Below are 72,089 nucleotides of genomic sequence, written 5' to 3'. Positions count from 1 at the left end.
AGGACGGTATCACCACCAAAAGGAAACGGTTCCCACAAGGTGAGGTCTAGAGGCCTATGGATTCATGCAATCTTCTAGGGGCAAATGATCCTTGCACATATGGCAATTAATCACAAGCGGTTTGGAACAAATTCTTATTTTGTCAAAAGTAACATCATTCTCCATTAAGCTTCAAAATAAATAACCAGCAAAGCCTTGTAATAAGTGATAGTGGTGTTGATAAAACAGTGCAGCACCCGTGACATTGTAGGTCCTTCAACAGTGGAGGCACTGAGAGACATTGTAGTTCATGCAACAGTGGAGGCACTGAGATAGCGAAGGTCCTTTTACATTCAAGATCATGCAACAGTGGAGGTCCTGAAAGAGTGGGCGTCCTGAGACATTGGAGATGGGATTGGTACAGTGGAGGTCCTGAGACAATGCAGGTGTTGCAAGAATGGATGTCCTGCAACAGTGGAGTTCTTTGCACAGTAAAGGTCCTGCAATAGGGGTTGTCTTTAGACAGAGGAGGTCCTGCTACAGTGGAATTCCTGTGATAGCTGAAGTTTTGAGACAATCTCAGACCAGGCACAATGGAGATGCTGTGCCAGGAGAGGTTCTACACAAGTCGAGTTGGTGATAGAGTGGATGTTCTAAGACAGTGGAGATCTGGTGACAGTGGAGGTCCTGCACCATTGGAGGTTCTGGAACAATCGAGGTCCTGAGACAGTGCAGTTGCTCGGACATTGGAGTTTATGCACCATTGTAGGTCATGTGAGAGTGGAGGTGCTGGGCCAGTAAAGGTGATGGGACAATGGAGGTCCTGTGACTGTTTTGGTGCTGCGATATTGGAGATCCTTCATCAGTTGAGGTCGTGGCACATTTGAGGTCCTGAAATATTGGATGTCCTGCATTATTGGAGGTCCTCAGTCAGTGGAGATGGGCCTGGGACAGCTGAGATCTGGCAAAAATGGGGGTGTTTCCACACTACAGGTCATGCAACAGTAAATGACCTGATACAATGCAGTTGTTCCAACACTGTAGGTTCTGCAATAGTTGGTTTGCTAGAACAGTGTAAGTGGAGATCCTGCATCAACAGAGGTCCTTTGACAGGGAATGCCCTGCAACAGTGAACATCCTTCAACATTGGAGGTCCTGCAACAGTGGATGTCATGAGTCAGTGCCATTGAACTGACGGTGGAGGTCCAACAACAGAGGAATTATTGTGCCAGTAGAGGTCCTGCAAAAGTCTGGCTGCTAAAAGAGTGCATGTTCTAAATTGGAGGTCCTGCAACAGTTAAGGTACTGCAACAGTCTAAGTATAGATACTGTGCATATCCTGTGCTAGTAGAGGTCTTGCACATTGGTGTTGCTCACCGTGAAGTTGATGAGACACTGAAGGTCCTGCCACAGTGGAGGTCCTTATAACAGTTGAGGTCCTGCAACAGTGGAAAAGCAGTGTCAATGGATAACCTGTGCCAGTAGAGTTCCTGCTGCTTGGAGGTCCTGAGAAAGTGGAAGGGCTGAGACAATGGAGGTCTTTTGACAATGCAGGTCCTTATAACCGTGATATAGGAGGTCTTGCGACAATAGAGGTCCTTGAAACAGTTGAAGTGCTGTGACAGTGGATGTCCAGGGACAGTAGAATTCCTGTGCCAGTAGAGATCTTGCAGTTTGGAGGTACTGAGTCTGTGGAGTTTCCTGACAGCCGAGGTACTACCACAGTGGATGTCCTGTGACAAGGGAGTTCTTAGGGTAGTGCAGGTTCTGGGACAGTGGAAGTACTGCTACAATGGTTATCAAAATGCATGGAAAGAAGCAGCAAGGATGCCACCCAGACCAGACCATGGCAAATATAATGAAGATATTAATCCACCCCAAATTCATATTGCTTCACCAAGGAATTGAGTCTGAGACACGTCTATACCTTCTCATGGAGCTCTTTGAAGTTCTACAGCTTTACAAATTCATCTGAAAGTCTGTGATAGTGGAGGCCTTAGACAATGTAAGACCAGCCACAATGGAGATCCTGTTCCAGTAGAAGTTCTGCAAAAGTCTAGTTGGTGATAGAGTGGATGTCCTGAGACAGTGGAAGTCTGGTGACAGTGGAGGTCCTGCACCATTAGAGTTTCTGGATCATTCGAGGTCCTGAGACATGCAGGTGCTCAGACAATGGAGTTCCTGCAACAGTGTAGGTCCTGTGAGAGTGGAGGTGCTAGGAAAGTGAAGGTGATGGACAGTGTAGGTCCAGTGTAGGAATATTGTGTTCCTACAACATTGGAGGTCCTGCAACAGTTGAGGCTCTCATACCGTGCAGTTCTTCCAACTTTGGAGGTCATGCAACTGAACAGGTCGTGGGAAAATTGAGGTTCTGGGACAGTAAGGGTGTTGGGACAATGGAGGTGCTATGTCACCTGAGGTCCTGGGACATTTGAGGTCCTGCAATATTGGAGGTCCTAAGACAGTGTAGATGACCTTGGAATAGTTGAAGTCTGGAATAAAGGGAGGCTCTGCACCAGTAAATGTCCTGAGACACTGGAGATCCTGCAGTTTGCCTGGACAGTGAAGGTCCTACAAAAGTGGAGGTCCTGTGACAATGGAGGTCATGAATCGGTGCATTGGCACTGACCATAGAGAGCCAGCAGCAGTGGACTGTCTTTGCCAGTAGAGGTCCTGCAAGATTCTAGCTGTTGTGAAAGTGGATATCCTACAATTTGGAGGGCTGGCATTAGTGAATGCCCTGAGACAATGGAGATCCTGCAGGAGTTGGTTTTCTTGGACAGTGAAGGTGCTACAAAAGTGGAAGTCTTGCGTCAGTGGAGGGGCTTGGCAAAAATGGATGTGCTGCCACACTACTGGTCCAGCAACAGTGAATATCATGAGACAGTGCATTTGCAGTGACAGTGGAGCTCCAGCAACTGTGGAATTTTTGTGCCAGTAGAGGTCCTGCAAATTCTAGCTGCTGAGAGGGTCTATGTCCTGCAACCTTGTTGGTCCTGCAACAGTTGAGGTACTGCAACAGTGTAAGTCCAGCTACAGTGGATATCCTGTTATAGTAGAGGTCCTTTAAATTGACCTTGGTGAGACAGTGGACGTCCTGTGATAGTGGAGGTCCTATGACACTGGAGGGGCTGGAACACTGGAGGTCATGCCAAAATTGCAGTTCTTGTAATGGTTGCGGTGTTGTGACAGTGGAAATCTAGCGACAGTGGACATTCTGTAGGACAGTAGAGGTCCTACAATATAAAAGTCCTTGGACAGTGGAGGTACTGACGCACTGGAGGTCCTGTGAGAATGGAGGTTCTTATAACAGCTGTGACACTGGAAGTACAGCAAATGTAAATGTCCTCTGATAGGAGAGCTCCAACAAACTGAAGTTGCTGAGAGACAGGAGGTCCTCCAACAGCAGTGGTCCTAAGACAGTAGAGATCCTGTAACAGTGGAGAGGCTGAGACCCTGGAGGTCCTTTGACAGTGGAATACTTTGTAACAATAGACGTGCTATGACAAGGGGGTTGTACAATAGTAGAGGTCCTTGTTATAGTTGAGGTATTCGAACAGTGGAAGTTTATGGACAGTGTCTTCCAGTGCCTGTAAAGGTCTTGCAATTTGGAGGGTCTGAGACAGAGGAGTTGCCTGACCACAGACGCCCTACCACAATATTGGTCCTTTGACTGTGGAGGTCTTGGGATAGTTCAGGTGCTGGGACAGTGGAAGTTCTGCTACAGGGGTTATCAAAGTGCATGCAAAGAAGAAGCAATGGTGCCAGCCAAACATGACCATGGCAAATATAATGAAGTTTTTCATCCACCCCAACATCATCTTGCTTCTCCAATTGAGTCTGAGACAATTCTAATAACTTATCGTGAAACTGGTTGAAATTTTAGAGCTTTACAAATACATCTGAAAATCTTTCCACCGAGAGGAGGAAGGAGCCAAGGAAATATTTAGGCAAATGTTAGCAGGCTTTATCTATGGGCACTGTATAAGTTCACAGTGACCCGAAACCAGATTATATTTTGTTAGAGAAGAACGGAAAAGTCAAAAGCATCGACTTTGGCCTTCAACTCAAGACAAACCTGGGCAAATGCTGAACTGGCAGCATGGTGCTTACCCTATTGGTGCACCTGATCTCTTCCTAGGACAACTTTATGATGGTGCAAAAAAAAAAAAAAAAAAAAACAACAACGTATGGATCTTAGGAGTAGGCTTATATTTCACTGTTGTATTTGACTCTGTTGTCATACAACAGTTCAGAAGACAGGTTGTAGCAGGTGTGTACCCTGCTCACTGTGGGGTGTCAGAAGTGGCAGCTTAGCCTCTTAATAAAAGTCAATCCAAACTATGGGCTGACAGTCTCAGAGGTGATGATGTACCCCTGGTCAATGAAAACTGGAAGAAGTTCACAAATCCTTATGAAGAAGTGATCCCTCCCATGCCAGATACTCCAAAAGAGGAAGAAACTTAATATATTGAGGTTTGAGGTAAAATTTTATAGATTCATTGCATCAAAAAGGTATAACCAGAACATGGCATCCTATTGCTTAATATAACAGCAAGTTATACACAGGAATTGCTTCACAACACAGGCTCAGCAGCTTTGTCCAGTTACGGTCCCATTCTCTACCCTTGCTGATTTCCCTCTAGGACTAAATAGGAATAGATGTGAACACAACATAGACACATTGTTCTCATCTTCCAATGGCCTAGTGTATCCCTATGATCATAAGGCTAGTCAAAGAGGAAGCAAAGAGCCATTGTGCATGCCCTTCTTCTTTTCAGGACACTCCCGACAACACCCATAGTGAACAAAGCATACATACACACCAGAAGTGTCCTGTGTCTTCACTCAACAATCAGCCACACTTAGAAGAGCTGTAGCAACGAGAAAACAGAGGACAACCTACTTTCCTGCTGTCTCTCAGCAGAGAGCAGGACATTCCCCAGCTGGGGATTTCCCAGAGGCATTAAAGGATGAACCAATTCCAATGGGGAAATTCACTGATGAAGTTGTGTTGCTGCTTTCCTTCAAGAATGAAACATTACAAGGGGGTGGAGGAAGAGTTTTCTCCCAGAAATGAGGGCAAGGGAGATTGTCCAGAGAACACGCAGATGGCAAAACCCACGTGCCTTTGTACTTTGTCCTTCCCAGTTTGCTCTGTGCTCATTCTTCCTTTGGCTCTGTTTTCCAGTTCCCCATAATTCTTACCATCTTATATCCTCTAAGTATTTTATGATTCTTCCCCCAACCCAACTATCTCCCTCTTCTGGATTTCTTCTCTTCCCAGCAAGGACTCAATATGACTGCTGTGTAGCCCACTCTGGAGCGTGGTGCAGCTGAATGCATCCATTCACCTGAAGTTTATCACACTCTAAAAACACCAGCTTCCACAAAGTGAGGTGGAGAGTGGTATGAGCTCATGAAGTCTTCCATAGGTTAGTGGTCCTAGCACACACGGCATTTATCACAAGAGCTAGAGAACAAATTCTTTTTTTTTTTCTTTATCTATTTATTTCTTTTTTTTTTATTAACTTGAGTATTTCTTATATACATTTCGAGTGTTATTCCCTTTCCCGGTTTCCGGGCAAACATCCCCCTCCCCCCTCCCCTTCCTTATGGGTGTTCCCCTCCCAACCCTCCCCCCATTACCGCCCTCCCCCCATAGACTAGTTCACTGGGGGTTCAGTCTTAGCAGGACCCAGGGCTTCCCCTTCCACTGGTGCTCTTACTAGGATATTCATTGCTACCTATGGGGTCAGAGTCCAGGGTCAGTCCATGTATAGTCTTTAGGTAGCGGCTTAGTCTCTGGAAGCTCTGGTTGCTTGGCATTGTTGTACTTTTGGGGACTCGAGCCCCTTCAAGCTCTTCCAATTCTTTCTCTGATTCCTTCAACGGGGGTCCTATTCTCAGTTCAGTGGTTTGCTGCTGGCATTCGCCTCTGTATTTGCTGTATTCTGGCTGTGTCTCTCAGGAGCGATCTACATCCGGCTCCTGTCGGTCTGCACTTCTTTGCTTCATCCATCTTGTCTAATTGGGTGGCTGTATATGTATGGGCCACATGTGGGGCAGGCTCTGAATGGGTGTTCCTTCAGTCTCCGTTTTAATCTTTGCCTCTCCCTTCCCTGCCAAGGGTATTCTTTTTCCTCATTTAAAGAAGGAGTGAAGCATTCACATTTCGATCATCCGTCTTGAATTTCGTTTGTTCTAGGGATCTAGGGTAATTCAAGCATTTGGGCTAATAGCCACTTATCAATGAGTGCATACCATGTATGTCTTTCTGTGATTGGGTTAGCTCACTCAGGATGATATTTTCCAGTTCCACCATTTGCCTACGAATTTCATAAACTGGTTGTTTTTGATAGCTGAGTAACATTCCATTGTGTAGATGTACCACATTTTCTGTATCCATTCCTCTGTTGAAGGGCATCTGGGTTCTTTCCATTTTCTGGCTATTATAAATAAGGCTGCGATGAACATAGTGGAGCACGTGTCTCTTTTATATGTTGAGGCATCTTTTGGGTATATGCCCAAGAGAGGTATAGCTGGATCCTCAGGCAGTTCAATGTCCAATTTTCTGAGGAACCTCCAGACTGATTTCCAGAATGGTTTTACCAGTCTGCAACCCCACCAACAATGGAGGAGTGTTCCTCTTTCTCCACATCCTCGCCAGCATCTGCTGTCACCTGAGTTTTTGATCTTAGCCAATCGCACTGGTGTGAGGTGAAATCTCAGGGTTGTTTTGATTTGCATTTCCCTTATGACTAAAGATGTTGAACATTTCTTTAGGTGTTTCTCAGCCATTCGGCATTCCTCAGCTGTGAATTCTTTGTTTAGCTCTGAACCCCATTTTTTAATAGGGTTATTTGTTTCCCTGCGGTCTAACTTCTTGAGTTCTTTGTATATTTTAGATATAAGGCCTCTATCTGTTGTAGGATTGGTAAAGATCTTTTCCCAATCTGTTGGTTGCCGTTTTGTCCTAACCACAGTGTCCTTTGCCTTACAGAAGCTTTGCAGTTTTATGAGATCCCATTTGTCGATTCTTGATCTTAGAGCATAAGCCATTGGTGTTTTGTTCAGGAAATTTTTTCCAGTGCCCATGTGTTCCAGATGCTTCCCTAGTTTTTCTTCTATTAGTTTGAGTGTGTCTGGTTTGATGTGGAGGTCCTTGATCCACTTGGACTTAAGCTTTGTACAGGGTGATAAGCATGGATCGATCTGCATTCTTCTACATGTTGCCCTCCAGTTGAACCAGCACCATTTGCTGAAAATGCTATCTTTTTTCCATTGGATGGTTTTGGCTCCTTTGTCAAAAATCAAGTGACCATAGGTGTGTGGGTTCATTTCTGGGTCTTCAATTCTATTCCATTGGTCTATCTGTCTGTCTCTGTACCAATACCATGCAGTTTTTATCACTATTGCTCTGTAATACTGCTTGAGTTCAGGGATAGTGATTCCCCCTGAAGTCCTTTTATTGTTGAGGATAGCTTTAGCTATCCTGGGTTTTTTGTTATTCCAGATGAATTTGCAAATTGTTCTGTCTAACTCTTTGAAGAATTGGATTGGTATTTTGATGGGGATTGCATTGAATCTGTAGATTGCTTTTGGTAAAATGGCCATTTTTACTATATTAATCCTGCCAATCCATGAGCATGGGAGATCTTTCCATCTTCTGAGGTCTTCTTCAATTTCTTTCCTCAGTGTCTTGAAGTTCTTATTGTACAGATCTTTTACTTGCTTGGTTAAAGTCACACCGAGGTACTTTATGTTATTTGGGTCTATTATGAAGGGTGTCGTTTCCCTAATTTCTTTCTCGGCTTGTTTCTCTTTTGTATAGAGGAAGGCAACTGATTTATTTGAGTTAATTTTATACCCAGCCACTTTGCTGAAGTTGTTTATCAGCTTTAGTAGTTCTCTGGTGGAACTTTTGGGATCACTTAAATATACAATCATGTCATCTGCAAATAGTGATATTTTGACCTCTTCTTTTCCGATCTGTATCCCTTTGATCTCCTTTTGTTGTCTGATTGCTCTGGCTAGAACTTCAAGAACTATATTGAATAAGTAGGGAGAGAGTGGTCAGCCTTGTCTAGTCCCTGATTTTAGTGGGATTGCTTCAAATTTCTCTCCATTTAGTTTAATGTTAGCAACTGGTTTGCTGTATATGGCTTTTACTATGTTTAGGTATGGGCCTTGAATTCCTATTCTTTCCAGGACTTTTATCATGAAGGGGTGTTGAATTTTGTCAAATGCTTTCTCAGCATCTAATGAAATGATCATGTGGTTCTGTTCTTTCAGTTTGTTTATATAATGGATCACGTTGATGGTTTTCTGTATATTAAACCATCCCTGCATGCCTGGGATGAAGCCTACTTGATCATGGTGGATGATTGTTTTGATGTGCTCTTGGATTCGGTTTGCCAGAATTTTATTGAGTATTTTTGCATCGATATTCATAAGGGAAATTGGTCTGAAGTTCTCTTTCTTTCTTGGGACTTTGTGTGGTTTAGGTATAAGAGTAATTGTGGCTTCATAGAAGGAATTCGGTAGTGATCCATCTGTTTCAATTTTGTGGAATAGTTTGTATAATATTGGTATGAGGTCTTCTATGAAGGTCTGATAGAATTCTGCACTAAACCCATCTGGACCTGGGCTCTTTTTGGTTGGGAGACCTTTAATGACTGCTTCTATTTCCTTAGGAGTTATGGGGTTGTTTAACTGGTTTATCTGTTCCTGATTTAACTTCGATACCTGGTATCTGTCTAGGAAATTGTCCATTTCCTGAAGATTTTCAAATTTTGTTGGATATAGGTTTTTATAGTAAGATCTGATGATTTTTTGAATTTCCTCTGAATCTGTAGTTATGTCTCCCTTTTCATTTCTGATTTTGTTAATTTGGACGCACTCTCTGTGTCCTCTCGTTAGTCTGGCTAAGGGTTTATCTATCTTGTTGATTTTCTCAAAGAAACAACTTTTGGTTCTGTTGATTCTTTCTATGGTCCTTTTTGTTTCTATTTGGTTGATTTCAGCTCTGAGTTTGATTATTTCCTGCCTTCTACTCCTCCTGGGTGTATTTGCTTCTTTTTGTTCTAGAGCTTTTAGGTGTGCTGTCAAGCTGCTGACATATGCTCTTTCCTGTTTCTTTCTGCAGGCACTCAGCGCTATGAGTTTTCCTCTTAGCACAGCTTTCATTGTGTCCCATAAGTTTGAGTATGTTGTATCTTCATTTTCATTAAATTCTAAAAAGTTTTTAATTTCTTTCTTTATTTCTTCCTTGACCAGGTTATCATTGAGTAGAGCATTGTTCAATTTCCACGTATACGTGGGCATTCTTCCCTTATTGTTATTGAAGACCAGTTTTAGGCCGTGGTGGTCCGATAGCACGCATGGGATTATTTCTATCTTTCTGAACCTGTTGAGGCCCGTTTTTTGACCAATTATATGGTCAATTTTGGAGAAAGTACCATGAGGGGCTGAGAAGAAGGTATATCCTTTTGCTTTAGGATAGAATGTTCTATAAATATCCGTTAAGTCCATTTGGCTCATGACTTCTCTTAGTCTGTCGACATCACTGTTTAATTTCTGTTTCCATGATCTGTCCATTGATGAGAGTGGGGTGTTGAAATCTCCCACTATTATTGTGTGAGGTGCAATGTGTGTTTTGAGCTTTAGTAAGGTTTCTTTTACGTATGTAGGTGCCCTTGTATTTGGGGCATAGATATTTAGGATTGAGAGTTCATCTTGGTTGATTTTTCCTTTGATGAATATGAAGTGTCCTTCCTTATCTTTTTTGATGACTTTAATTGAAAATTGATTTTATTTGATATTTGAATGGCTACTCCAGCTTGCTTCTTCTGACCATTTGCTTGGAAAGTTGTTTTCCAGCCTTTCACTCTGAGGTAGTGTCTGTCTTTGTCTCTGAGGTGTGTTTCCTGTAGGCAGCAGAATGCAGGGTCCTCGTTGCGTATCCAGTTTGTTAATCTATGTCTTTTTATTGGGGAGTTGAGGCCATTGATATTGAGAGATATTAAGGAATAGTGATTATTGCTTCCCGTTATATTCATATTTGGATGTGAGGTTATGTTTGTGTGCTTTCATTCTCTTTGTTTTGTTGCCAAGACGATTAGTTTCTTGCTTCTTCTAGGGTATAGCTTGCCTCCTTATGTTGGGCTTTACCATTTATTATCCTTTGTAGTGCTGGATTTGTAGAAAGATATTGTGTAAATTTGGTTTTGTCATGGAATATCTTGGTCTCTCCATCAATGTTAATTGAGAGTTTTGCAGGATACAGTAACCTGGGCTGGCATTTGTGTTCTCTTAGGGTCTGTATGACATCAGTCCAGGATCTTCTGGCCTTCATAGTTTCTGGCGAGAAGTCTGGTGTGATTCTGATAGGTCTCCCTTTATATGTTACTTGACCTTTTTCCCTTACTGCTTTTAATATTCTTTCTTTATTTTGTGCGTTTGGTGTTTTGACAATTATGTGACGGGAGGTGTTTCTTTTCTGGTCCAATCTATTTGGAGTTCTGTAGGCTTCTTGTATGTCTATGGGTATCTCTTTTTTTAGGTTAGGGAAGTTTTCTTCTATGATTTTGTTGAAGATATTTACTGGTCCTTTGTGCTGGGAGTCTTCACTCTCTTCTATACCTATTATCCTTAAGTTTGATCTTCTCATTGAGTCCTGGATTTCCTGTATGTTTTGGACCAGTAGCTTTTTCCGCTTTACATTATCTTTGACAGTTGAGTCAATGATTTCTATGGAATCTTCTGCTCCTGAGATTCTCTCTTCCATCTCTTGTATTCTGTTGGTGAAGCTTGTATCTACAGCTCCTTGTCTCTTCTTTTGGTTTTCTATATCCAGGGTTGTTTCCATGTGTTCTTTCTTGATTGCTTCTATTTCCATTTTTAATTCCTTCAACTGTTTGATTGTGTTTTCCTGGAATTCTTTCAGGGATTTTTGCGATTCCTCTCTGTAGGCTTCTACTTGTTTATTAATGTTTTCCTGTGTTTCCCTAAGTGTGTTCATGTCTTTCTTGAAGTCCTCCAGCATCATGATCAAATATGATTTTGAAACTAGATCTTGCTTTTCTGGTGTGTTTGGATATTCCATGTTTGTTTTGGTGGGAGAATTGGGCTCCGATGATGGCATGTAGTCTTGGTTTCTGTTGCTTGGGTTCCTGCGCTTGCCTCTCGCCATCAGATTATCTCTAGTGTTACTTTGTTCTGCTATTTCTGACAGTGGCTAGACTGTCCTATAAGCCTGTGTGTCAGGAGTGCTGTAGACATGTTTTCCTCTCTTTCAGTCAGTTATGGGGACAGAGTGTTCTGCTTTCGGGCGTGTAGTTTTTCCTCTCTACAGGTCTTCAGCTGTTCCTGTGGGCCTGTGTCTTGAGTTCACCAGGCAGCTTTCTTGCAGCAGAAAATTTGGTCTTACCTGTGGTCCCGAGGCTCAGGTTCGCTCGTGGGGTGCTGCCCAGGGGCTCTCTGCTCGGCAGCAACCAGGAAGACCTGTGCCGCCCCTTCCGGGAGCTTCAGTGCACCAGGGTTCCAGATGGTCTTTGGCTTTTTCCTCTGGCGTCTGAGATGTGTGTGCAGGGAGCAGTCTCTTCTGGTTTCCCAGGCTTGTCTGCCTCTCTGAAGGTTTAGCTCTCCCTCCCACGGGATTTGTGTGCAGAGAACTGTTTATCCGGTCTGTTTCCTTCAGGGTCCGGCGGTGTCTCTGGCAGGGGTCCTGCTGCTCCTGGGCCCTCCCCCACGGGAGCCCAGAGGCCTTATACAGTTTCCTCTTGGGCCAGGGATGTGGGCAGGGGTGAGCAGTGTTGGTGGTCTCTTCCGATCTGCAGCCTCAGGAGTGCCCACCTGACCAGGCGGTTGGGTCTCTCTCTCACCGGGTCTGGGAGCAGAGAGCTGCTGCGGGCCAGGATCCGCGGGTGTGGGACTTCCGGTAAACACAGAACGTGCCTGGTCCTAGAGAAATTCTGCTTCCGTGTGTCCCAAGCTCACCAGGCAGCTTTCTTGCAGCAGAAAATTTGGTCTTACCTGTAGTCCCGAGGCTCAGGTTCGCTCGTGGGGTGCTGCCCACGGGCTCTCTGCAGCGGCAGCAACCAGGAAGACCCTAGAGAACAAATTCTTATGCAGTCAAAAGTAGCATCACATTTCATTCAGCCTTAAATCTAATAACCAGCAATGACTTTGAAAAATTGAAATTACAGTTGCTGCAACAGTGCAGATCCTGTGAAGGGGTAGGTCCTGCGACAGTGGAGGCACTGAAATAGTGCCGGTTCTGTGACAGTGAAGGTCCTTTGAAAGTGGAGGCACTGAGATCGTGGCGGTCAATCTACTTACAGGGGAGCTGCTGCACAATTGAAGGTTCTGCTACAGTGGAGGTCCTGCAAAATTGGAATTGCTGATACAGGGGTATTCCTGTCACTGTAGAGATCCTGTGGCAGTGAAGTTGCAGAATCATGGGAGATCTTGCTTCAGTTGATGTCCTGAAACACTTTAGTTGCTACGGGTGGTGCTACGACAGTGGAATTCCTGGGATAGTGGAGGTTATAGGACAGTGGGTGTCCTGAGACTGTTGTAGTGCTCCTAGAGTGGAAGTCCTGCAATAGTAGTGTTGCTTGGACAGTCCAGTTCTTGGACAAAGGAGGTCCTGTGACACTTGAGATGCTGAGACTCTTGAGCTCCTGAACAGTAGAAGTGCTGTGATAGTTGAAGTGCTGAGACACTTGTGGTCCTGTAACAGTGGAGTTGACACACAGACAGTGGACTTCCTGAGGTAGTGGTGGTGCTTAAACAGTGGATGTCCTGTGACAGAGGAGGTCCTGCAATAGAGGAAGAACAATATATGCTGGCTGATGACCCAGAGCTTCCAGAAAATAGACCACCAACCAATATATATCAGAGGATGGCATTATTTGAAACCAAAGGGGTGGAAGGCCCTTGGTCCTGTGGAGATGTGATGCTCGAACATAGGAGGAGGCTGGAGTGGTGGGTTTCGAAAAGTTGGGTGAGTTTAGGAGCAGCATCATAGTGGCAAAATGGAGGGAGGAGGGAGAAGATGTAGGAGTGGGCATTTGTGGATTGGCACCTAGGACGTGGGACATCATTTGAGATGTTAAAAACAGTGGAAATGATAAGGTTTACATTGTCTGACCCAAACCTAAGGGATACTACATAAGGAACACAAAAACCCACAGGTGCTCACCAACATTGAGATAAAATTTGGCCTTTGGCGGTCTACTCCAAAGAAACGCTTCCAAGAACACTGTTTAGTTTTTTCAAACAAAGTTTAAAACTCTTAAGTGTACTCTCAAATCTGCCCTAATTTGCATAAATCGGTCAAAACTGTTGGCTTTGTAAATACTTCTATCTTGTCCCAATAGTCACATGCTGGTCATCCCAACAACAAGATACTTGTCAAGGTGGGAGTCAATCAACATGGGATCCTTTTTCCAACTCGGCATGCAGACCCTCAGCTCACCTTCACACACACACACACACACACACACACACACACACACACACACAGAGAGAGAGAGAGAGAGAGAGAGAGAGAGAAAGAGAGAAAGAGAGAGAGAGACACACAGACACACAGACACACAGACACACAGACACAGATTCACAAACACATGCACACACACACACACACACAGACACACACACCCATGAGAGAGAGATAGATCGAAAGTGAGGTAGAGAGAGAGAGAGACAGAGAGAGAGAGAGAGAGAAAGAAAGAGAGTTCTTATCATCTACTTTCTAATGCATATTGTGTGCTCTTGGAGTTGAGCACAGAGACTTGCACATGTAAACCAGTCCTGTACACCTAGGAACATTTTCTGATCAGTATTTTCTCTTCTTTATGCAGTTCTTAAATTATCTTTAAGAGAGTGTAGGGCATGGACCTACCATGAAATCTTGGACCTAAAGGTACATTTTAATACAAAGCTTACATATCACTTACAGATGACTCTAGTAGGAAGTACATTAAGTTCAGAATCATTCAATCAGAAACCCTTAATGTATATACCCCATTCTAACTGCCTTCACTTAACCTCATGTTTGGACCACTGTTCCTAGCTGGAGATTCCTGTTTATCTCCCAGAATAAAAGGGAGGCTCCATGCTCAAGTGGAACAGCAGATTCAAGGTGGGACTGTTGGGTGACATTACCGTGAACACCAGGGACTGCCCCACAGAGGCAGGTAGTGGCCCTTTCTTTCCTCCTGGGGAATCATTAGCTACATTGTCCTGAGCAGAGAAGGATCCTCTCATTCTAGCAGATGTTCTGGATGACACAAGGAATGTGAATAGATTATGAAATCACTTTACCACATTTCTTTCTGAGGCAGAGACCCTTGAGACCCTTGGCTCAGGAGTAACAGTTCCAGATAGCAAGGTGAGGTCAGTGTGGGCCCTGTGTTGACCTATGAATAGTTATTTATGTTAATCACCAAATCTTTAAAACTTACAGCATGTGAGAGAAAAGTCTCCCAGGAGTCTCAGCTAAAACTAATCAGTGAGTTTTTAAGAACAAGAACAAGTAGGAAATTTAAATTCATGTGATTGCTACAAATAAAGCAAGACACTGTCACTAGATCACCTTTGTGTAAGGGCCCTGACGACATACACAACTTAAGATGTGAAGTGCTCAGCTAGCACTGTGTCTCATCACCTCTGAAGCATGGTCCACAAACAATGGCAACAAACCTTCTCTTCCTCAGAGTTCAAAGTTACCTTTACTGTTAGTGATAGTTTCCAAAGTTTACTAACCTCTACTGGATAGACAGGTTTGACTAACCTTCTCTGAGCTTCTCCCAACCATGTACAGATGGTACATCCCTCTGCACATGAGGCCTGTTCCTCTCAGGCCTGCTGTTCTCCTTCCCAGATTAGAAACTGGATACCTTTCAAGCCTACATTCTTAAGTCATCTATCAACTTTGGGTACATGATAAGCACAACATGACATTGGGTGCCAAATAACACTTTCTTACCTGACAATGAATATGATCCAGGGGTACCAAACATGGAAACTGGTCAGGTAAGGTCAGGTAACCCCCATGCTATCTCCATGTGGAGATGAAGATTGACACACCTTCCCAAGCAGACTTTCTCAGTTTTCTCAGCCCACACAGCAGTCCTTTTCTGAGCTTCCTTACTCCCAGTGACTGATGAGAGTACATGAGAAGATGCCTGATTTCTGGAAAGCCCTGGGCCCCATGACCCACAGTAGCAGCAGCTTCTGATCACAGGTGATTTCAGGAACTGAAAATGCCTAATGTTCCTGTGTTGATTTGAATATGCTCAGCCCAGGAAGTGGGACTATTTGCAGATGAGCCCTCATTGGATAGGTGTAGCCTTGATTGAGGAAGTGTGTCACTGTTGATGTGACCCTTATGTTTCTTGTCCTAGCTGCATGAAAATCAGTTTTCTAGTAGCGGCCTTCAGATGATGATGTAGAACACCCAGCTCCTCCTGTACCATGTCTGCCTAGATGCTGCCATGCTCCCACCTTGATGATAATGAACCAAACTGCTGAACTTGTAAGCCAAACCCAAAGCAGTGTTCTTCTTATAAGATTTGCATTGGTCATGGTGTCTGTTAATAGCAGGAAAACACTAAGAAAGTCACTTTCTACCACAGATTACGAGGTTAATTGAGTGATGTCATCACCTGAGGAGACATGGCCTCTTATTAAGGTTCTAATCTCCTAAGTAATTGCAGGCTCTCTTCTGGCCTAGGCATTGGCTATTATATTAATCTTCCCAGTGTCTTCTTCTCTGTAAACTATACATTTTGCATTTCTATTTGCCCCATTTTCTCTTTTTCATTGAAGTCCTATAACCTCAGTATAACAGAGGCCATACTGGGCTCTCTTCAAATTTTCATCGAAGAAATTTGTTTATTACTTTTTAATTTAGCCTCAGGTAGGTTTTTACGATGTGGGCTGAAGGAAGCCACATTTTTGTAAAAGCATCATACAAATTATCCCAGGCCAGTTACAAATATTATTGCCTTCTGAATCCCCTTCTCCTGGGCTTCCACATTCTGGATAGGTCTTGGCACTCCTGACTCCCAAGCTCCTGCCAGTATACCCCATTAAACTCTTCTTAGAGCACTGGGCCACTTCTAGTTCAAAGTTCTGAATTCTTGCATATTTTCCAAAACAAGTAACAAGCACAAACTGGCATGGTCAGGTATCACAGAGCAAAAGTCCGCTCTATTACATCCCCTTCTGCATTAGTTACCTTAGTATTTCTGTGACAGAAATGCCATGAGCACAGCAAACTATAAAACATGTAGGCGATTAGTGATCCTATTTCACAGACCACCTGTTACCATAGGTTAAGTTCCATGACTACAGGGCACAGTGGAAGGAGCAGGAAGCAGAGGACTCACATCTGGAATCACAAGTACAAAGCAGAGAGTGCACAGGGAGTGGTGCAGAGCACTAAAACCTCAAAGCCCAGCCCCACTGGCATTCTTTCTCCAGCAAGGGCACACCTCCTGAATCTTCCCAAACAGAGTCAGCAACTGGGAAAGGAGTACTCAAATGCCCGAGACAGTGGAGGATAGCTCATGCAAAATGTCATGATGATTCAGGAATTCGAATCAGTAACAGAGAGAACCTTCACTCTGGGTCAATGTGTGTTGATGCAGAGCCAGCAAGCTGCTCTCCCTCCTCTTGAACATAAGATGTGGATTAAGTACAAATGTAAACAAGCATCTGCATGGAAAATCAACAGCCCTGTTATCTGGTAATACTTATAGGATAAGTCCAGAGGTGCTGGATACTGAAATCACAGAAGAAGCCAACACAAACTCAAACCGTTTAGTCTATAGGAATAAAAATAGCACAGAAGCCAAAATGGGTAACGATATGGAGCAAACGCTCACTCACTCAGCAGATAAAATTACACCTAGCCCTTACTCACAGACCTACTTCATAAACAGTGTACATTCTGCTGGTACCTACTCAACACAATCCTAAATGCTGCAATCAAACCAAATGGTTTCTTACTTTGTTGAGTATGACTTAAAAACACTGAAGTACTCTGAAGGAGGTTAATGGAAACTTCTCAGGGCCTGGGGAAGTTGGCTGAGGGAGTACAGATTAACAAAGCAACACAACCCAATTTCCCCACCAGCAAGCAGAAACCGGCCTGATGTCAGTTGCCAATTCCTGAGGGTTTAAGAGAAGCCTACAGACTGGAAGGACTGAGGTAGGTGAGATTAAAGTAGAGTTACACTGATTGCTCACTTGAAGAATGGGTAGAGTAGCAACTGGAAAGTGCTCTGTGTGTGTGTGTGTGTGTGTGTATGTGTGTTCCATGAATGTGTTTCTGTGTGAGTGTGGTTGGGTTGTTGCTGTTGTGTGCTTAATTTGAGACAGAGTGTTACCACAAACTGAAGCTGTCCTAAAACTCACCCTGTACACAAGGGTGGTTTGGACAGTAAAGAGACCTTCTCTCTCATCAAAGGGGGATTAATGATGTGTAGCACAAGCTTTGTGTGAATGTAAATTTCAAAATCTGAAGATTTTATAAATCTCCTTTGGCTTGCTTTAACAATGCTGGTGATTATAGCAATACATGGTACACTGAGGACAGAACAGAATATATAGTGTGAGCTTTTGAGATGGTTCAGAGGTGAAAGGAATAGCTGATGATCTGAGTTTAGTTCCAGAGGCACTGTTAATAATCAAACACAAATATAGCCGACTTTTATCCTGTGTAAAAATCAGTCAGGGCATCCAGTCATCTAAAGTCTGGAAGCTTGGGAAGGGAACATAGAAAATGAATATCCTAGTAAGAGCACCATTGGAAGGGGAAGCCCTGGGTCCTGCTAAGACTGAACCCCCAGTGAACTAGATTGTTGGGAGGAGGGCGACAAGGGGGGGAGGATGGGGAGGAGGGAAGGGGATGTTTGCACGGAAACTGGGAAAGGGAATACTGGAAATGTATATAAAAAATACTCAAGTTAATATATATATATATATATATATATATATATATATATATATATATACACACACACACACACACACACACACACACACACACACACACACACACACACACACTGAGGTCAACCCTAGATAGGGCATAGAGCAATCCACACATCATGGGATTCAACGGGGCGTTTTATGAAAGAGCTATTTCCCAGGAGCACACCTGTGTGTCAAGGCCTCCCTTCCAGCTAGGCCTTTGGAATCTCCAGTGCTAAACACTGTCTCTTCCTTTGCAGAAGTGAAACATAATAAAAATTCACACTTCACAGTACAAGGAATAGCAGTAATCGCAAAAGGTGTAAATAGAACCAATGAGTACCAGAGTATGTGGATTGATGTTATATGAAATGTGTTTGGATGCCGTGCAGTATCCTCTTCCATGTACCTACATACTGAGCAACGACCCTGTACAATTTCTCTCTAGACAGAACCATCTGGAATTCACTCACTGAGGGACTTATGCCCTGGAGTGGCAGCTACAGGTAGGACTTGTGCAACCATGTCACGAAGCGAAGAGACAGAGATGCATGGATTAAATGGAGAGAAGCAGATTGGAATGGTGGAGAGGCTAACCTGCCAACAACTCCAAACCCCCAGCAGGATGACAATGGAGAACAGCGAGCAGTTTCCCAGCCAGCCTCACTCTCCATAGCCAGACTTCTTCCAGTCCTTCCATTTTCCCAAGGAAAGAAAAGTTCAAAAAGCAGGGACAGGGAAAGAAAAACTGCTCTACTCCCAGGAGCCAAGGGCAAACCCCCTGGCACCTCCCTGTCTGAGCCCATAAGCAGAGACAGCCCAGTCCTGGGATCATCTCTAGAGGCTCAGGGACCCAGGCAGATGAGCCCTTGAATCACAAAGTGTTCCTCTACAGCATTCTATGGGTGTCAGTCCTGAGTCCCTGAGCCTGAGGTGCTCTGCACAGCTATTCAGAGAAGCCTTCTCCTGATTTCTGTACAAAGATCTCTGTGTTGGATGTCAAAGGAGAGTGTCCACCCAGCATGGGTTGGGGCTCTGGCCCTCTAATCTGTTGGTCCATATTAACTTCTCCACAGAGAAAGCTTATGAGCTTTGCTGATGCATCCATTAGGCGTTTGGGGGATTCAAACTCAAGTCTCTGACTAGTCCTGCAGCTTTGTCTCAGGTGTTTGATGATAACCTAGAGCCTTTCTGAGGACTTATGAGAACAGTGTCCTCTTGATGGGTCAGTTTAGAAACAGCTTTGTCTTTAAAAAAAGAAAACTATACCATCAGTTTGAGGCTAATCCTTCAGAATTCAAAGATAACGTGACACCCTGAGTGTAGACATGAGGACTTTAAAGCAGGATGCAGAGTAAACATTCAAAACAGAGAACTATGGACAGCTAAACATCTTACAGGGTTTTATTTCTAACAGCCTAAAGTCTTTCCATAGCCCATAGAAGCCACGGTCTCAGAGTCCTTCCCAACCATGTTGACAGGTCCTATTGTGACCTCATGAGGAGCGATTGTGAGGCGGCCCAGCAAACACATATTAAGCTGTTGCCAGGCCTGGAATTCTTTGAGTGCTTTGAGAGGAGGTGTGGAGTGGAGCCCTCTGCGACTTGGTTGTATCTAGTGAGCTGTGTGTGGTTGTATCGAATTTTACTGTACTGTGTATATGTGTATGTATCAGTGTGTGTAAGAGAGTGTGTGTTGACAGATTGGCCTGTGTGTGAGTGCGTGTACACTTTTGCCTGTGTGTTTGTCAGTATATGTAGGTGTGAGTTTACAGGTTTGTATGTGTGTATGTGTTTGTATGTGTGTATGTCTTCTTGTGCGTATGTGTATCCCTGTGTGTATGTGTGTATGTGTCTGACGTGTGTTTTTCCAGGTTTGCTTGTGTGTAAGTATGCGTGTTTTGTGTGAATCTGGGTGTTTGTAAGAGTTTGTGTGAGTATAAGTTCACTTCTGTGTATTTCTGTGTGTGTGCCTGTGTGTGTGCCTGTGCCTGTGTGAGTGCCTGTGTGTGTGTGTGCGTGTGTGTGTGTGTCTGTGTGTGCACGTGCCCATCCCCTTTTGCCCCTTGTATCTATATTACCTGCACCTCAGTGCAAGAGAGTGTAGAGGCCAGAAGTCACCCCGGCTGCTGTTCCTGAGGTAGGTTCTCAACCTTATTTTCAAGACAGGCTCTCTCACTGGCCTGCAGCTGCCCAAGTATCTGGGCTGGCTGACCAGTCGCTCGCAGGCATTTGGTATGCCAACCCCATAATATCAGTTTAAAGGCCTATGGAGATGGCTGGCTGCCTATTTCTTGATTGATTGATTTTTGGATGACTTCAAGAGAAAGAATTAGGTCACATATTGCCACGCAACTGGCTATTTCCTTATTGGGGTTTTGTTTTTTGTTTTATTTATTTATTTATTTATTATGGATTGCTGGTTTCATTTTTTAGTGGTTTTTATGTTCTCACATGCTATATTACTGCTTTGATTATTTACGGTTCTGCAGTCGGATGATTAACTCTATCTCCATTTTCAATGTCCTGCGGTTTCATCCTTTTACATTATTCCTGTTTCTCTATTTATTGAGTACAAGCAATCATTGGCTTAGACTTGATACAAATTTGCCCTTTGTGACACTTTCACTCTTCGGCCTTTGTTTAAGGTTTACTATTCACTGATATTTAACTGCCTTATTCCTTGTGGTTGGTTAATTTTAATTTTCAGTATTTTGCTCTGGAGAGTTGTGGATTTTTGTGGATCACTAGGTCCTGAAATTCAATGGAGTTTTCCCTTAAGTGTTGGCTTTTTATATTTGTTTGTTTTGTCTTATACTAATTCTTTCTCCTCTCGTTTCTTTCATCTGTTTTTTTTTCTTCAATGAACATCTATTCATAGTATTGACCATCTTTGGCCGCCCAATCCTATTGTAGTATGACGATTTTTATTTTCATCATTGCATTTAGTATGTGTGTGCTCTTGGCTTTCTCTTTTGGGGTTGGTTATTTGGGTGGCTTTTACTTATGACTCTTCATATTTTCCCCTTAACTTTTTCATAATTTTGCTCTATTTTTCTAGTCTAGTTTTTACTTTGTTTTTGTTTGTTTTTTTTCTTTTTCTTTTGTTTGTTTCTTTTAGGTACCACAAGTGTAATTTTAGCTCCTATATTGCTCCATCTTTTTCATTATTTGATTCCATTTTTGTTATTTTTAGGTAGCATTAGTACTGATAAAATGCCTACAGAGACTGAGGAGGAGTTACCAACCCCTACACCCGAGCCCAGTATCTCTGAGGAGGGCAACTTCCATTCCCAATACCAAGTATTGGGGACAATTGGGCAAGGGGGCAACGCCAAAGTCCTCCTGGCCCACCACCGGCTCACAGGAGCCCCGGTGGCTGTCAAAGTTCTGCGAAAGGACAAGCAGTGGTTCCAGCCAGCCATGATGGAAGCAAACATAATGAGAAAGATCAACCACCCCAACATAGTGTCTCTCATACAAGTTATTGAAAAGGAAACGAGAATATACCTCATAATGGAGCTGGTGGAAGGCCAAGAACTCTACCAGTACATCAGAGAGTCAGGGCACATAGAGGAGGATGAGGCCCGGCAAATATTTGAACAGATATTGTCAGCAGTGAGCTACTGCCATGGAAAGGGGATTGTTCACCGAGACCTCAAACTGGACAATATAATGATTGATAAAAACAAAAAGGTCAAAGTCATCGACTTTGGGCTTAGCACCCAATTTCAACCTGGAAAAATGCTAAACCACCACTGCGGCACGTACTCTTTTGGTTCCCCTGAACTCCTCCTTGGCCATCGGTATGACGGGCCGAAGAATGATATGTGGATTATAGGAGTGGTCTTGTACTGTATGGTAGTGGGAAAGCTCCCATTTGATTCAGTGATCATCCAAGAACTGCAGAGACAAGTAGTGGCAGGGGTATATCCTGCTCCCTGTGGGGTTTCAAAAGAACTGGAGGACCTCCTTAGTAAATTACTGAGGGTAAATCCCAACTTTAGACCAACAGCAGGAAGGCGATGAAACACCCTTGGTTCAAAGAACACTGGAACGGATTGATAGGTCCCTATGAAGAAATGCTTCCCCTCACACCAGACCCGGCCATTTTGGATGCCATGAAAAGCATTGGATTCCAAGCCTCTGTAGTAAAACACTCTTTAAAACAAAGAAAATATAATGAGGAAATGGCAACTTATTTCTTTCTACAAAAGCAGGCTCTCCAGGGGGATGGCTGCACAGCCCAGGCACAGCAAGTGAGTCCCGTTGCAGCACCATTCCCTAGCCTTGATCCTGCTGCTGCTTTTAGATTAGAACCAAAGAGGAGTGGAAGCCTGCCAGTCCTTGGCACCTTGCGGGTGTCATCCTCCCATGGTCACGTATCTCACTATGGCCAGAATGCTCATCCAAAAGGAGGCAAAAGATCCACTGTGGCTGGTCGTCTCAGGCCTCTACCGATGACACCTACACAGGACCACTATCACAAATGTGCCGTGAGTGTCCCATGCATTCAAACAACAAGCATCTTCACTGAGAAGAGTAGCAATAAGGAAATCAAAGAAGACAACCCACTCTCCCACAGAGCCCCATTAGAGGATAAGCCCATCCCCAGCAGGGTCCGGCACAGAGGTTTTAAGGGGTGGACCAGGAATATAGCAAATGCCCTGATAAAGCTGTGTTGCTGCATGCCAAGGAGAAAGAAACCTCGCCTGGGGCAGAACAGAATCTCCCCCCAGAAATGAGCCACAGGGAGAGTCCAGAGAACAAGCAGCAGGCATAGCCCTGGTACCTTTGTGCTTTGTCCTTTTCAGTTTGCTCTATGCTGGTCCTTCCTCTGTCTCTGGTTTCCATTTTCCCCACAATTCTTACCTTGTATCTGCTCTAAGTTCTTTATGAGGTTTCCCCAACACCAAGCCTTCTCCCTCTTCTTGATTTCTCCTCTTCCCAGCAGGGACCCAATAGGATTGATGAGTTCCACACTCTACAGAGTTTTCTAGTTGGCCCATCCCTTCAGATGGACTCCAGCTCCCCCTTAGGCCAATAGCTCCCACAGGGTGAGGACAAGAGGTTCATGGGCTCATGGACTCCTCCAGGGGCTACTGATCTTTTCACATGTGGTCATCAATCACAAGTGCCTCAGAACAGAGTCTTATGTTTTCAAATGTAACATCCAATTCCATTAAGCCTCAAAACTAATTAACAAGGTTTGTCATTGAATAAGTATCAACAACCTAGTTTGTGGGTTATAGTTGATGGTCAAAATCCTGCATGCATGCATATTGTTTTGCATACTGGTTTTTTTTTTGTTCCTAAGACCTATTGATCTATTGAATTTTATAGGTAGTAGTTCTAAATGGTTTCTTTCAAAGACCTCAACTGAGAAGTAGAAAAAAGAAATTATAATATAGTAAGGCAAATCAAAGCCCCAAATGGTAAGCTAAGAATTCTACCTCACTGTCTTTTTTGCTTGGAATAAATTGTCTTGTCTATTTCACAGTGTCATCTGGAAATTCTTTCATGTCCTCAGTATAAACAGTAGGTGATTTCAGACACATGGCAATGGAAAAGACACCAGCAGAAACTACAGCAGCAAGAGGAGTAGCAACAATAGCAGAAGCAGCATTAGGCACAGCAGCAGCAAGAGGAGGAGAAGGAGGAGCATAGGAGGAGGAGGAGGAGGAGGAAGATGAAGAGAGGAGGAGAAAGAAGAGGAGGAGGAGGAAGAGAAGGAAGAGGAGGAGAAAGAGGAGGATGAAGAGCAGGGGGAATATTTTGATTCCCTGTCCCCGTGAGAATTGCTGATGACTACTTCTGGACACAGATATCATGCTGAGAACTGTTTATCAAAATGATTTAACAGAATATTAATTTTCATAGAAGACATGTCAATGTTCCTGAGGGCATGCAGCCCTGGAAAAGAGAGCCAGATGGCAGAGGCAAGCAGTGTAGAAAGTTCTTACTGAGGAAGACCTTCTCAAAGCTGATGATGTAATAGGTATGAAGGAGCATTTCATGGGAGTCACGGTCCCATGCCCCTGTGTCAGGGCACACAGAGCTCCTAGCCTTGCATCCTGCGTGAGAGGGGACCTGGAATATTCCCTGATCCCAACAGGGTCCAGGATTGCATGGTTCTCCCTCAGTCATGGTCCTCCCTGTGCCTCATGGGGTCCGCAGCTTCTACGGGCTGAATTTATATCAGTGATTAACTGGAGCTGGACCACAACCACACCACAGGCAAGCCCTGGGCACTGAGGACATTAAGAGCAGCAGACAACATCTCCTTCGCTGCTTCTGACTCTGCTCCACAAGCCAAGGCAGCTCCCATACAGCAGGCATCCAGCCTAACTCCCAGCAGGGAGAGTGTGAGATGTCTGTGGATGAGCCCACAGGGACTACAGGATTCTGTGGGAAGACATCTGGTAGCTTCTGGAGCAGCTGCAGCAGCCAGGACACATGAACTACAGTGGAGGTGAGCTATAGGAACAGGTAGCAAAGAGCCTGATCTGGCCAATGCTGATCTGAATCCCTGAGGGCAGGCTGGAATGGTCACTCAGGGCTATTAGAGTGAAGGCCAGCCAAGGGCATACAATGTGTCACTAACATTCTCAAAGTCTTGTCCAGGAAATAAACCACTGGCCTTGACCAGTAAAGTTGAGTCCAGACTCATGGGCTACAGGATAGCAGATTGAACTGAGTCTGAATTCCCATGAGTATGACCTCTGGCTGCTCCCTAGGCTCAGTATAGATGAGCATGAGAAGGCACCATTGCTGTGTTTGCAGGAGTAGCAGAGAGCTCGGAATACATGACCCACTCCTAACCCAGACTGGAGCCACTCTGGGGAGGAGATGGCATCATTTGAGAGATGGGCTTATGCGGGACACTGTGCTCTGGTTTGTGGCACATACAGCTCCTGTCTTTCTTGCTGACAGTTCAGATCCTCAGCTGGCCTCATCACGGACAGTCCCATGAGGAGGGGGTGTTTGGTTCCTGCTTCCCAGTTAGGGCAGGAACAAGCCCAGACGCAGTGAGTAAGGACAGTGCTTCTGTCTTGACCCAGCTTCCTTGTCCTCCCCCCTCCCCCAACTCATCAGGAGCCACCCAGAGACCTTCATAGGAGTGTGGGTCATGTTAATCGGAATGCACAGCTGGAGATTAAATTCTGGGTAAGGTCTCCATACAGCCCTGGTGGCTCCCACACCCTGCCTACCTAAGTTTTCCCAATTGGGTCCTCAGGGTCGTGGAGAATCTTCTACAGGCTGCCCTGAAGATACAGCCAGTTTCTTGGTAACATTGTGTTTAGCAGAGGTTCTCTGCTTCAGTGAGAGGGTTTGCTGAGTAGCACACCAGGACCAGAAAAGTGTAGAGCCCTCCAGTGGTAGACATGAAGTACTGCAGGAGTTTATTTCCTGATTTCTTCACATCTACCTTGTTCTAAAGGCTTTTTGTCAGACACATAGGGACCTAAGAAACTTGAGTTTGAACCCCCATAGGGAACCCAGGTCACTAAACCAGCAGCCCTGTTAAACGTCGGCAGAGGACAGTCTGGGCTCTGTGTTTATAGAACGGCTCTAGACTGGTATGAAGACTGATTGACCAGCCAGTCAAGGAGAGTTAGGGACAGTTAGAGACTTGGAGGAGAGCATGAGCGGCAGACACAGCAGAGTCCAGGCCAACAGTGGAACCAGTCCATTTAATAGAGAAGCATATGCCCTCCCAAAAGGCTGTCAGCTTAAGGCACTGCACTGAAGACCTGACCCGATAACATGCCCAATTTACACATCACCCACCTGTGGCTTGTGGAGGGTCCTCAGGGTAGATCCTAAAGTCCATCATGGCTGAAAGGCAGAAGTTTGCACATCATTGCAATGTGGAGGCTACTCTCTGCTGATGGGACCCACACAGTCTGTGAAAAAGTTTGCTTAAGTGAAAGTTGGCCGTCCTTGAACTCTCTGGTCTTCCAGGGTAGTGTGTGTTGACCACATGCAGAGCCATTCCTGAAAAACGTAAGAGCCAAAATTCAACAATAGGGAGAGAATCCTGTGCCAGATGGAATCCCTCAGGCCAGTGCGGATTCAGAGACATCCTATGCCATGGCATGGAGGCTCCCAAGAACTTCTAGGATCAATGTGAGCCACACAGGGGCCACAGTCCATCCTGGGAGAACATTAAAGTATCTGGAATTATCAGGGACCCTAAGGTAGGTTCGTCAGGATATGGAGCTGATGCATGGTGGGATGCTTGGAGGATACAGCCTAAGGCATCGTAGAGGAAAGTGTGTTATGAGAGCTAAGACAGAGCAACCACACAGTCTGAGAACAAGTTTGCTTAAGTGAAATTTGGCCGTCCTTGAACTCTCTGTTCTTCCAGGGTAGGATGGCCTATCGGGCCCAGGACAGAGCGACTATGCCAGAATTACAATGGTCTGTAATAGAGATGGAGAAGGTGTCAGGATGGGACTTGGGCAGTGGATGGAGCTCTATGACTGCAAAGCCTGCCTAGGCTCCCAGGACCCAGAGCTGGCTGCTGCAGGAAGTCCTAGATCACAACTCTGCCGTTCCTCTTCCCAGGTTTTGCTTTTAACTACTGGACCCAACACAAAGCCTCCCTTGCAGGCTTACCAGAGCATGAAAACGAAATGGCCACCTCCTGTAACAAGAAACACTTCTAGAAGAGGAAGGAGACATCAATACATTCACAAAACTTTCAACTCGAAATCTGTCTTGCCAATAAGTGTGCAGGGATAAAGGTAAAGCAGATATTGAGGGACCAACCAGTCAATGACTGACACAAAGTGAGTTCTGTCTCATGTGACAGACACAACCTCTGACGCTATTTATGATATTCTTTCTGATTTACTTGCAGACAGAAAAGTAGCACACCTGTCTCCAGAGGCTTCACTCAGCAGCTGAAAGCCACAGCCAATCCTCAGATGGAGCTCGGGAAGTCTTGTGGAAGAGTGGGGGAGAGTGACAAGGAAACTGGTTGGGATAAAACACTACAAGAAGTCCCCTACCGTCAGATACCTTGGACCATGGAGTATGCTAGAGCCTGTGCAACCAACCCCAGAGCCAGGTTAGCTATCTGCAGTTGGTCTCCATGTGGGTCATCTGACAAGTAGATCCAGGACTGTCTCAGTCTGTGTTGCCTGCCATTGGATCTGTTCCCCATACCCGGACTGCCTGATTGTAAATCTGTGGGGCAGAATGTGCTCGGGCCACCTGGGACTAGATGTCCCGGGGTGGTGTGGTACCCAAGGGACTCTCCCCTTGTCCAAAGAGAAGGGAGAGCATTATGGTAGAAAGGATTTGTAAGGTGGGACTGGGAAGGGAAGAGGGAGAGTGACTGGGATCAGGATGTAACCTGAATAAAGAAGACATTATTGGAAGTAAAAAAGTTAGCCTGGAAAATGGAAAGATTGATAAGTGGCTAAGAGCACTGAATGCTCTTTCAGAGGTCCTGAGTTCAAATCCCAGCAAACACATGGAGGCTCACAAATGTCTCTAATGACATCTGATGCCCTCTCTGGTCTTTCTAAATACAGCTACCCTGTACGTATGCATAACGAATGATTGATTGAATGAATGAATGAATGAATGAATGAATGAATAAATAAATAAATTTTACCTAGTCTTCGTTATCAGGCAATGAATAAAATGTTGAGATTATGTTCAAACCCATGTCATGGATTGCCTGGATCTTTTAGATCTTCAGGAAACATCTCAACGAAGAACAAGAGAGGCTGGAGAAGAATGGGGAAGGGTTTGATCCCTGAAGTTCCTCAGTGTCCACTAGCACAGCACTTGTCCTTGGGAGATGACATCTTTCACTCTTCCTGACTGTTGCACCAATCAGAATTACAAGCTCTCAGCAAGCTCACTGCTGACTTTTGAGGTCTCTGGAGGGTGAGCAAAATGAAGACACACAGAGTAGCCTCAGGTTGAGTCAGCCAGGCCCAGGGGGCTCAGTGGTGTCTCTCAGATTCCCAGGCCCTCCCTGAGATTGAACACTCTACACAGTGTAAGAGGATTAGGGGATAACCAGGAAATGCAGTTGCTCAGGTGTCTGGCTCTGTAGGAGGGAAATAAATCACAGTGGGAAGCTTCAGGACAGTCAGGTGACCTGAGCCCTCCACAGAGTCTAAGTCCAGACTCACAGACATTCATCTGTCCACAAGTCTCCTAAACACAGGCCTTGACTGACCTGCAGTCCAGAGTATGTTATTATACAGTGTCGCTTAGAGAGAGGACATACTTTCCAATTAGGCCTTTTCTATGTCACACTGAGACTGGGTTTATGGTACAGCTGATGCAGATGGGGACTGGCCACAAGTGGCAGTCTATCGCAGATCATGAAATAAATAAATAAATAAATAAATATATAAATAAATAAATACCCACTTATCTCACTGCCTGCAATCCTCATTGTCACCATAAGGGAGCGCTGCTTTGACCTTCTCAGAAATAAAAGCTGACTTCCCTCAGGGAAATGGATGGACGAATGGATGGATGGATGGATGGATGGATGGATGGATGGATGGGTGGGTGGGTGGGTGGGTGGATGGATGGATGGATGGATGGATGCATGGATGGGTGGGTGGGTGGGTGGGTGGATGGATGGATGGATGGATGGATGGATAGACAGAGAAGTGATTTGACTTAATCAGTTTCTTCCTTTCCTACTTTTCTGGTCGAAAACACACTGAACATGTCTGCTGCAATTGCTTGTTCTTCATTTCTGCTTTCTTTGGCTGTTCATTCAAGGCAGCTCCCTTAGAATCTGCTCATCTCAATAAAGGTCCATCTGTGGAATGTATAGCTTCTCAGTTAGGAGCTAAGGGATTCTTGGAAGGAGTTCCCAAAATCCCCTCTGGGGCAGTTGCCAGTGTTCTCTACTTCAGACAGCAGCTGCATGAAGCAAACACACACCTGTCTGAACATTCCAGCTTGGGTGCACGTCACAGTGCACCTGCCCCAGGGTCCCTGCCAGTTGCACATGCCACAGGGCCACAACTACAAGATCCCTTCCCCAGGACTCATGCCCCCTTGCATCTCCCCCAGGATTCCTGCTCTGTTGTAACTGAACCAGGGTCCCTGCCCGGTTGTTCCTGGCTCACGTTTCCTACTCAGTTTTACCTGCCCCAACGACCCTGTCCCACTGCACCAGCCTCAGGGATCCTGTCCCATTGTGCCCACTATGCTGCACCTTCCTGAGAGTACCTACTAACTGTTCCTAGGTGGCATTTTTCAAAATCTAATTCAAAGATCTTGCCAGTCAGAACCCATTGTCTTTATTAACACCAAGTAGATATTTGCAGGGCTTCCTCACCTACACTTAATCAATCCCTTCTCTCAGTTGTCCATGTGGAAGCAAAGAAACTAGCAGCAGAACATGGATTATTCATCCAGGATATCAGCAGCCCTAGAATTCTCATGAGATGGGCTGCTGTGACTGTGATACAGGGGTGGAAGGGAGGCTTTGACACTGAACAAGCCCAGAGTGCTGCCTCTGCTCACATTGTGCCAGCACCTTAGCCTAACTCTAGATGTCCTAAACTCTGAGAGGAGGAAGGAGATCTTCCTACATAGAAGATGTTTTCTGAATCTGTGCTGGCCAAGGTCAAGCCAGAGTGTTTGCACATGCCAGTTCCAGCCCCTGAGGGTTCTCTGCCTGCCTGGTGTTTGGTTGTGCTTTATGTCTGGCAAGGTGAAGATGTGGCCCATACTAGGAATATCTTTGAAGACAACTGCCCTGGGTTCCCATGCTAAAATTCAATTAGGGACTGACAGGGACCTAAATAACAACAAGACAGTGCCAAGACCATGAGTTCCAAAATCAAGAGCAAATGGGGCCTTGATGGTATCCTGTGCTGATCTGACAGGAGTCAGCACACACAATTCTCCTGCACATCCAATGCCCCTTGGAAAAATCCTCTGTCAAGGGTAAGTGATGCCTCATGAGAATGAACTGTCAGCGTAGGACAAGACACTTGGGACTACTGTCCTGAACTCCCCAGTCTCAGATGAATGGGCTTTGAAAAGTTTTCAGGACACAGAATAGGGGTGTGTAAGCAAGTGCAGGTAATCCTTGGGTAACACATAGTTCCTGAGGAGGTTCTGAGAGCTGTTGGATCCACTCCTGGAAAAGGCAGCATTGTGTTCAGGGGGGTAAGAAAGCATGAGCCTGCTGATGTTTTCACAGTATTGCATGGGAACAGTAACAATGCCCTTAGGAGCAGGATGTCCTAACACTCTCAGATCAAGCAGACAGCCTAGAGCCTATTAGGCCCATATCCCAAGAGAATACCGGTCATGTGTGAAGCTTCTATAGCCAGGAAGCTGGAGCAGGGAACATTGGCATTGTCTCAGTTAGGGGTTTACTGCTGAGAACAGACACACCATGACCAATGCAGCTCTTATGAGGACAACATTAATGGACACAGGATTGCAGGTTCAGAGACTCAGTCCAGTATCATCAAGCTGGGAGCATGGCAGCATCCAGGCAGTCATGGTGCCAGAGTAAGTGGGAGGTCTACATATTCATCTGAAGGCTGCTTGAGGAAGATTGGCTTGCATGTGGATAGGAAAATGGTTTTAAAGCCCATGCCCACAGTGACACACCTACTTTAACAAGACCACGACTCCTAATATTGCCACTCCCTGAGCTAAGCATATACAAACCATCATAGACATCTTGCAGGAGGGTGGTACTGTTCTATCAGAGAGAAGCCTCTGCTCCCGTTAATATACTGAGGTCAACCCTGGGTAGGGCACAGAGCCCTCCACACATCCTGGGACTCAGGGAGGCATCCTATGAAAGAGCTTTTTCCTAGAAGGAAACATGGGTGTAGGCCTCCCTTCCAGCCAGGCTGTAGGGAGTCTCCAATGCTAAACTCTGTCTTTTTGCAGAAGTGAAACAATGAAAATTCACCCTTAACAGTACAGTGAATAGCAAAAATGGTGAAAGTTATAAAAAGAACCAATTAGTACCAGAGCATGAGGATTGGTTTTATATGAAATGTGGGTGGGTGCAGTGCAGTATCCTCCTCCATGTACCCACATGTTCAGTAACTACCCTGTTCGATGCAGCTTTACACAGAACCATCTGGAATCCATTCACTGAGGGACTCCATCCCTGGACTGGAAGCTACAGGTGGGACTTTTGTATCCAGGTCTCCCAGCCCTGGGACAGGGATGCATGGATAAAGTGGAGAGAAGCAGACTGGAATGGTGCAGAGGTTATCCTGCCAACAACCCCAAGCCCCCAGCTGCATGACAATGTAGAACAGCGAGCAGTTTCCCAGCCAGCCTCACTCCCCATTGACAGACTTCTTCCAGTCCCTCCTTATGCCAAGGAAAGAAAAGCAAAAAAAGTAGGGGCAGGGAAAGAAAAATTGCTCTACTCCCAGGAGCCAAGGACAAGCCCCCTCCCATCCTCTTATCTGACCCCATAACTAGCCACAGCCAAGTCCTGGGCTCATCTCTAGAGGCACATGGACCCAGGCAGATGAGCCCTTGAATCACAATCGGCTCCTCAAAAGCATCCTATGGGTGTCAGTCCTAAGTCCATGAATCGGAGGTGCTCTGCACAGCTATTCAGAGAAGCCTTCTCTTGATCTCTGTGAAGATCTCTCTGTTGGATGTCAGAGGAGGGTGTCCATCCAGCATCAATCCAGGGACTGTGGCCCTCTAATGTGTTAGCCCATGTGAACCTCCCCACAGAGCCCCACCTGTCCTTGTGCAACTCCTCCTTGATCGCCTTTTATAGGAAGATATTTAGGGTCCCTTGCAGGAGGCAGGGAAAATAGCACACAGCTGAGGGTGGTAGACAAAGCTGGGAACACATCAAATATTGAGTTGGTGTGAGGCTCCCTAAGCCATGCTTGGGCAGGTCTGTGCCAGCGATCCCATAAGACCCTTTGATTCTCCCCATGTACACAGCAGGAACCAATTGCCAGGCCTACCCTCTGCCCAGAGCAAAGGGAGATTGGAACTTGGATTCCAACCCTGGCCATTCCTATAATACCTGACCTTGTAACCCTTGCTCCCTTTGGGGCTCAACAGTCCCCCTCAAATGTAGACAGCAATGTCTAGATGGTGTTCACAGCTTTTCTTGCCTGAAACTGTGCTTTGTTTGATACTACACACCAGGAAGTAGGGACTTAAACTTGAGATCACTGACTCAGGCTAGGGAGGACTCCAGGGCACCTGAGCTCAGCTGCAAAGGCAGAAGCTGAACCACAGTGAGCAGAGGTGGCACATTTTGCTGTTTCTTTCCTTTTCTGCTCTCAGGCCTTTCAGTGAACTCTACAGATGAGGATCTTTCCTCCCAGGCTTAGTGTCTGCAGCCATGAGAGTCCTCTACAGGGGACGCCAAACCCCAGAAGAGTCTTCAGAAGGAAAGCGCTACACACTGCACTGCCCCCAGCACTCTGAGAAACAGAGACCCTTTTTGGGCTTGGGCCAGTCAGTGCTCAATAGTTAGCTTCTGGCTGCACTGGCTGCTCACAAATAACACTGCAGACTGGGTCCTGTGACCTGGCTGTCACAGACTGTGATTGAGAATTCATTTCAACTGTGTCAGCATAGCCACTCTGTTCCTTCTGGCCCGAGGTTGCACAGAGCTCCTTGTCCTCATACATGCCTCTTCCATCACTGGACCTTAATATTTAAAGTGCGCCCTACACTCTGGATGGACTTGGTTTTCTATACATCATGCCAACCTCTGTGTTAGAGGAAGTGTCTGCCTGTGTATGCCTACCCCTTTATGTGCCTAGGTGTCCATGCATACCACTACCCCATGTCCTGTCAGGGGCCATCCTCTGGACAGGTCCTCACGCCTGCATGTCAGACCACCTGTCTTCAATCCCCAACCCCTCCCCACTGCACAGATGCTGAGCTTATGGGCTTTGCTGATGCATCCAACATTGATGGGGGTTTTGGGGATTGAAACTCAATTCCTTACCCTTGGGAGGCAAGTGCTCTGCCTATCCCTGCAGCTTTGTCTCAGGTGTTTGATGATAACCTAGAGCCTTTCTGAGGATTTATGAAATCAGTTTAATCTTGATGGGTCAGGCAAAGAAGTGCAGACCGACAGGAGCCGGATGTAGATCTCTCCTGAGAGACACAGCCAGAATACAGCAAATACAGAGGCGAATGCCAGCAGCAAACCACTGAACTGAGAATAGGTCCCCTATTGAAGGAATCAGAGAAAGAACTGGAAGAGCTTGAAGGGGCTCGAGACCCCAAAAGTACAACAATGCCAAGCAACCAGAGCTTCCAGGGACTAAGCCACTACCTAAAGACTATACATGGACTGACCCTGGACTCTGACCCCATAGGTAGCAATGAATATCCTAGTAAGAGCACCAGTGGAAGGGGAAGCCCTGGGTCCTGCTAAGACTGAACCCCCAGTGAACTAGTCTATGGGGGGAGGGCGGCAATGGTGGGAGGGTTGGGAGGGGAACACCCATAAGGAAGGGGAGGGGGGAGGGGGATGTTTGCCCGGAAACCGGGAAAGGGAATAACATTCGAAATGTATATAAGAAATACTCAAGTTAATAAAAAAAAAATCAAAAAAAAAGAAATACTCAAGTTAATAAAAAAAAAAAAGAAACACAGCTTTGTTTTTTTTTATTTTTTTTTAACAGTGTACCATCAGTTTGAGGCTAATCATTCAGAATACAATGAAAAAGTGACACCCTGAGTGTAGACATGACGACTTTGAAGCAGGAGGCATAGAAAACCTCAAAACAGAGAACCGAGGAGAGGTAAACATCTTACAGGCTTTGATTTCTAAAAGCCTTAAATCTCTCCATAGCCCAAGAAGCCAGAGCCTTGAAGCCCTTCCCAACCATGTCATGACAGGTCCTATTGTGACCTAATGAGGAGCGACTGTGAGGCGTCCCAGCTAACAGATGTTAAGCTGTTGCCAGGCCTGGATTTCTTTGAGTGCTTTGAGAGGAGGTGTGGAGTGGAGCCCTCTGCGACTTGTTTGTATCTTGTGAGCTGTGTGTGGTTGCATTGGATTTTACTGTACTGTATATATGTGTATGTATCAGTGTGTGTAAGAGAGTGTGTGCTGACAGATTTGCCTGTGTGTGAGTGTGTGTACACTTTTGCTTGTGTGTTTGTCAGTATATGTAGGAGTGTGTGAGTATACAGGTTTGTTTGTGTGTATGTTTGTATGTGTGTACCACTTCTTTTGTGTGTGTGTGTGTCCCTGTGTGTGTGTGTGTGTGTGTGTGTGTGTGTGTGTGTGTGTCTGTGATGTGCATTTTTCCAGGTTTACTTGTGTGTAAGTATGTGTGTGCCTGTTCCTACGTGAGTGTGTTTTGTATGAATCTGGGTGTTTGTCTGTGTGTGTGCCTGTGTGTGTGTGTGTGTGTGTGTGTGTGTGTGTGTTTGTGTGTGCACGCACGTGCCCATCCCCTTTTGCCCCTTGTATCTATATTACCTGCACCTCAGTGCAAAAGAGTGTAGAGGCTAGAAGTCACCCTGGCTCCTGTTCCTGAGGCAGGTCCTCAACCTCATTTTCAAGACAGGCTCTCTCACTGGCCTGCAGCTGCCCAAGTACCTGTCTTGGCTCTCCAGTGGCTCCCAGGAATTTGATATGCCAACCCAATAATATCAGATTAAAGGCCTACGTAGACTGCTGGCTGCTTATTTATGGATTGATTTTTTTTCTATGTGTTTAAGAGATAGAATTAGGCCATATATTCTCAAGACCACTGGCTATTTCCTTATTGTGGTTTTGTTTTATTTATTTATTTATTTATTTATTTATTTATTTGTTTATTATGGATTGCTGGATTCATTTTGGTGGTGGTTTTTATGTTCTCACATGCTATATTACTGCTTTGATTATTTACGGTTCTGCAGTCGGATGTTTGTTTAACTCTATCTCCATTTTCAATGCCCTGCGGTTTCATCCTTTTACATTATTCCTGTTTCTCTATTTTGAGTACAAGCAATCATTGGCTTAGACTTGATACAAATTTGCCCTTTGTGACACTTTGACTCTTCGACCTTTGTTTAAGGTTTACTATTCACTGATATTTAACTGCCTCATTCCTTGTGGTTGGTTAATTTTAATTTTCAGTATTTTGCTCTGGAGAGTTGTGGATTTTTGTGGATCACTAGGTCCTGAAATTCAATGGAGTTTTCCCTTAAGTGTTGGCTTTTTACATTTGTTTGTTTTGTCTTATACTCAGTCTTTCTCCTCTCATTTCTTTCATCTGACCTTTTTCTTCAAACAATCCATTCACAGTATTGATCAGCTTTGGCCGCCCAATCCTATTGTAGTATGACGATTTTTATTTTCATCATTACGTTTAGTATTTGTGTGCTCTTGACTTTCTCTTTTGGGGTTGGTTATTTGGGTGGCTTTTACTTATGATTCTTCATATTTCCCCCTGTTCATAATTTTACTCTATTTTTCTAGTCTAGTCTTTTCTTTGTTATTATTTTTTCTTTTTGTTTCATTTGTTTCTTTTAGGTACCACATGTGTAATTTTAGTTCCTGAATTGCTCCATCTTTTTCATTATTTGATTCCATTTTTGTTATTTTTAGGAAGCATTAGTACTGATAAAATGCCTACAGAGACTGAGAAGGAGTTACCCTCTCCTAGCCCCGATCCCAGTATCTCTCAGGAGGGAACCTCTCATTCCCAATATAAAGTACTGAAGACTATTGGAAAAGGAAGCCATGCCAAGGTCCTCCTGGCCCACCACCAGCTCACAGGAACCCCAGTGGCGGTCAAAGTTCTCTGAAAGAACAAGCAGTGGTTCCGGCCAGCCATGACAGAAGCAAACATAATGAGAAAGATCAACCACCCCAACATTGTTTCTCTCTTACAAGTCATTGAAAACAAAACTAGAATATACCTCATAATGGAGCTGGTGGAAGGCCAACAACTCTACCAGTACATCAGAGAGTCAGGGCACATAGAGGAGGATGAGGCCGGGCAAATATTTGAACAGATATTGTCAGCAGTGAGCTACTGCCATGGAAAGGGGATTGTTCACCGAGACCTGAAAGTGGACAATATAATGATTGATAAAAACAAAAAGGTCAAAGTCATCGACTTTGGGCTTAGCACCGAAACACAACCTGGACAAATGCTAAACCAGCACTGCGGTGCGTATTCTTTTGGTTCCCCGGAACGCTTCCTTGGACTTCTGTATGGCGGGATGAAGAATGATATGTGGACAATAGGAGAGGTCTTGTATTATATGGTAGTGGGAAAGCTCCCATTTGATTCTGTGATCATCCAAGAATTACAAAAACAAGTTGTTGCAGGGGTGTATCCTGCCCCCTGTGGGGTTTCAGAAGAACTGGAGAACCTCCTTAGTCAATTACTAACAGTAAATCCAATGTATAGACCAACAGCCAGCGAGGTGATGAAACACGCCTGGTTCAAAGAACATGGGAAGGGGTTCACAGTTCCTTGTGAAGAACTGCTTCCCCTCAGGCCAGACCCTGAAATTTTGGGTGCGATGAAATGCATGGGATTTCAAGCCTCTGTAATAAAATACTCCCTAATAAAAAGAAAGTATAATGAGGAAATGGCAACTTATTGCTTCCTACAACAGCAGGCTCTCCCAGGGTATGGCTGCACAGCCCAGGCACAGCAAGTGCGTCCCATTGCAGCCATATTTCCTAGCCTTGATACTGCTGCTGCTTTTAGATTACAAAGAAAGAGGAGTGGAAGCCTGCCAGTCCTTGACACCTTGCAGGTGTCATTCTCCCAAGGTCACATATCTCATTATGGCCAGAAGGTTCATACAAAAGGAGGAAGAAGGTCCACTGTGGCTGGTCGTCTCAGGCCACTACCGATGACACCTACACAGGACCACTATCACAAATGTGCCATGAGTGTCCCATACATTCAAACAACAAGCATCTTCAGTGAGAAGAGTAGCAACAAGGAAATAAAAGAAGATAATCTAGTCTCCCACAGAGCCCCATTAGAGGATAAGCCCATCTCCAGCAGGGTCCGGCACAGAGGTTTTAAGGGGTGGACCAGGAATATAGCAAATGCCCTGATAAAGCTTTGTTGCTGCTTGCCAAGGAGAAAGAAACCTCGCCTGGGGCAGAACAGAATCTCACCCCAGAAATGAGCCACAGGGAGAGTCCAGATAACAAGCAGCAGGCACAGCCCAGGTACCTTCGTGCTTTGTCCTTTCTAGTTTGCTCTATGCTGGTCCTTCCTCTGTCTCTGGTTTCCATTTTCCCCACAATTCTTACCTTGTATCTTCTCTAAGTTCTTTTATGAGGTTTCCCCAACACCAAGCCTTCTCCCTCTTCTTGATTTCTCCTCTTCCCAGCAGGGACTCAATATGAATTCCCCACTCTACAGAGTTTTCTTGTTGACCCATCCCTTCAGATGGACTCCAGCTCCCCCTTAGGCCAATAGCTCCCACAGGGTGAGGACTAGAGATTCATGGGCTCATGGACTCATCCATGGGCTACTGGTTCTAGCACATGTGGTCATCAATCACAAGTGCTGCAGAACAGAGTCTTATGTTTTCAAATGTAACATCCCACTCCATTAAGCCTTAAAATTAATAACAAGGATTGTCACTGAATAAGTATCAACAACCTAGTTTGTTGGTTATTGTTGATGGTCAGAATCCTGCATGCATGCATATTGTTTTGCATACTGATTTTTTCATTCCTAAGACCTAGCAATTGATATATATATATATATATATATATATATATATATATATATATATATGTAACATTTCTAAATGATTTCTTTCAAAAATCTTAACTGAGAAGTAGAAGAGAAGATTTGATAAAATAATAAGGCAATCAAAGCTCCAAATGGTAATCTAAGTATTCTACCGCATAAGATTTTTGCTTAGAATAAATTGACTTTTTTTCTCTCACAGTGCCATCTTGAAATTCTGTCATGTCCTGAGTATAAACAGGAGGTGATTTCAGACACATGGCCAAGGAAAAGACACCAGCAGAAACTACAGCACCAACAGGAGAAAAAGCAATAGCACCAGCAGCATTAGCAGCAGGAGGAGGAGGAGGAGAAAGAGGAGGAAGAGGAGGATTCCCCAACACCAATCTCCTCCCTCCTCTTGATTTCTCCTCTTCCCAGCAGGGACCCAATATGAATGATGAGTTCCCCACTCTACAGAGTTGTCTTGTTGACCCATCCCTTCAGATGGACTCCATCTCCCTCTTAGGCCAATAGCTCCACAGGGTGAGAACTAGAGGGTCATGGGATCATGGACTCTTCCTTGGGCTACTAATCCATAGAGAAACGGGCCTGTAATACCAGACACTCAAGACACACAGTAGGTAGGGGGATCAGAACTTCAAGGCTAGCCTGGTCTACATCATGAGTTTAAGATCAGCTTGGACAACTTAGTGACACCCTTTTTCTAGAGGTGAGGAGGGCTAAGGCTACTAACTCAGTGGTAGAGTACTCGTGGGGAAACAGACTGCTGTCCACTGATACCTCTCCTTCCTTGCTCGGAAATACACAATGGTATTAGAAGAGTCAAAGGTTCCTGGCCTAGCATCCACTATTCTATTTGCTACATCATTAAGGGTGCAGTTTTTGGTATTTTGGTCAGGGATCAAATCTATGAAATAAAACTTAAGCAATACTCTCATTGCTGTCATAGTGGGAGGTGGATGATAAATGCTTGCCCACCTGCATCAGTACAAAGCTGGTTCCTTGGACTCCCTGCAAACACATCACTGCTAACTGTGTGCCTTGTATAGGCTTTTCCAGCACTGTCATAGCTTGAAAACCTTCCCTGCTATGGACCCTTGAGTGGGCATCCTGCCTTTCTCAGTCTCAGAATGGAGCAAAGATCCCCTGCTCACCTCTAGGCTCACAGGTCAGGGACCTCTTCCATCCCATAGTGAACAAGACTGGCACAGCTGCACACACCTTGGAAAAAGAATGTATTGGCAACCCTTAACAAAAAAGATGGTTCTTACTTTCGATTATGGCATTCTATAAAATACGGGTATTTCCTGGTATAATTACACATGTCATTGATTGTGTGTGTGCGTATGTTTTTTGAGGTTGGAGGGGGATAATTCATTTCTCTAAGCCCCTTCCTCAATGCTGGGTGATAAACATTGACTCTCATATAGATTTTAATAATTATACATTTATTTATATATTTTTAAGATTCGTTTATTTTTCCAACTTTTGTAGCTCTTTCTGTGTGTGTGTGTGTGTGTGTGTGTGTGTGTGTGTGTGTGTTTGTGTGTGTGTGTGTGTGTGTGTGTGTAATTAGATATAATACTCAGGGTCAGTAATCCTACCCTTGAGCTACCTTATAACTTTTTATGTTTTAAACAGCTTTATTATGATATCTTTGATATATAAAGCTGATATGTGCTAGAGGTGAGCATCTTGATGTTCTTAAAGACATGTTCTTCCTCAGATACAGAACGCGAGCTGGCTAAAATCCTTGCTACTCCTGCAGATTAACCTTGTCATGCACTGAAGCAATGGGGCACATACTAAGCACACACCTTGAGCTGCTTCCTAGGTTGGTAGCACTGGCTCCATCCCAGGCACAGCTGGAGTGGGCAGCTGTAAGGTTGAGGACCTGCACTCAGGACACTGGGCCCCAGGAGCACCCCACCTGCTGGTCATCCTGTGTACCTCTGAATGTCACTCCTGGGTTCTCACTGCCTGGCACTTAACCATAGACACCACTGTAGAACTGTCTAAGGCCAGAAGGGCAAAAACATTGTTGTTATAAATTTCTACTATGGAAACATCAAATGTTGTGCTTCTTGAACAGTTTTATGAAATGAACCTGGGAGAAACACAAGAAATATGGCCTGAAGTCTCTTCTGCAACTGCCACTCCAGCATAAGCATCCACAGGCAGTCAGTCTCCTCTGCACTACCGTCCCCCTTGTTTTGCAACTCATGGATCTCCTTGCTTAGCATATGCACAAGGTGCATTTGCTGTTGCTTCTCCAGCTTCTTCCTGACATCTTATTTTTATGGGTCTGGAGACAGACTCCCCAGAGGACAGCACCTCTTTTCTGATAGTTATGAACTGCAGATCCCTGTGCTCAATAGTGGGGGGCTGCTGCAGGGACTACAACACCAGAATGACTGTTTCTTGGGGCCTCTGCAGTGTGGAAGGTTTTCCTGGTTTGGTCGGTGTGGTCAAAGATGAGAAGGAAGCAAGTTCAGGGAATGAGAGTGCATCTGTCGCCCTTTCCTCTCCTTGTCCCTGTGCTTCCTCTCTGCTTCCTTGTCCAGACAGGCCTTCTATATCTCAGACCACCACTGCTGCTCCTCACTCTTTTTTCCCAGCCACCTGTGCAGACTGGGATGCTGCCTTGTTTGCAGAAGGAGGGGGGAGTGGCAAATCCACTGAAATGCCACCAATATCTGGTGTAGTGGACCTGTGGTAGAGGAGGTGGTGGACGGAGGTCTGTTCATATGGGCTGGGAGACAGTCACAGGGGTGGGCAGCACCTCTGCTGGGGTTTCCCAATGGCCAGGACCACTCTTGGTCAGAGTGGAAGCAGGGGCAACTGACTTGGAGGAAGGGTTCAGGTGCTCCTGGCTGCATGTGCTAGATTCCACTGAGGACCTATGGATCCACATATCACTGTCACACTAGAGACCCTTGCCAGCCTCTACTCAGTGGAGCTCAAGTAGGTAAAACTTCCTGAAGCTCTTCCTTGGAAGGGGTAAGAGGCTGAGAAAAGAAAAGAGGAAGCTATACTACTTCAGGGACTCACCAGAGATATTTGCAAAATTTCATGCATGTTTCTTCCTCACAGAAGAGGTAACAAAAACTGGGGAATGGTTATATAACCAGACCTGACACTGCTTTATGGCTCACTGGCCAAGTAGCCAGCTGTTCCTGTGTCTACAAAGGAATAAAAAGATTTTTTCTATACACTGATGCATGCTGTTTGTGGCATTGTCACTCCTGAAATTTAGCTCCTAACTTCAGGTCTAGGTAGAGGGGTCTGTTCTTTTGAAATGTAAAGAAGTAAACAATCAGATGCTTAAAACTGCATAAAAGGCGTACTTTTTCCTCAGGTATCTGTTTTACAATCTTTTAAAAAGCATTCATGGGCGTTGACACCTCGAAACAAGCTTTGCCATTTCAGGAAAAGTGTGATGGAGGGAAGATTTGTATGGTGGGTTACTGGGAAGACAGGATTGTAAAGGAAATAAATAAATGGTTTTCTAAAAAGCATGTATTTTAAATGCCCTGCTAAAAACTATAATTTTGACACTATGCTTTCAATAAAAAACATTTCACATTTTATTTACTCATTTAAACTAATTCTCATTTTCCCAGATTCATTAATTTAGTATTAATTTACTTGAGTAGCGTAATAAAAATAAAACTGAAAAAATAAAAAGTAAAAATAAAAGCTGAGTCAGGGTCAGAAGAGGATTCACAATACTGCACCTAACAGACTGTGAATATATCTAGTAAACCGTACCATCAGATCTGATCTGTATCATGATCCAGAAGTATTTCTCAGCATCATGCACTCAGTCTCAACTAACTTCTTCCTTGAAAAGCTGAGCAAGAGCTGTGGTAGGAGCTACTACATGGGACTTTTAGGGTCTCACTTTATAAAAATAATTTATGTGTATGAGTGTTTGCCCAGCATGTGTGCACATGAATGCTTGACTGGTGTCCAAAGAACTTAAAAGAAGGTTTCAAATCCCCTGAAATTAGAGTTTTAGGCAGTTGTGAGCTAACACTGGTGTTGTAAAATACTGAACCATCTTTCCAGCCCCAGATTTTGATAACTTTTAGGAGGAGCCATATCTCAATACAGGATTACTATATGTTGGCTAACCTGGCTTGAGTCACTAGCTCTTACCTCTCTGCACCATGGAGGACAATGGCTGGGTAAGACAGGTGGACAGGCAGTGAGAGAGGATGCCTTGATTTGCAACTTCCAGTGTAACCATGGAACTGGTTGTAGTCATGAGTTCTGCTGCCCTAGGAAGAAAATATAAAGAAACAGTGCTCACTGTCATAGAGGAGTCTATGTTCAGAATACTTGTGCTTAGGTTCCTCAGCCTGGTTGCTGTTTGGGGAAATAAACCAGACTTTCAGAAGATTATGTCCTGTCAACATCACTTATGATAATTAATTATAAAACAGGTAAATATATTCTATTCTATAACATAAACATTAAGATATTTAAAGATTTTACAAGCTCTAAGTATATGTGTACATATTTATATAATTATTTAATGAAATGTTCTATACTAATATACATTCTTATGAGTGAACCCAAAATGAGATTCATGTGCTCTAAGAAATAGGGTTATAGTGAATGTGAGTAAACACAAAGAGCTTTTACATCACTTCATTTTGAATTCAAATTTCAAAATTAAATGCAAACTATCACTTCAGTACACTAAAACTAACCAATTAGTTGACGCGTTTAAGTGACCAATTAGTCATACCTTTCCTGAGAAAGTCCAACCAGACTAAATTCATCCACAATGAGGAGTTGGGCATGGGCACCTAGTTGTCCAACCTGAGCCACCAGAAGGGTGTAGGGAGAAAAGAAAAAAGGCAGCGTCACTGGTTGCTGCCGCTGCGGAGAGCTCATAGGCAGCACCCCACGAGCAAACTTGAGCCTCGGGACCACAGGTAAGACCAACTTTTCTGCTGCAAGAGATCTGCCTGGTGAACTCAGGACACAGAGAGGCAAAAATCCTCTAGGACCAGGCACTTCCGGGGTTTACTGAGAGTCCCAAACCCGCGGATCCTGAAACGCAGCAGCTCTCTGCTCCCGAACCCTGTGGGAGAGAGACCTCACCACCTGGTCAGGTGGGCACTCCTGAGGCTGCAGAACAGAGGAGACCACCAACACTGCCCACCCCAGCCCACATCCCTGGCCCAAGAGGAAACTGTATAAGGCCTCTGGGTTCCTGCAGAGGAGGGCGCAGGAGCAGCAGGACCGCTGTGTCTGAGACACCGACAGAACCTTAAGGGACAGACCAGATAAACAGTTCTCTGCACCCAAATCCCATGGGAGGGAGAGCTAAACCTTCAGAGAGGCAGACACGCCTGGGAAACCAGAAGAGACTGCACTCTGCACACATCTCTGACGCCAGAGGAAAACACCAAACACCATCTGTAACCCTGGTGCACGGAAGCTCCCGGAAAGGGCGGTGCAGATCTTCCTGGTTGCTGCCACCGTGGAGAGCTCATAGGCAGCACCACACGAGCAAACTTGAGCCTCGGGACCACAGGTAAGACCAACTTTTCTGCTGCAAGAGACCTGCCTGGTGAACTCAGGACACAGAGAGGCAAAAATTCCACTAGGACTGGGCACTTCCGGGGTTTACCGGGAGTCCCAAACCCGCGGATCCCGGCCCGCAGCAGCTCTCTGCTCCCAAACCCCGTGGGAGAGAGACCTCACTGCCTGGTCAGGTGGGCACACCTGAGGCTGCAGAGCAGAAGAGACCACCAACACTGCTCACCCTTGCCCACATCCCTGGCCCAATAGGAAACTGTTTAAGGCCTCTGGGTTCCCGCAGAGGAGGGCCCAGGTGCAGCACGACCGCTGCGTCTGAGACACGACCAGAACCTGAAGGGACAGACGGGATAAACAGTTCTCTGCACCCAAATCCCGTGGGAGGGAGAGCTAAACCTTCATAGAGGCAGACATTCCTGGGAAACCAGAAGAGACTGCACTCTGCACATATCTCTGACGCCAGAGGAAAACACCAAACTCCATCTGGAACCCTGGTGCACGGAAGCTCCCGGAAAGGGCAGCGCAGATCTTCCTGGTTGCTGCCGCCGCAGAGAGCTCATAAGCAACACCCCACGAGCAAACTTGAGCCCCAGGACCACAGGTAAAACCAACTTTTCTGCTGCAAGTGACCTGCCTGGTGAACTCCAGACAGAGGCCCACAGGAACAGCTGAAGACCTATAGATAGGAAAAACTACACGCCCGAAGGCAGAACACTCTGTCCCCATAACTGGCTGAAAGAAAACAGGAAAACAGGTCTACAGCACTCCTGACACACAGGCTTATAGGACAGTCTAGCCACTGTCAGAAATAGCAGAACAAAGTAACACTAGAGATAATCTGATGGCGAGAGGCAAGCGCAGGAACCCAAGCAACAGAAACCAAGACTACATGGCACCATCTGAGCCCAATTCTCCCATCAAAACAAACATGGAATATCCAAACACACCAGAAAAGCAAGATCTAGTTTCAAAATCATATTTGATCATGATGCTGGAGGACTTCAAGAAAGACGTGAAGAACTCCCTTAGAGAAACACAGGAAAACATTAATAAACAAGTAGAAGCCTACAGAGAGGAATCGCAAAAATCCCTGAAAGAATTCCAGGAAAACATAAATAAACAAGTAGAAACCCATAGAGAGGAGTCACAAAAATCCCTGAAAGAATTCCAGGAAAACACAATCAATCAGTTGAAGGAATTAAAAATGGAAATAGACGCAATCAAGAAACAACACATGGAAACAACCCTGGATATAGAAAACCAAAAGAAGAGACAAGGAGCTGTAGATACGAGTTTCACCAACAGAATACAAGAGATGGAAGAGAGAATCTCAGGAGCAGAAGATTCCATAGAAATCATTGACTCAACTGTCAAAGATAATGTAAAGCGGAAAAAGCTACTGGTCCAAAACATTGGTCCAGGACTCAATGAGAAGATCAAACCTAAGGACAATAGGTATAGAAGAGAGTGAAGACTCCCAGCACAAAGGACCAGTAAATATCTTCAACAAAATCATAGAAGAAAACTTCTCTAACCTAAACAAAGAGATACCCATAGGCATACAAGAAGCCTACAGAACTCCAAATGGATTGGACCAGAAAAGAAACACCTCCCGTCACATAATAGTCAAAACACCAAACGCACAAAATAAAGAAAGAATATTAAAAGCAGTAAGGGAAAAAGGTCAAGTAACATATAAAGGCAGACCTATCAGAATCACACCAGACTTTTCACCAGAAACTATGAAAGCCAGAAGATCCTGGACAGATGTCATACAGACCCTAAGAGAACACAAATGTCAGCCCAGGTTACTGTATCCTGCAAAACTCCCACTTAACATAGATGGAGAAACCAAGATATTCCAGGACAAAAACAAATTTACACAATATCTTTCTACAAATCCAGCACTACAAAGGATAAGAAATGGTAAAGCCCAATGTAAGGAGGCAAGCTATACCCTAGAAGAAGCAAGAAACTAATCGTCTTGGCAACAAAACAAAGAGAAGTATAGCACAAAAACATAACCTCATATCCAAATATAAATATAACAGGAAGCAATAATCACTAGTCATTAATATCTCTCAACATCAGTGGCCTCAACTCCCCAATAAAAAGGCATAGATTAACAAACTGGATACGCAACGAGGACCTTGCATTCTGCTGCCTACAGGAAACACACCTCAGAGACAAAGACAGACACTACCTCAGAGTGAAAGGCTGGAAAACAACTTTCCAAGCAAATGGTCGGAAGAAGCAAGGTGGCGTAGCCATTCTAATATCACATACAATCAATTTTCAACTAAAAGTCATCAAAAAAGATAAGGAAGTACACTTCATATTCATCAAAGGAAAAATCCACCAAGATGAACTCTCAATCCTAAATATCTGGGCCCCAAATACAAGGGCAACTACATACGTAAAAGAAACCTTACTAAAGCTCAAAACACACATTGCACCTCACACAATAATAGGAGATTTCAACACCCCCACTCTCATCAATGGACAGATCATGGAAACAGAAATTAAACAGAGACGTAGACAGACTAAGAGAAGTCATGAGCCAAATGGACTTAACAAATATTTATAGAACATTCTATCCTAAAGCTTCTCAGCTCCTCATGGCACTTCCTCCAAAACTGACCATATATTTGGTCAAAACACGGGCCTCAACAGGTACAGAAAGATAGAAATAATACCATGCGTGCTATCGGACCACCACGGCCTAAAACTGGTCTTCAATAACAATAAGGGAAGAATGCCCACATATACGTGGAAATTGAACAATGCTCTACTCAATGATAAACTGGTCAAGGAAGAAATAAAGAAAGAAATTAAAGACTTTTTAGAATTTAATGAAAATGAAGGTACAACATACCCAAACTTATGGGACACAATGAAACCTGTGCTATAGAGGAAACTCATAGTGCTGAGTGCCTGCAGAAAGAAACAGGAAAGAGCATATGTCAGCAGCTTGACAGCACACCTAAAAGCTCTAGAACAAAAAGATGCAAATACACCCAGGAGGAGTAGAAGGCAGGAAATAATCAAGCTCAGAGCTGAAATCAACCAAATAGAAACAAAAAGGACCATAGAAAGAATCAACAGAACCAAAAGTTGGTTCTTTGAGAAAATCAGCAAGATAGATAAACCCTTAGCCAGACTAACGAGAGGACACAGAGAGTGTGTCCAAATTAACAAAATCAGAAATGAAAAGGGAGACATAACTACAGATTCAGAGGAAATTCTAAAAATCATCAGATCTTATTATAAAAGCCTATATTCAACAAAACTTGAAAATCTGCAGGAAATGGACAATTTCCTAGACAGATACAAGGTACCGAAGTTAAATCAGGAACAGATAAACCAGTTAAACTACCCCATAACGCCTAAGGAAATAGAAGCAGTCATTAAAGGTCTCCCAACCAAAAAGAGCCCAGGTCCAGATGGGTTTAGTGCAGAATTCTATCAGACCTTCATAGAAGACCTCATACCAATATTATCCAAACTATTCCACAAAATTGAAACAGATGGATCACTACCGAATTCCTTCTATGAATCCACAATTACTCTTATACCTAAACCACACAAAGTCCCAACAAAGAAAGAGAACTTCAGACCAATTTCCCTTATGAATATCGACGCAAAAATACTCAATAAAATTCTGGCAAACCGAATCCAAGAGCACATTAAAACAATCATCCACCATGATCAAGTAGGCTTCATCCCAGGCATGCAGGGATGGTTTAATATACGGAAAACCATCAACGTGATCCATTATATAAACAAACTGAAAGAACAAAACCACATGATCATTTCATTAGATGCTGAGAAAGCATTTGACAAAATTCAACACCCCTTCATGATAAAAGTCCTGGAAAGAGTAGGAATTCAAGGCCCATACCTAAACATAGTAAAAGCCATATACAGCAAACCAGTTGCTAACATTAAACTAAATGGAGAGAAACTTGAAGCAATCCCACTAAAATCAGGGACTAGACAAGGCTGCCCACTCTCTCCCTATTTATTCAATATAGTTCTTGAAGTTCTAGCCAGAGCAATCAGACAACAAAAGGAGGTCAAGGGGAAACAGGTCGGAAAAGAAGAAGTCAAAATATCACTATTTGCAGATGATATGATAGTATATTTAAGTGATCCCAAAAGTTCCACCAGAGAACTACTAAAGCTGATAAACAACTTCAGCAAAGTGGCTGGGTATAAAATTAACTCAAATAAATCAGTAGCCTTCCTCTACACAAAAGAGAAACAAGCTGAGAAAGAAATTAGGGAAACACCACACTTCTTAATAGACCCAAATAACAAAGTACCTCGGTGTGACTTTAACCAAGCAAGTAAAAGATTTGTACAATAAGAACTTCAAGACTCTGAAGAAAGAAATTGAAGAAGACCACAGAAGATGGAAAGATCTCCCATGCTCACGGATTGGCAGGATTAATATAGTAAAAATTGCCATTTTACCAAAAGCGATCTACAGATTCAATGCAATCCCCATCAAAATACCAATACAATTCTTCAAAGAGTTAGACAGAACAATTTGCAAATTCATCTGGAATAACAAAAAACCCAGGATAGCTAAAGCTATCCTCAACAATAAAAGGACTTCAGGGGGAATCACTATCCCTGAACTCAAGCAGTATTACAGAGCAATAGTGATAAAAACTGCATGGTATTGGTACAGAGACAGACAGATACACCAATGGAACAGATTTGAAGACCCAGAAAAAAACCCACACACCTATGGTCACTTGATTTTTGACAAAGGAGCCAAAACCATCAAATGGAAAAAAGATAGCATTTCCAGCAAATGGTGCTGGTTCAACTGGAGGTCAACATGTAGAAGAATGCAGATCGATCCATGCTTATCACCCTGTACAAAGCTTAAGTCCAAGTGGATCAAGGACCTCCATATCAAACCAGATACACTCAAACTAATAGAAGAAAAACTAGGGAAGCATCTGGAACACATGGGCACTGGAAAAAATTTCCTGAACAAAACACCAATGGCTTATGTTCTAAGATCAAGAATCGACAAATGGGATCTCATAAAACTGCAAAGCTTCTGTAAGGCAAAGGACACTGTGGTTCGGACAAAACGGCAACCAACAGATTGGGAAAAGATCTTTACCAATCCTACAACAGATAGAGGCCTTATATCCAAAATATACAAAGAACTCAAGAAATTAGACCGCAGGGAGACAAATAACCCTATTAAAAATGGGGTTCAGAGCTAAACAAAGAATTCACAGTTGAGGAATGCCGAATGGCTGAGAAACACCTAAAGAAATGTTCAACATTTTAGTCATAAGGGAAATGCAAATCAAAACAACCCCGAGATTTCACCTCACACCAGTGAGAATGGCTAAGATCAAAATCTCAGGTGACAGCAGATGCTGGCGAGGATGTGGAGAAAGAGGAACACTCCTCCATTGTTGGTGGGATTGCAGACTGGTAAAACCATTCTGGAAATCAGTCTGGAGGTTCCTCAGAAAATTGGACATTGAACTGCCTGAGGATCCAGCTATACCTCTCTTGGGCATATACCCCAAAAATGCCCCAACATATAAAAAAGACACGTGCTCCACTATGTTCATCGCAGCCTTTATTTATAATAGCCAGAAGCTGGAAAGAACCCAGATGCCCTTCAACAGAGGAATGGATACAGAAAATGTGGTACATCTACACAATGGAATATCACTCAGCTATCAAAAACAATGACTTTATGAAATTCGTAGGCAAATGGGTGGAACTGGAAAATATCATCCTGAGTGAGGTAACCCAATCACAGAAAAACACACATGGTATGCACTCACTGATAAGTGGCTATTAGCCCAAATGCTTGAATTACCCTAGATGCCTAGAACAAATGAAACTCAAGACAGATGATCAAAATGTGAATGCTTCACTCCTTCTTTAAAGGGGAACAAGAATACACTTGACAGGGAATAGAGAGACAAAGATTAAAACAGACACAGAAGGAACACCCATTCAGAGCCTGCCCCACATGTGGCCCATACATATACAGCCATCCAATTAGACAAGATGGATGAAGCAAAGAAGTGCAGACTGACAGGAGCCGGATGTAGATCGCTCCTGAGAGACACAGCCAGAATACAGCAAACACAGAGGCGAATGCCAGCAGCAAACCACTGAACTGAGTATAGGACCCCCGTTGAAGGAATCAGAGAAAGAATTGGAATAGCTTTAAGTGGCTCTAGACCCCATATGAACAACAATGCCAAGCAACTAGAGCTTCCAGGAACTAAGCCACTACCTAAATACTATACATGGACTGACCCTGGACTCTGACCTCATAGGTAGCAATGAATATCCTAGTAAGAGCACCAGTGGAAGGGGAAGCCCTGGGTCCTGCTAAGACTGAACCCCCAGTGAACTAGATTGTTGGGGGGAGGGTGGCAATGTGGGGAGGATGGGGAGGGGAACACCAATAAAGAAGGGGAGGAGGGAGGGGGATGTTTGCCCGGAAACCGGGAAAGGGAATAACACTCGAAATGTAAATAAGAAATACTCAAGTTAATAAAAAAAAAGCAGTGGGGAAAAAAGGCAGCATCAATGCACAGCAGCATTCCTCACACCACACAGTCAGTGCACAGCAGCATCCCTCACACCACACAGTCAGTACACAGCAGCATTCCTCACACCACACAGTCAGTGCACAGCAGCATTCCTCACACCACACAGTCAGTGCACAGCAGCATTCCTCACACCACACAGTCAGTGCACAGCAGCATTCCTCACACCACACAGTCAGTGCACAGCAGCATTCCTCACACCACACAGTCAGTGCACAGCAGCATTCCTCACACCATATTCAATGAACTGCAGTTTTCTTCACACCACACAGCATCCACAGCCATGAGCATCTGCACACTTTTTCACAAAGCTCGAGTGCAGAATGCCCTTCACTGATTCCTTTAAAACAAATACTGGCCACATCTGCAACACTGCCTTGGACAACGACTTAACATACATTTCCAGTTTATACCGGCCAGCACCCTATGCAAAAACAAGGTCAGAACAGAACAATGAAATCACACAGCAGGAAATGAGCAAAATCCTACCCACATATACCCTGGAATCTTGACTAGTTAGGAAAATTTCTATTTTATGGTTCCAAACTTCTAAGAAAAATACTCCTGTAAAATGGACAATTGGGTCAGAAAATGCCTATGGACTTGGAATACTCAAAATGATTATTTATAAAGTCTAAAACAGCTACAAATCTAAAGGAATGAGAAACATAACAAGTGACCAGCCCTTACCCACATCAGGACAGAAAACCAGCTTGGTACTAAATAATCCAGCATCTGCCTTCTCTATCTTCCATTTAAACATAATTTATAAATTTTAAAACAAGAAATTAACTTCTTGGAGGAAGCAGTTAACAGCATTTTGTAAGGAACTATTATCCAGAAAGTACTCTACTGGAATTCATACCCTGGAACTGAACAGTCAAATGCACTTACAATAGCATTCTATGGAAAGCTAATGAAATGTTTGAGAAAAATCTTAGGTATGGTATATAATTTCAGGATCATCAATATTCTGCTTAGAGATCATAATATAACAACAAAAGAGTTTTGGATCACATAGGGAAATATTATACAATGCAGTCATGTGCATGAAGCCTTACCCGGACATTACTGGAATTAGCACAACATTATGTGTATACTTTTGTACTAACAATAAAAATAACTTACCATAATAACTGTGAGATAGTATATCATATAATAATGTATCATAAAAAGTGACTTCAAGAAATGAAGAAAAATTTCTAAAGAAGGAATCAAGAAGATGTTATTTTATATGCACACCATCTGTATTTCCACCCAGTAGTTAACATTTTAGTTTACCTTTTTCATTGGTGAGACTGGTCCATTTTCTCCCCTGCAGTAGGGAGTAGGGACAAGGCAGCAGTCATCAAGTATGCAGTGTGTTACTGTTTCATAGGCATACAACCTGTGTTTTATTTACATATATATATATGTATGTATGTAATAAAATTATGAATAAAATAATAAATTACATTGTACATTAGTATATAAATAGAAATTATATATTATAAAAGAGAATTGTCTTATATAGGGTTCTTTAGAGTCACAGAACTTATGGGTAATCTCTGTACAGAGAGACAATTTGTTGATGACTTGCAGTCTGTAGTCCAACTCCCCAACCATGATCAGCAGCAGGTATGAATGGGAGTCCAAGGATCTAGCAGTGGCTCAGTCCCACAAGGCAGGCAGACAGGCAGGTGAAAAAGAGAGACTCTTCCTTCTTCCAATGTCCTCATGTAAATCCCCAGCAGAAGGTGTGTCCCAGGTTAAAGGTGCATACAACCACAGCTGGATCTGGGACTTGCTTTGTCCCAGGTGACCTTGAACTCAGAGACCTCCTTGCCTTAAGCTCCTGAGATTCCTAGCCACTTTGCCTCATGATCTCCATGCCAAGATGCAGTTCAGAAACTTGTATCTCCCAGCCTCAACATCAGGATCAAAGGTGAGCTTTACAATTCTGGGTTGTAGTTCATTCCACTTATAGTCAAGTTCACAACCAGGAATAGCCACTACGAGTATATACGATGTGTCATTATACATGCACAATATATATACATACATATATATATATATATATATATATATATATATATATATACATATAAATTTGAAAACACCACAACATTTTATTAGTATATGTTAACCGAGTAAAGTGACAGATGTGGCATTTGTCTGCACATCATGCATGGGTGGGAGAAGAAATTATAAGCCCTTGCATCAAATGAGGAGCTGCAGTTAACAGCAGCTGATAGAAATTCATTCTTCCTTGGGGGAAGGCCATTGGTACGACTCCCAGTGAACAGCTGTACACACAGTATGCAAGCCTGACCAGGTCTAACAGGGCTTAATGAGATACAAAAAAATGTGTTTATGTGTATTTCTGTACACACACACACACACACACACACACACACACACACACACACACACAGAGGGGTGGTTTAGTGGTGCTGACTTTTAACCCAGGATCTGATTCAGGCGGACCTCTGTGAGTTCTAGACTAATCTGATTTACACAGCCAGTCCCAGACTAACCAGGGCTATAGAGTCAAAAGGGGGATTCTGAGAGGAATCTTTTAGAATTTGGAGGAGAGAAGTTAGGGTTGATAAGACCATATTTTACTGTATAGATGTATGGAAATTTAAATAAGTGAGAAAATACATGAAGTAACTGAGAGGAAAAAAGTACACTCAATAATGGCAACTTTTTGAACTGACTTTTGTCCAGTTACTTGGCAAAGCAGAAATAAATATGCCTTTAACTGATTTCATCTATGGCAATGCCACTTTCCTTGAGTCAAAACACTTAACATAGATGATTGGAAATGACCTTGAAATCACAGTTACCCTCAGCATCCATGGGCTACATTGAAAATTTATAGTTCTGATTAAGAAGCTGGAAGATATTTCGTAACTTTGTATTATCCACTGCGGATTATTTTATAGATCTATAGAATTCCACAACTCAGCTGTTAATTCATTCAATTCTCCCAGTAAACATCCATGGTACAGTAATGATGCCCTAATCTCTTTGAACAGGTGCTCTGGTGCAGAGTTTGCCTGAGATAGCCCAACAGCTGCATCCTCTCTTGTCTCCTTCTAGAGAGCTTCATGACTCTGCTGAACAGAATATAAAGTTGGTTATTTGTTTGGATTTTACTTGGGATTTTTGTTTTTAGCCTTTTCCCTGATATCTTTTCATGATATATATTCTATTTTTCTAACTTTGATTTTAGTTCATTTCAAGCACATTATGCTACATGCAATTTTAAAATAACCCAGCACTAAGTCTGGCTAAACACAGGCATCAGAGTTTCACGCAGCCTGCATGGCTACTTCTATGCACTTGTTACTCTGCATCCTAAGGCTCGATTGCTAAGCCGATTGTGAACCAGTTTAACATAAAATACCTTGACTACTCAAGATGAAATTGCTCTTTGTTTGAGCATGTGAAAAGATAGTCTTTTTATGAGCCAAATTTAATAATAACCAATCCTAAGTCTTTGCTCATGCCTTGTGAAGGATGGCATAAGGAATCTTTACCTTTCTTGTTTGGTTCTCTAGAATTTTCTAGTTCTTCAGGGTGGCTCCCTCTGCCCTTTCTGATCCAGAGAACTCTGGAAGGAGTCCAGGGCCTAATTACTTTTCCTATAAGCAGAAACATAAGGTCTTTCTCCCAAACTAGCATGTCCTTTAGCCAGTAACCAGAAAGATTTTTAGCTTGACATCTTTCCCAGAAAAATAGTAAAATAACCAGAAAATTCAAAATCACACACATTTTGAAAATTAACTTCTCAACAAAGTAACTAAACCAAACAAGCACAGTAGAAACCTTTCTTTCCGGCCTTTTCTAATCTGCCAGGCCAGGATATTGAACCCACTTTTGAGAGAACAGGAGCATCCTGTGAGACACTGAGACTTTCCTAGAGGATTTTATCCTCATCCAATCTCTGTTGTCTGCTTTGCAGGTTGTAGTTTTTCTGTTAGCTCAGCTTCTCCCTGCACAGCAGGAGCTCCCAGATAATCAGGGCCCATTTTCCCTGAGTTAGCTCTGAACCTCAGGAGGAATTCCCCAGGTGACTGAGGCCAAAATTGTGTCCTCTTCTATCCAATTAAACCAAATTAGCAACAACTAAACCAAACTTTATTAAAAGCAGGCACCCTTTACTTTCCCTCTCTGCCTGGAGCCATTCATTATACTGATTCTTTTTACAGGAGGAGAACTCAGAGCCTGATTTGGGTCTGTCTATCCCTGTGTTTAGATTCCCATGTGCTGGAGTCCCTTGACTCATCTCTGCTCATTCAGGAATCTAATTCTCTCATCCCTAGGACAAGAATCCTAACTCCCTAGTGGATTGATGACTACCACACTCGACGTCATCTATTGCATGTAGTTTTAAATTAAACCCATGCTAATTCATTCTATGCTCTGGTATCAGTGGTTAGGTTCACCCTACATGGCTAGTTCTATGCAGCCATCTTGTCTTGGTTCCTGCTGTTAGTTTGCTACTTTAACCAAACAAATTTTAACTGAAGTGCCTGGAGTGCTGTTGCATTTCTCATCCCACCCACACCCTCTGGCTGGCCTGCAGAAGGCTGGGTAAAGTTCCTCTCACAGGACTTGCCTTAGTCATTTGAAATGAAAATACCAGAGGTTTATACTAACCAGATTTACATGGGTAAATCTCCAAACCAAAAACGCCCATGCAAGGAACAGAAAACTCAATAATATAACGACAAAATGTGCGATTAGATTGGACAAATACACCTCTACACCACTCTATTGCCCATTATGAAATCTCTAGCTACTTGTGGCTCCTCCAGGCCACAGGGGTCTGCTCCATTTTCAACCTCTTCCTCCTCCATCTACTTCTTGCCCACATTCTCCATCTCTATTTTTCTTTCTCTCCCTTTTCCAATGCATTCTGCTCTACCTTTTCCTTCCATTGTCCAATCAGAGGAAGTAACCTTTATTTGGCTAATTACTATTTCACCTGACATCATCTGAATATGTGATCTATTGCACTACAGGTCCACCCTGTTGGGAAAGCAAAAATACAAAGAGCAATCCACAAGACATTTTGCTCATTTTGAGTTAACACATATAGTAATTTCACTACATCTTTTTCATCATTTTTATTCTATTCTTATTAAGTTATTTCTAGGGAATATTTGTAGTTTTAACTACAATGCTTACACATAGTAAGGAGGAGTTACAACACCCTAGACCTGAGCAGAATCTCTGAGGAGGTATACTTCCACTGTCAATACAAAGACTTAAGGACCATGGGACACAGGAGCAACGCCAAGGTCCCAATACCACACCATCAGCTCCCTGGCAGCCCCATGACCATCAAACTGCTTCTAAAGAAGCAATGGTGCCAGCCACTCATGACCAAGGCAGAGACAATGATGATGGTCGACCACCTGAACAGCATCTTATTTCCCCATTAAGAGCTCATTGAAGGACAACAGTTTTATGAAAACACCAGAAAATGGGGGTAAGGTAGAGGAGGATAAAGTCAGGCAAATATTTAGGCAAATTAGAGCAACTGTGAGCTAATGCCATGAGCATGGTATAGTACACAGGGAACTCAAACCATATAAGATTATGTTGGACATAAATGGATAAGTTAAAATCGTAGACTTTCTTTCGCATTAGAACACAAGTTGAACCAGGGCAATGCTGAACTGGCACTGTGGTGCTTTGTCTTTTGGAACTCCTCAACTCTTGCCCAGCAAACTTTATGATAGTCCACAAAATGACATTTGGACCTTAGTTTTACATGGTACTTATTAAGTTAAGATCTTTACTCTGTATTCATACTAGATTTGAAAAGACTTGTTGTGGCAATTGTATTCTGCCACCTGTTGGGTGTTAGAAGAGATGGATAACCTGCTTAGCCTCTTAATGATACTCAACATGAAATATAGGATGACAGTCACTGATGTGATGATGTACCGCTGGTTAAAGGAAGACCGGAAGGCTTTCTCAAATCCCTATGAGGACTGAGCTCCATCACACAGGACCCTGTAATTGTGGACGACATGGAACACATTGAGTCCAGAGCCTAAGATATTACATTGTATAATCAACCCATGGGATCATGTTGCTTACTGTCCTGGCAAGTTCTCCAGGTGCAAGGCTGAACAACAGAGGCTCACACATTGAGTTCAGTTATTCCCTACCCTTGATGATAATGATTCATTCCCTTTGGGCTCAAGGAAAAGTGGAAGCTACCCCACCCTAAGCACACTGGTCTCATCATCCTCCAATGGCTTTCTGTTTCCCTGCGGCCATAAACTGGTCCATGATTAGGCATAAGAGCCCCTGGTGCTGCCCTTCTCTCTTCAGGCCACTCGAGATGACACCCACACTGGAGAAACATGCATCCATGCCTCCAGTGTCGCCTGAATACACTAAATAATCAGCCTCACTGAGAAGAACAATGGCAATAAGAACACAGAAGCCAATCTACTCTCCTGGTATGCCTCAGTAGGGAGAAAGTCTGTCCTCAGCTAGTGCCAGCCCAGAGGTTATAGGGACAGACCAAGCAAAAGTGGTGTTCCTGACACAATGAGGTCCATTGTCAATGGAGGTCCTGGGACAGTGGATGTGCTTCAACAGTTGAGGTCCTCAGAATATAGAGTAGAAGCTATGGAGGTCCCAGGACAGGGGAAGTGCCATATCAATGGTGCTTCGACAACTGTGGAGGTGCTGCAACAGTCGAGTTCCTTCAAATTGGAAGACTTGTGACAGTGGAGTGGCTGAGTTTTTGGAGGTACTGCAAGAGTGGAGGTACTGTGACAGTTGAGGTGCTTCATCAGTTGAGGTCCTGTAACAGTGGAGTTCCTAAGACATTTCAGGTCCTTTGACAGTGGAGTAGCAGCTGGGACAGTGGATATGCTGCTACAGTGGAGGTCTTGAAAAACTTCAATTGATGCACGAGTCAGGATCTTTGACCTAGGAGGTGATGGGACAGTACAGGTGTAGGAGAGCCAGTAGAGGTGTGGCGACAATAGAAATGCTATAATAGTGAAAGCCTTGCAGCACTAGAGGTCCTGTGATAGTGGAAGTGCTTCGACAGTAGACGTACTGTGACAGAGGAGGTCCTGCCAATTCTAGTTTCAGAGGAAATAGATGTCCTGAAAAGTGGAGGTCGTTCAATAGTGGGCTTCATGTGACAGTTGAGGTGTTACCACAGTGAAAGTCCAACATCAGTGGGTGGACACGCTGTGCCAGTTGAGGTAATGGAACTTGGATTTCCTGAGTTATTGGAGGTCCTGTGACTGTGGGGTCCTGGGAGAGTAGAGGTGCTGAGACACTGCTCTGTGACATTGGATGACCTTGTGACAGTTTAGGTGCAGTGACAATGAAAGTCCAGTAACAGTACACATACTGTGACAGTAGATGTCCTGAAAATTGAGGGTCCTGAAAATGCAGCCGCTGTTAGTGAGAAGGTCCTATGACACTGGAGGTCCAGTGATAGTGGAGGTACTGGGACAGAAGCCACACTGGAACAGTAGATGTCCTGCTACAGTGCACATCAAAGTGCTTGTAACGATGATGATTTTTGACCACTCTAACTTCATTTCACTACGCAAGTAATTGAGTCTGAGACAAGATAATACCTTGTCATGGTGCTACTTGAATGCCACTAGTTTTACAGTTAAGTCTGAAGGTCTAGGCTGTGACAGAGGAGGTCCTTTGACAGTGATGGCCCTGCAAAATTGGACATCCTACAACACTGGAGCTCCTGCAACAGTGGAGTTCTTGAGACTCTAGATTTACATTGACATCGCAGGTCCTGCAGCAGTGGAATTTCTCTGCTAGCTGAGGTCCTGCAACATACTAGTTGCTGAGAGAATCAATTTTCTGCAACAGTGAAGGTCCTACAATAGTTCAGGTCCTGAAAAGTTGAGACTCTGTGAGAGTAGAAGTACAGGGAAAGTGTATGTCCTGTGCCAGGAGAGGCCCTGCAATTTGGAGGCCCTGAGAATGTGGAGTTGATTTGACAACAGAGTTTCTACCACACTGGTGTTCCTGTGACAGTGTCCAACAAAGTCCTTGTATTAGAGAAGAAATAATGCCAGCCAGCAATGACCATGGAAGTGATGATGATGGTTGATCACCCCAACATCATCTCGATTCTTCAAGTAATTTAGACCAAAACAATACATCTATTCATGGAGCTGGTTGAAGGGCAACAGCTTTACAAATACACCCAAAAGTATGGCTACCTAGAGCAAGGCAAGGCCAGCAAAATATTGTGTAAATAATAGCTGTGATGAGCTACTGCTATGGGCACACAATATTTCACAGGCACCTAAAGCCAAAGAATATTGTGTTGTACATCAATGGGAAAGTCAAAATTACCAACTTTGGCCTTAGTATCCCATTCCAATCAGGGTAAATGATGAACCAGCACTGCAGTACTTATACTTTTTGTGTTCCTGAACTCTTCTTTGGCAAATTTTATGACGTTCCAAAGAACTAAATTTGACGCTTAGGTGGAGTTTTATATTTCATGGCAGTCAGAAAGTTTCCATTTGACTCTCTCTTCATTCTAGAGTTGAGAAGACAGGTTGTAGCAGGAGTGTGTGGTGCCTCTGGTGTGGTGTCAGAAGGACCTACTTAGCCTCCTAATGACAGTCAACCCTAGATATAGGCCAAAAGTCACTGTGGTCATGATGCAACCCTAGTTCAACTAAGGCTAGACGCAGTTCCCAAATCCCTATGAGCAACTGATCCCCCTCAGGCCAGACCCTGTAAGTATAAGAGCAATGGAATATATAGGATTCCAAGTGCTGGAAACTAAGGACACTTCAACTGAACAAAATTATAACCAGACCATGGCATCCTACTTCCTTCTGCAAAGGCAGGAAGTTCACAGGCAAGACAGCACAAAATAGGCTTGGACAGTCAGCACAGTGGAGGTGTGGGGAAAAAGCAGGTGCTAAGACAGTGGATGTCCTGCTACAGTGGCCTCCAAGTCCTTAAGAGGAAGAAGCACTTATGCCATCCAATAATGACCACGGCAATGATGACAATTGTGGTTAACCACTCCAACATCATCTTCAATAATTGAGACGAAAACAAGTAGATACCTTGTCATGGAGCTGTGTGAGGTTCAATGTCTTCATTAATGTATCTGAAAGTATGGCTACATAGTGAAAGACAAGGCATGGGAAATACTTATGCAGATATTAGCAGCCTGGATCTACTGTCAGGGGCACAGAATAAATACAGGACTTCAAAACAAATAAAATGGTGGATAAGAACAATAAAGTCAAAATCATCGACACTGGCCTTAGTACCCAAGACAAACCAGAGCAAATGCTGAACCTGTACTACGGTGCTAACACTTTTGATGCCCCTGAACTCTTCCTGGGTTATACTTATGATGGTCCAAAGAACCACATATGAATGTTAGTCTTACATTTTATGGTACCTGAAAAATTTACCTCTGTTTTCATATAAGAGCTGAAAAGACAGGTTGTGGCAGGTGTGCATCTTGACCACTGTGGGGTGTCAAGAGAGCTAGATGACCTGCTTAGCATTTAATAACAGTCAAACCCAGAAATATCAGTCATAGACATGATAATGCACCCCTGCTTCAAAGAAGATTGGGAGCGTTTCCCAAATCCCTATGAAGAAATGATACCTCTCAGGCCACACCCTGGAATTTTGGAAGTAGTGCAACATGTTCCATTCAAAACACAAGACATAAAGATTCTTTACATCAAAGAAAGTCTAAGCGGATCATGGCATCCAACTGCTTACTGGAAGGACAGGCTATTCTGATGCCTGGCTTCATACCCAGGCTCAGACAGTGAGTCTAGTAATGGCTCCATTCCCTACCCTTAATGATTATGCTGCTGTCCCTCTAGGACTGGACTGCAGAGGAGTGGAAGCCAACCCACCATTGACACATTGGACTTGTCAACCCCATGGCCTCATTTATGCCTTTGTCTATATTCTAGTCATAGAGCTTTCAGAAGAACCAGTGGGACTGGCTTTCTTCACAGGCCACTACAGATGACCTGGACAAAACATACATGCCAGAGTGTCTTCTTCCTTCATTCAACAAGCAGCCTCAGGCCGAACAGAAGCATCAATGAGAACACAGAAGACAACCTATTATCTCTCTGTGCATGAGGAGAGGGCGAGTCTGTCCCCATCAGTGGCTGGCTAAGAGGATTCAAGGGATGGTCCAAGAAATTAGGAATATCCAAATGAAGCAGTGTTCCTGTGCTCAATCAAGCAAGAAAACTCTCCTGGGCAGGACAGTGTCTCTCCTGAGAAATGAGGGCTGGAGACAGCATCCAAAAAATAAGCGGCAGGCAGGCAAGGACAGGTACCTTTGTGCTTTGTTCTACCCAGTTTGCTCTGTGTTGCTTAGCTCTGTCTCTGGTATCCATTTCTGCAAAATCGTTTCTGTCTTAACTTTTTAAGTACTGTATCATTCTTCCGCCAATTCTTCTCCCTCTTCTAGATTTCTCCTCTTCCGAACAAGGACTCAATATGACTGATGTGTACCCCAGACTTCAGAGTTGTCCTGTTACCCCATGCCTTTACCAGGACGGTATCACCACCAAAAGGAAACGGTTCCCACAAGGTGAGGTCTAGAGGCCTATGGATTCATGCAATCTTCTAGGGGCAACTGATCCTTGCACATATGGCAATTAATCACAAGCGATTTGGAACAAATTCTTATTTTGTCAAAAGTAACATCATTCTCCATTAAGCTTCAAAATAACCAGCAAAGCCTTGTAATAAGTGATAGTGGTGTTGATAAAGCAGTGAAGCACCCGTGACATTGTAGGTCCTTCAACAGTGGAGGCACTGAGAGACATTGTAGTTCGTGCAACAGTGGAGGCACTGAGATAGCGAAGGTCCTTTTACATTCAAGATCATGCAACAGTGGAGGTCCTGAAAGAGTGGGCGTCCTGAGACATTGGAGATGGGATTGGTACAGTGGAGGTCCTGAGACAATGCAGGTGTTGCAAGAATGGATGTCCTGCAACAGTGGAGTTCCTTGCACAGTAAAGGTCCTGCAATAGGGGTTGTCTTTAGACAGAGGAGGTCCTGCTACAGTGGAATTCCTGTGATAGCTGAAGTTTTGAGACAATGTCAGACCAGGCACAATGGAGATGCTGTGCCAGGAGAGGTTCTACACAAGTCGAGTTGGTGATAGAGTGGATGTTCTAAGACAGTGGAGATCTGGTGACAGTGGAGGTCCTGCACTATTGGAGGTTCTGGAACAATCGAGGTCCTGAGACAGTGCAGTTGCTCGGACATTGGAGTTTATGCACCATTGTAGGTCATGTGAGAGTGGAGGTGCTGGGACAGTAAAGGTGATGGGACAATGGAGGTCCTGTGACTGTTTTGGTGCTGCGATATTGGAGATCCTTCATCAGTTGAGGTCCTGGCACATTTGAGGTCCTGAAATATTGGATGTCCTGCATTATTGGAGGTCCTCAGTCAGTGGAGATGGGCCTGGGACAGCTGAGATCTAGTAAAAATGGGGGTGTTTCCACACTACAGGTCATGCAACAGTAAATGTCCTGATACAATGCAGTTGTTCCAACACTGTAGGTTCTGCAATAGTTGGTTTGCTAGAACAGTGAAAGTGGAGATCCTGCATCAACAGAGGTCCTTTGACAGGGAATGCCCTGCAACAGTGAACATCCTTCAACATTGGAGGTCCTGCAACAGTGGATGTCATGAGTCAGTGCCATTGAACTGATGGTGGAGGTCCAACAACAGAGGAATTATTGTGCCAGTAGAGGTCCTGCAAAAGTCTGGCTGCTAAAAGAGTGCATGTTCTAAATTGGAGGTCCTGCAACAGTTAAGGTACTGCAACAGTCTAAGTATAGATACTGTGCATATCCTGTGCTAGTAGAGGTCTTGCACATTGGTGTTGCTCACCGTGAAGTTGATGAGACACTGAAGGTCCTGCCACAGTGGAGGTCCTTATAACAGTTGAGGTCCTGCAACAGTGGAAAAGCAGTGTCAATGGATAACCTGTGCCAGTAGAGTTCCTGCTGCTTGGAGGTCCTGAGAAAGTGGAAGGGCTGAGACAATGGAGGTCTTTTGACAATGCAGGTCCTTATAACCATGATATAGGAGGTCTTGCGACAATAGAGGTCCTTGAAACAGTTGAAGTGCTGTGACAGTGGATGTTCAGGGACAGTAGAATTCCTGTGCCAGTAGAGATCTTGCAGTTTGGAGGTACTGAGTCTGTGGAGTTTCCTGACAGCCGAGGTACTACCACAGTGGATGTCCTGTGACAAGGGAGTTCTTAGGGTAGTGCAGGTTCTGGGACAGTGGAAGTACTGCTACAATGGTTATCAAAATGCATGGAAAGAAGCAGCAAGGATGCCACCCAGACCAGACCATGGCAAATATAATGAAGATATTAATCCACCCCAAATTCATATTGCTTCACCAAGGAATTGAGTCTGAGACACGTCTACCTTCTCTTGGAGCTCTTTGAAGTTCTACAGCTTTACAAATTCATCTGAAAGTCTGTGATAGTGGAGGCCTTAGACAATGTAAGACCAGCCACAATGGAGATCCTGTTCCAGTAGAAGTTCTGCAAAAGTCTAGTTGGTGATAGAGTGGATGTCCTGAGACAGTGGAAGTCTGGTGACAGTGGAGGTCCTGCACCATTAGAGGTTCTGGATCATTCGAGGTCCTGAGACATGCAGGTGCTCAGACAATGGAGTTCCTGCAACAGTGTAGGTCCTGTGAGAGTGGAGGTGCTAGGAAAGTGAAGGTGATGGACAGTGTAGGTCCAGTGTAGGAATATTGTGTTCCTACAACATTGGAGGTCCTGCAACAGTTGAGGCTCTCATACCGTGCAGTTCTTCCAACTTTGGAGGTCATGCAACTGAACAGGTCGTGGGAAAATTGAGGTTCTGAGACAGTAAGGGTGTTGGGACAATGGAGGTGCTATGTCACCTGAGGTCCTGGGACATTTGAGGTCCTGCAATATTGGAGGTCCTAAGACAGTGTAGATGACCTTGGAATAGTTGAAGTCTGGAATAAAGGGAGGCTCTGCACCAGTAAATGTCCTGAGACACTGGAGATCCTGCAGTTTGCCTGGACAGTGAAGGTCCTACAAAAGTGGAGGTCCTGTGACAATGGAGGTCATGAATCGATGCATTGGCACTGACCGTAGAGAGCCAGCAGCAGTGGACTGTCTTTGCCAGTAGAGGTCCTGCAAGATTCTAGCTGTTGTGAAAGTGGATATCCTACAACATTGGAGAGCTGGCATTAGTGAATGCCCTGAGACAATGGAGATCCTGCAGGAGTTGGTTTGTTTGGACCGTGAAGGTGCTACAAAAGTGGAAGTCTTGCGTCAGTGGAGGGGCTTGGCAAAAATGGATGTGCTGCCACACTACTGGTCCAGCAACAGTGAATATCATGAGACAGTGCATTTGCAGTGACAGTGGAGCTCCAGCAACTGTGGAATTTTTGTGCCAGTAGAGGTCCTGCAAATTCTAGCTGCTGAGAGGGTCTATGTCCTGCAACCTTGTTGGTCCTGCAACAGTTGAGGTACTGCAAAAGTGTAAGTCCAGCTACAGTGGATATCCTGTTATAGTAGAGGTCCTTTAAATTGACCTTGGTGAGACAGTGGACGTCCTGTGATAGTGGAGGTCCTATGACACTGGAGGGGCTGGAACACTGGAGGTCATGCCAAAATTGCAGTTCTTGTAATGGTTGCGGTGTTGTGACAGTGGAAATCTAGCGACAGTGGACATTCTGTAGGACAGTAGAGGTCCTACAATATAAAAGTCCTTGGACAGTGGAGGTACTGACGCACTGGAGGTCCTGTGAGAACGGAGGTTCTTATAACAGCTGTGACACTGGAAGTACAGAAAATGTAAATGTCCTCTGATAGGAGAGCTCCAACAAACTGAAGTTGCTGAGAGACAGGAGGTCCTCCAACAGCAGTGGTCCTAAGACAGTAGAGATCCTGTAACAGTGGAGAGGCTGAGACCCTGGAGGTCCTTTGACAGTGGACTACTTTGTAACAATAGACGTGCTATGACAAGGGGGTTGTACAATAGTAGAGGTCCTTGTTATAGTTGAGGTACTCCAACAGTGGAAGTTTAGGGACAGTGACTTCCAGTGCCCATAAAGGTCTTGCAATTTGGAGGGTCTGAGACAGAGGAGTTGCCTGACCACAGACGCCCTACCACAATATTGGTCCTTTGACTGTGGAGGTCTTGGGATAGTTCAGGTGCTGGGACAGTGGGAGTTCTGCTACAGGGGTTATCAAAGTGCATGCAAAGAAGAAGCAATGGTGCCAGCCAAACATGACCATGGCAAATATAATGAAGTTTTTCATCCACCCCAACATCATCTTGCTTCTCCAATTGAGTCTGAGACAATTCTAATAACTTATCGTGAAACTGGTTGAAATTTTAAAGCTTTACAAATACATCTGAAAGTCTTTCCACCGAGAGGAAGAAGGAGCCAAGGAAATATTTAGGCAAATATTAGCAGGATTTATCTATGGCTATGGGCACTGTATAAGTTCACAGTGACCTTAAACCAGATTATATTTTGTTAGAGAAGAACAGAAAAGTCAAAAGCATCGACTTTGGCCTTCAACTCAAGACAAACCTGGGCAAATGCTGAACTGGCAGCATGTTGCTTACCCTATTGATGCACCTGATCTCTTCCTAGGACAACTTTATGATGGTGCAAAAAAAAAAAAAAAAACAACGTATGGATCTTAGGAGTAGGCTTATATTTCACTGTTGTATTTGACTCTGTTGTCATACAACAGTTCAGAAGACAGGTTGTAGCAGGTGTGTACCCTGTTCACTGTGGGGTGTCAGAAGAGGCAGCTTAGCCTCTTAATAAAAGTCAATCCGAACTATGGGCTGACAGTCACAGAGGTGATGATGTACCCCTGGTCAATGAAAACTGGAAGAGGTTCACAAATCCTTATGAAGAAGTGATCCCTCTCATGCCAGATACTCCAAAAGAGGAAGAAACGTAATATATTGAGGTTTGAGGTAAAATTTTATAGATTCATTGCATCAAAAAAGGTATAACCAGAATATGGCATCCTATTGCTTAATGTAACAGCAAGTTATACACAGGAATTGCTTCACAACACAGGCTCAGCAGCTTTGTCCAGTTACGGTCCCATTCTCTACCCTTGCTGATTTCCCTCTAGGACTAAATAGGAACAGAAGTGAACACAACATAGACACATTGTTCTCCTCATCTTCCAATGGCCTAGTGTCTCCCTATGATCATAAGGCTAGTCAAAGAGGAAGCAAAGAGCCATTGGGCATGCCCTTCTTCTTTTCAGGACACTCCCGACAACACCCACAGTGAACAAAGCATACATACACACCAGAAGTGTCCTGTGTCTTCACTCAACCATTAGCCACACTTAGAAGAGCTGTAGCAACGAGAAAACAGAAGACAACCTACTTTCCTGCTGTCTCTCAGCAGAGAGCAGGACATTCCCCAGCTGGGGATTTCCCAGAGGCATTAAAGGATGAACCAATTACAATGGGGAAATTCACTGATGAAGTTGTGTGGCTGCTTTCCTTCAAGAATAAAACCTTACAAGGGGGTGGAGGAAGAGTTTTCTCCCAGAAATGAGGCCAAGGGAGATTGTCCAGAGAACACGCAGATGGCAAAACCCACGTGCCTTTGTACTTTGTCCTTCCCAGTTTGCTCTGTGCTCATTCTTCCTCTGGCTCTGTTTTCCTGTTCCCCATAATTCTTACCTTCTTATATCCTCTAAGTATTTTATGATTCTTCCCCCAACCCAAGCCTTCTCCCTCTTCTGGATTTCTTCTCTTCCCAGCCAGGACTCAATATGACTGCTGTGTAGCCCACTCTAGAGCGTGGTGCAGCTGAATGCATCCATTCACCTGAAGTTTATCACACTCTAAAAACACCAGCTTCCACAAAGTGAGGTGGAGAGTGGTATGAGCTCATGAAATCTTCCATAGGTTAGTGGTCCTAGCACACACGGCATTTATCACAAGAGCTATAGAACAAATTCTTATGCTTTCAAAAGTAGCATCACATTTCATTCAGCCTCAAATATAATAACCAGCAATGACTTTGAAAAATTGAAATTACAGTTGCTGCAACAGTGCAGATCCTGTGAAGAGGTAGGTCCTGCAACAGTGGAGACACTGAAATGGCGCCGGTTCTGTGACAGTGAAGGTCCTTTGAAAGTGGAGGCACTGAGATCGTGGAGGTCAATCTACCTACAGGGGAGCTGCTGCACAATTGAAGGTTCTGCTACAGTGGAGGTCCTGCAAAATTGGAATTGCTGATACAGGGGTATTCCTGTCACTGTAGAGATCCTGTGGCAGTGAAGTTGCAGCATCATGGGAGATCTTGCTTCAGTTGATGTCCTGAAACACTGTAGTTGCTATGGGTGGTGCTACGACAGTGGAATTCCTGGGATAGTGGAGGTTATAGGACAGTGGGTGTCCTGAGACAGTTGTAGTGCTCCTACAGTGGAAGTCCTGTGACAGTGGAGGTCCCGCAATAGTAGTGTTGCTTGGACAGTCCAGTTCTTGGACAAAGGAGGTCCTGTGACACTTGAGATGCTGAGACTCTTGAGCTCCTGAACAGTAGAAGTGCTGTGATAGTTGAAGTGTTGAGACACTTGTGGTCCTGTAACAGTGGAGTTGACACACAGACAGTGGACTTCCTGAGGTAGTGGTGGTGCTTAAACAGTGGATGTCCTGTGACAGAGGAGGTCCTGCAATAGAGGAAGAACAATATATGCTGGCTGATGACCCAGAGCTTCCAGAAAATAGACCACCAACCAATATATATCAGAGGATGGCATTATTTGAAACCAAAGGGGTGGAAGGCCCTTGGTCCTGTGGAGATGTGATGCTCGAACGTAGGAGGAGGCTGGGGTGGTGGGTTTCGAAAAGTTGGGTGAGTTGAGGAGCAGCATCATAGTGGCACAATGGAGGGAGGAGGGAGGAGATGTAGGAGTGGGCATTTGTGGATTGGCACCTAGAACGTGGGACATCATTTGAGATGTTAAAAACAGTGGAAATGATAAGGTTTACATTGTCTGACCCAAACCTAAGGGATACTACATGAGGAACACAAAAACCTACAGGTGCTCACCAACAATCAGATAAAATTTGGCCTTTGGCGGTATACTCCAAAGAAACTATTCCAAGATCACTGTTTTTTGTTTTTTCAAACAAAGTTTAAAACTCTTAAGTGTACTCTCAAATCTGCCCTAATTTGCATAAATCGGTCAAAACTGTTGGCTTTGTAAACACTTCTATCTTGTCCCAATAGTCACATGCTGGTCATCCCAACAACATGATACTTGTCAAGGTGGGAGTCAATCAACATGGGATCCTTGTTCCAACTCGGCATGCAGACCCTCAGCTCACCTTCTCTCTCTCTCTCTCTCACACACACACACACACACACACACACACACACACACACACACACACACACACAGGAGAGAGAGAGTGACAGACAGACAGACAGACAGACACACAGACAAAGATTCACAAACACATGCACACACACACAGAGACACACACACCCATGAGAGAGTGATAGATCGAAAGTGAGGTAGAGAGAGAGAGAGAGAGAGAGAGAGAGAGAAAGAGAGTTCTTATCATCTACTTTCTAATGCATATTGTGTGCTCTTTGAGTTGAGCACAGAGACTTGCACATGTAAACCAGTCTTGTACACCGAGGAATATTTTCTGATCAGTATTTTCTCTTCTTCATGCAGTTCTTAAATGATCTTTAAGAGAGTGTAGGGCATTGACCTACCATGAAATCTTGGACGTAAAGGTACATTTTAATACAAAGCTTACATATCACTTACAGATGACTCTAGTAGGAAGTACATTAAGTTCAGAATCATTCAATCAGAGACCCTTAATGTATATACCCCATTCTCACTGCCTTCACCTAACCTCATGTTTGGACCACTGTTCCTAGCTGGAGATTCCTGTTTATCTCCCAGAATAAAAGGGAGGCTCCATGCTTAAGTGGAACAGGAGATTCAAGGTGGGACTGTTGGGTGACATTACAGTGAACACCAGGGACTGCGCCACAGAGGCGGGTAGTGGCCCTTTCTTTCCTCCTGGGGAATCATTTTCTACATTGTCCTGAGAAGGGAAGGATCCTCTCATTCTAGCAGATATTCTGGATGACACAAGGAATGTGAATAGATTATGAGATCACTTTTCCACATTTCTTTCTGAGGCAGAGACCCTTGAGACCCTTGGCTCAGGAATAACAGTTCCAGATAGCAAGGTGAGGTCAGTGTGGGCCCTGTGTTCACCTATGAATAGTTATTTATGTTAATCACCAAATCTTTGAAACTTACAGCATGTGAGAGAAAAGTGTCCCAGGAGTCTCAGCTAAAACTAATCAGTGAGTTTTTAAGAACAAGAACAAGTAGGAAATTTAAATTCATGTGATTGCTACAAATAAAGCAAGACACTGTCACTAGATCACCTTTGTGTAAGGGCCCTGACGACATACACAACTTAAGATGTGAAGTGCTCAGCTAGCAAGCTTCGTGGCATGAACCCAAGACACAGTTTCTCTGTGTCTCATCACCTCTGAAGCATGGTCCACAAACAATGGCAACAAACCTTCTCTTCCTCAGAGTTCAAGTTACCTTTACTGTTAGTGATAGTTCCACAGTTAACTAACCTCTACTGGATAGACAGCTTTGACTAACCTTCTCTGAGCTTCTCCCAACCATGTACAGATGGTACATCCCTCTGCACATGAGGCCTGTTCCTCTCAGGCCTGCTGGTCTCCTTCCCAGAATAGAAACTGGATACCTTTCAAGCCTACATTCTTAAGTCATCTATCAACTTTGGGTACATGATAAGCACAACATGACATTGGGTGCCAAATAACACTTTCCTACCTGACAATGAATATGGTCCAGGGGTACCAAACATGGAAACTGGTCAGGTAAGGTCAGTTAACCCCCATGCTATCTCCATGTGGAGATGAAGATTGACACACCTTCCCAAGCAGACTTTCTCAGTTTTCTCAGCCCACACAGCAGTCCTTTGCTGAGCTTCCTTACTCCCAGTGACTGATGAGAGTACATGAGAAGATGCCTGAGTTCTGGAAAGCCCTGGGCCCCATGACCCACAGTAGCAGCAGCTTCTGATCACAGGTGATTTCAGGAACTGAAAATGCCTAATGTTCCTGTGTTGATTTGAATATGCTCAGCCCAGGGAGTGGGACTATTTGCAGATGAGCCCTCATTGGATAGGTGTAGCCTTGATTGAGGAAGTGTGTCACTGTAGATGTGACCCTTATGTTCCTTGTCCTAGCTGCATGAAAATCAGTTTTCTAGTAGCAGCGTTCAGATGATGATGTAGAACACTCAGCTCCTCCTGTACCATATCTGCCTAGATGCTGCCATGCTCCCACCTTGATGATAATGAACCAAACTGCTGAACTTGTAAACCAAACCCAAAGCAGTGTTCTTCTTATAAGATTTGCATTGGTCATGGTGTCTGTTAATAGCAGGTAAACCCTAAGTAAGTCACTTTCTACCACAGATTACGAGGTTAATTGAGTGATGTCTTCACCTGAGGAGACATGGCCTCTTATTAAGGTTCTAATCTCCTAAGTAATTGCAGGCTCTCTTCTGGCCTAGGCATTGGCTAAAATATTAATCTTCCCAGTGTCCTTTTCTCTGTAAACTATACATTTTGCATTTCTATTTGCCCCATTTGCTCTTTTTCATTGAAGTCCTATAACCTCAGTATAACAGAGGCCATACTGGGCTCTCTTCAAATTTTCATCGAAGAAATTTGTTTATTACTTTTTAATTTAGCCTCAGGTAGGTTTTTACGATGTGGGCTGAAGGAAGCCACATTTTTGTAAAAGCATCATACAAATTATCCCAGGCCAGTTACAAATATTATTGCCTTCTGAATCTCCTTGTCCTGTGCTTCCACATTCTGGATAGGTCTTGGCACTCCTGACTCCCAAGCTCCTGCCAGTATACCCCATTAAACTAGAAGTGGCACTGGGCCACTTCTAGTTCAAAGTTCTGAATTCTTGCATATTTTCCAAAACAAGTAACAAGCACAAACTGGCATGGTCAGGTATCACGGAGCAAGAGTCCGCTCTATCACATCCCCTTCTGCATTAGTTACATTTGTATTTCTGTGACAGAAATGCCATGAGCACAGCAAACTATAAAACATGTAGGCGATTAGTGATCCTATTTCACAGACCACCTGTTACACCTAAACGGTGGAAGGAGCAGGAAGCAGAGGACTCACATCTGGAATCACAAGTACAAAGCAGAGAGTGCACAGGGAGTGGTGCAGAGCACTAAAACCTCAAAGCCCAGCCCCACTGGCATTCTTTCTCCAGCAAGGGCACACCTCCTGAGTCTTCCCAAACAGAGTCAGCAACTGGGAAAGGAGTACTCAAATGCCCGAGACAGTGGAGGATAGCTCATGCAAAATGTCATGATGATTCAGGAATTCGAATCAGTAACAGAGAGAACCTTCACTCTGGGTCAATGTGTGTTGCTGCAAAGCCAGCAAGCTGCTCTCCCTCCTCTTGAACATAAGATGTGGATTAAGTAAAAATGTAAACAAGCATCTCCATGGAAAATCAACAGCCCTGTTAATCTGGTCATACTTATAGGATAAGTCCAGAGGTGCTGGATACTGAAATCACAGAAGAAGCCAACACAAACTCAAACCGTTTAGTCTATAGGAATAAAAATACCACAGAAGCCAAAATGGGTAACGATATGGAGCAAACGCTCACTCACTCAGCAGATAAAATTACACCTAGCCCTTACTCACAGACCTACTTCATAAACAGTGTACATTCTGCTGGTGCCTACTCAACACAATCCTAAATGCTGCAATCAAACCAAATGGTTTCTTACATTGTTGAGTATGACTTTAAAACACTAAAGTACTCTGAAGGAGGTTAATGGAATCTTCTCAGGGCCTGTGGAGGTTGGCTGAGGGAGTGCAGATTAACAAAGCAACACAACCCAATTTCCCCACCAGCAAGCAGAAACCGGCCTGATGTCAGTTGCCAATTCCTGAGGGTTTAAGAGAAGCCTACAGACTGGAAGGACTGAGGTAGGTGAGATTAAAGTACAGTTACACTAATTGCTCACTTGACGAATCAGAAGGGTAGAAACTGGAAAGTGCTCTGTGTGTGTGTGTGTGTGTGTGTGTGTGTGTGTGTGTGCGTGTGCGTGCGTGTGTGTGTGTGTGTGTGTGTATGTTCCATGCATGTGTTTCTGTGTGAGTGTGGTTGGGTTGTTGCTGTTGTGTGCTTAATTTGAGACAGAGTGTTACCACAAACTGAAGCTGTCCTAAAACTCACCCTGTACACAAGGGTGGTTTGGACAGTATAGAGACCTTCTCTCTCATGAAAGGGGGATTAATGATGTGTAGCACAAGCTATGTGTGAATGTAAATTTCAAAATCTGAAGATTTTATAAATCTCCTTTGGCTTGCTTTAACAATGCTGGTGATTATAGCAATACATGGTACACTGAGGACAGAACAGAATATATAGTGTGAGCTTTTGAGATGGTTCAGAGGTGAAAGGAATAGCTGATGATCTGAGTTTAGTTCCAGAGGCACTGTTAATAATCAAACACAAATGTAGCCAACTTTTATCCTGTGTAAAAATCAGTCAGGGCATCCAGTCATCTAAAGTCTGGAAGCTGGGGAAGGGAACATGGAGAATTAATATCCTAGTAAGATCACCATTGGAAGGGGAAGCCCTGGGTCCTGCTAAGACTGAACCCCCAGTGAACTAGATTGTTGGGAGGAGGGCGACAAGGGGGGCAGGATGGGGAGGAGGGAAGGGGATGTTTGCACGGAAACTGGGAAAGGGAATACTGGAAATGTATATAAAAATTACTCAAGTCAATATACATATATATATATATACATATATATACATACATATATATATATATACACTGAGGTCAACCCTAGATAGGGCATAGAGCAATCCATACATGATGGGATTCAACGGGGTGTTTTATGAAAGAGCTCTTTCCCAGGAGCACACATGTGTGTCAAGGCCTCCCTTCCAGCTAGGCCTTTGGAATCTCCAGTGCTAAACACTGTCTCTTCCTTTGAAGAAGTGAAACATAATAAAAATTCACACTTCACAGTACAGTGAATAGCAGTAATCGCGAAAGGTGTAAATAGAACTGATGAGTACCAGAGTATGTGGATTGATGTTATATGAAATGT

At 44.1% G+C, this 72,089-nt stretch overlaps 2 pseudogenes; both read left to right on the top strand.

Annotated features, from left to right (window-relative positions):
- Positions 1-21,182: 21,182 nt before the first annotated feature.
- LOC148007113 (sperm motility kinase Y pseudogene) lies at positions 21,183-22,732 on the top strand (annotated as a pseudogene).
- A 13,126-nt stretch (positions 22,733-35,858) lies between these two features.
- Positions 35,859-60,702, top strand: LOC148007112 (sperm motility kinase Y pseudogene; annotated as a pseudogene).
- The last annotated feature ends 11,387 nt before the right edge of the window (positions 60,703-72,089 follow it).

This window comes from Rattus norvegicus, chromosome 1 (genome assembly GCF_021556685.1).
Source record: "Rattus norvegicus strain SHRSP/BbbUtx chromosome 1, alternate assembly SHRSP_T2T, whole genome shotgun sequence".
Taxonomy (NCBI): domain Eukaryota; kingdom Metazoa; phylum Chordata; class Mammalia; order Rodentia; family Muridae; genus Rattus; species Rattus norvegicus.
Note: the sequence above shows the minus strand (reverse complement) of the source record. Positions and strands in the feature narration are given on the sequence as shown.